A 72,089-nucleotide genomic window follows, 5' to 3' on the forward strand; every position below is an offset into this window, starting at 1 on the left:
TTTGACCCAATGAGTATAATTCACTCATCAGCAAATATTCTGAGTTGCTGTTGGTATTATATATATATATATGGCTAGTAAAACAGTGGATTGATTACTGTTTTCTTCAATTAGAAATACAGTAACTCCTTACTTAAAGTCATCCTGGTTAACGTTGTTTCATTGTTGCGTTGCTGATCAATTAGGGAACATGCTTGTTTAAGTTGTGCAGAGCTCCCTTCTAATGTCGTTTGGCAGCTGCCTGCTTTGTCTGCTTGCAGGAATAGCATTCCATTGCAGCTAGCTGGTGGGGGCTTGTAATGAGAATGGACCCACAGCCCCCCTATCAGCTCCCCCATCAGCTCCCAGCTTCCCTAAGTTCCCTGTGCTGCAGCTGCGCAGCAGGCTATCAATTGCCGGAGACAGACAGAAAGATCTTGGGGAAGCAGATGCTGTCTCTACTTCCTGATCCACTTAAAAAAACACTGCACTTAAGAGTGAGTCAGCTTACTTAAAGGGGCAGTGCGCATCTCTCTCTTTCTTTCCCATACACAAGGTGTGTGTCTGTCTCTGTCTGTTATGCTGTCTCCCTTCTCTCGTGTTCATGTTGCCTTGTGTGGGAGGCTACAATAACAACAATGTGTTAAGCCTTGAGGGCTCAGCCAAGTGCTAGTTCATCATTTAGCAGCAAGGGATTCCCTGGGAAATATCCCTCCCTCTTCCACCCTTTAACTTCACCACCTAAACCAAGCTTCACAATCATCATAGCTGTGAACAGTATTAAATGGTTTGTTTAAAATGTATACTGTGTGTAAATCTATATAATATGTATATTTTTTGTCTGGTGAAAAAATTTTCCCTAGAACCTAACCCCCCTATTTGCATTAATTCTTATGGGGAAATTGCATTCACTTAACATCGTTTTACTTAAAGTCACATTTTTCAGGAACATAACTACAACTTTAAGCGAGGAGTTACTGTAAACCTAACAAGGAACTCCATGCAAGTTTGCCTTCAGAGAAAACACTCCACAAAGAGAAAGGAGTGTTTTGGGTTTTTTTACAGCAAGATAATTTATACAAAAGTATTTGTATAGCATTATATTGGGGTCATTCCTGTGCTGGTGCACAAAGGACTGAGGCAGAAAGCATATGAAGCCTTTATTCCCTATGCACTGAACAGGATTAAATCCCTTTATAGCAGTGGTGGGCAATCTGAAGAAAATCTGGGACCTGTGGGCTGCACATGGCATGTCAGGATAATCTGCTGGTGGGCCGTGAGACAGTGTTTACATTGACTGTCCACAGGCATGGCTGCCCGCAGCTTCCAGTGGTCTCAGTTTGCCATTTCTGGCCAATGGGATCTGTGGGAATCGGCCTGCGGGCCCCAGATAGCCCACAACTGCTCTATTGAACAAACAAGAGCACTAAGAGATGAGCCTGACTAAGTACATCAGCCTGTGCAACATGTTCCCAGGGGGTAGTGGTCAGTGAATTAGTGGTATGTCTATCCCAGCCCCTATCCCTTAGTGGATAGCAGGTATGCTGCAGTCAATAGCAAATGCTGGTTGACAGCAAGTAGGAACATAATTTGCTTTCGCTCTCGGGGCTTGTTTACATTACCACTTAAGTTGATGTCACTTAAATTGCTCAGGACAAAGGGACATGGATTGACCCTTTTAGATACGGCCTATGTAAGGGGCGGTGTGGAGCCAGCATATAGTCCAACTATAGATTATGTACTAATTATATTGATTACTTAAGAATTCCCAGTTATCACTTTGAGTGTTGATAGGTTCTTGTCCCAAGATTAGGCCCAGTATTATGTACACAGTTGCAACACTCACACTATCAGAACCCTTCTATATTACGATAGTTTATTCCTACATTTAGCAAAGTCACAAACACTCTAACTCAGTAAGGTAGATAGAGATAATACAGAATGTACATCTGAACATCTATACACTCACATGTAAATGTTAGCCACTGAAACCTGAAACGGTAGCCACTGTCTTCCTCATCACCATCACCTTCCTCCTCATCAACAATGGCCATCATTCTAGCACCTGCTGGGGGCTACATCTCTCTACTCTCACAGCCAGGCTGGGATACAACTTTAATAATGTTACACTGATGCTGCTACGTATAATGCATATTCAGTAGAGGTTTCTCCCGCCGCCCTTCCTTATTTGTATTTCCTGACCCTAATAATGTTGGGTTGCCCTTTTCCTATAGGTTGATATATGAATTCTCAACTTATTATCATATACATCAATTTGTTGCTACGGTACTCTTGTGATCAGATATCTTTAGATGTCAGCTCATGTTCCTGGGGTTGGCTGGTGTCATTATGGTAAATTCCAACAAAAATCCCCCTTACATCCTCTATTCTCAGTTCCCCAAAACTTGAACATTTCTATTGGACTGTTTATCTGTGCCAGAGTTCACAGGCTTCAAGCCTGATGCTAGCTGCTGAAGCTAAAGTCTTATAGGGTACGGGCCTGTAGAGTCCTTGCATTACTGCTGAATATAATAGAGAGAGACTATAATGAAGGCAAGACAGTGAATATAAAAAAGGCAAGCTAGCCCTATGGGCTACAAGCAAGAGCATTCAGTGGCACTGGGAGTGACTTCTACTGGTGCTGAGCAATTCCTGAGTGCTGAGCACTCTCAGTTCCCATTGAACTCATCTCAAGAGATTCTTAGCATATTGCAAATCAGGCCCATTGTGCCTCAGGGAGGCAGACTGCTCCCAGAATTCCCCAAGTGCACAGGGGCACACCCATTGCACCTCCCTTAGAAAACTGACTGGTTTGGGGATAAGGTGAGGCTATTACCCCACCTTCTTCCTGTCCATTTTGGGGTGGCTTGTGCACCTGGGTGTGAAGTTTTTTCATTCTCTGCATTCTCAAGTGCAATTTTGGCCCATCCTAAATTGGGTGTAAAGAGAGGAAAGCTCCTTGAGGCCTTCTTCTCTTATACACTTGTGCAAGGGCCACTCAGAGTCAGGCCCTAACTGAGTTCTACACCACATCTCCTTGGTCTGCCATGAGAGATCTAATCATGGCCAGTAGGATTCCTGTTTCAGAGGATGTACTTTGCAGCATCTCTGCTTCCAGTTGGTAGCACCAAGGAGGAGTTAGCCCATGGCAGGAAAAAAGATAGTGTCAAAGCACAGCAGTTAATGGGATCATAAGGGCTTGGTTTCTTATCCTAGATACTTCTGATGTTTTTATAACCCAATAAATAAAGCTTTTTTTATCAAAATATTGTATGATCTTGCTTGTGACAAGTCAGTTTATTCTTCCTAATCGCACATATAGTGTAGATGGGCCTGGGCTACGTCTGTCCCAGAAGACAGATACTGGTTTTACTCTTCTATAGGAAATGGATATGTATTTTCAGATGCACTAGTCAGTTGTTAAAGTTCATTCTCTTTACAATAATATTCCTAAATTTAATTATGTGCCTTTAGTCTACTGGCAGTAAGGAGAAATCTTCTAACTGCATTTGAAGTGATCAGTTAACATTTTAAATATTTATCATGCTGTAACTTATAAGGCACTCGATATCTTCCCAATAAAGCTTGTCTTTTCTCTTTAAAATGGGCTCCTTGGTATCCAGCAAAGGGTTTTGTTGCAATAAGAATTAAGGTGTGTCTCTAAGCTTTTACCTGGGAGCAATAATGATGTTGTCAAGCGTTTCAGTTGAGACCAGCCCAGGATTTTTGGGTGGGGAAACAGACTCTGTTATACACCATCTTCAGTGCTTCCTTCAGAGGGAAGCAGAACACCTCCAGAGCTAGAGTGTAAGAACATCTAGTGAGTGTCTTTTTACACGGACATCAAAGTGAGGGGGGAAAGGGAACAGCAGGGCAACCACAACTCACTTGGACTTGTATCTAAGAGTAAGCAGATGCAATGGATTGGCTCCCCTTCAGAACAACTGCTGTTCTATTCATTTTAATGGTAAGTAGAATTTTAAAACAATATTTGTAAGCTCTTTTAATGTATGTCAAAATCCTTTTCTACAGATGATTATATTTACTGCTGCCTCTACTTTTAACTACATTGAAACTCATATTAATCAATAAGGCAATTTTAAATATTGTGCATTAGAAACTAACCATTGCTTGTTTTCAACTGAATCTTTTAAAAAGCTTCTGCAAAAACAGCCCATCTTTAATTTTAATGTTATCAGAATTATTTCTTTTGAGTATAACTGTACCCATTGTATCATTCTGATTATTAATGCATGACTTATTTATAATAATAAATACTTCTTTACAAGCTGCTTTCTGTTATTATTATTATTATTAATATGTTGTATGTTTGTCTTCGTTTGTGCAGTGTATCGAGGAGGGGGAAATCCAGCATTCTTTAAAAAAGAATGGCTAAGATTACTTGACAATAGATCAAACCCTATAGTCTATTCAGGCAACCATCCCCACCTCCCATTTCATTAAATTCAGTGGAGGTTTTGACTGAGTAACAATTGCAGGATTTGGCCCATTATTTAATATTGCAAGGAACCATCACTGCTTGGTACATTAACGTAGTAGCATTAGTGTATAAAAGCAGAGAATAAAGAAATCCTTACATTGGAGGTGTTATTCTCTTACTGTGTTTTATATTATTGCAAAAAAAGGAAGCGGTTCTTGTAGTAAGGCAGAATTGTTGTGTAAGGTGTAGGCATCAGGAAGCTGAAATTAACTAAAACCAGAGAGATATAAAAGAGGATCACAGAGGATTCTGTGAAGATCTGTTCTGGTATCATATTCTGTTTTATTGGTTTGGGATTTGTTTTTCATAGTTTATTTTGCTTTTCTAGAATTAAGGACACTTATAAGGCCCTAAAACCTAACAAGAGTAGATTCCCTGTATAATGGTTTGTTTTGTGGAGTTTGTTTCACACAATCTATACAATGAAGTGTACGCCTATATTAACTTTTTTAAATAATACTACTAACAATGTCTAACAGATTATTGACATAGAATTAAATAATACTGGGGCTTATTTTGGAAAGATTAAGGAAACCTTAGGTCTTAGCTTTGCATTCAGTAAAGTAGAACCAATCAACATGGGCAGCGGCCAAGTGAATAATTTTAGGGCTTGGCAAAAACCAGACAAGGTTATGATTCAGATTAGTTTCTGCTTGTTTAATGCAACATGCAGGTCTCTTCCAGGTCTGGAATACTGTGTGTCATAATAACAATTTTAGCCTTTTATTCCACATTATCAGCATTAGGTAAGATGAGGTTTATTAAATCACATGGTAATAAGTATTCTTCATGTTTGGAACTTCAGTGAACATAAACTATTACTGTACTATAAATTACTGTCCATTTGAGTGCACATTTTACTGTAGAAAAATAATCTCTTTCAACACTGTAGAACTTTATTTTTTTTAAAAAAAAAATACATAAATGTTGCCATAGTTTTGTGACTGAGTCAGGATTTCAGTTTCAACCAGGAGAAGTGAAAGCTTATATAAACACTAACCACATTTTGGCAGGTGTTAGCTGTATGGATGGTCATTATGCAACGATATCAAGTACAGCCATTGGAATATGTCTTTCTCTTGTCACAGAAGGACTGGTCAAATGTTCATAGCTGGAATTTACCAGGATCTTATTTTAATTCAGTCTCAGTCCAAATGTCTAAGAAAAAGAGACTTTTTTGTACATATAGAAGAAGAGAGATTACCATATATCCTCATTCATAAGTCAAATATTTTTGGTTAAAAAGTGACACATGAAAGAGCAGGGGTCAGCTTATAAAGGGTATACACCACAATATGATGATTTTAAACTCTATGGAATCGTTGAATTGAATATCTAATACATTGTCATTTTGTTTACCTGGAGCGTTCACAGGTACAGAGCCCCTCAGCTCCCAGTGTCTGTGGTTTGCCGTTCCCAGCCAATGGACCCGCGAGAAGTGGTGCTTCCCGCAGCTCCCATTGGCTGGGAATGGCAAACTGCAGACACTGAAAACTGAGGGGCTCTGTGCCCGTGAACGCTCCAGGTAAACAAAATGTCCAGACCCACTAGTGGCTTACCCTAACGGGCCAGGAGCCAAAGTTTGCCAACTCACCCAAAACTCACATTGATTTAGAGGTTAGGTTTTCCATCTCTTTTCTTCCTTTTTTAAAGAAAGACACTTATGTGAGTGTATATTTGATGGTGGATTAGCATATTTTTAACAAATTAAGCTAAATAAAAATGCTATAGAAATATACACCCTGTAGTATTCTGAATGCGTTCTGAAATGAAAATCTTATTTTACCAGAAACAGACTGTGCTCTGCAAGTATGAAACTTTTAGTACACATTTCCCCATTCGCGGGGCTGATTCTGCAACCCTTACTCATATGACTTCAAAGGCATTACTTGCATGAGTAGAGGGTGTAGAACTGGATCTTGTTTGTTGTACTTGCCCAGGCTTGTTCTGTGGAAATTGTATGTTTGATTCAATATGACTCATCTCCTTCCAGATACCATGTGATGGTCAGTTTATAACAATCTTAAATTCACCACCTCTCTTGCTTGGCCACTTTTTTTCCATATATTTTCTTTACTTTCTCTTCTAATTGCAAAGATATGGGTTTCATTGTTCACTCATAATTTGGTTGGATAATTACAATATGCTGCAGGGGCCAAACCCTCCCCTTGGATATGCCTGTAGAACACCCACTGACGCCAATGGAAGCTGCAACATGTATCCAAGGGAAGACTTTGGCTTTAGGAACTTAGGCCAAAGTTTTCAAAGTGTCTAATGTTAAGTACTTAAATCTATATTTAGTTTACTAAATAAAAGTGGACTGATTTTCAGAGATGCTGAATGGAAGCTGTGGGTTGTAAGCACCGCTGGAAATCTGGAAAATTTTATTTAGGAGCCTAAATATGGATTTAAGTACCTAACTGACGGAATTCAAGTTTGAAAAACAATTGTCCTTAGAGCCTTTACTTGGGTTAGTTCTCCATTCATTTTTCGGATGGTTAATGTCAGTTAAGAAATGGAACCCCACCGAATTTCTATGGGATTTGGCCTGTATTATTTATCAGATAAAGGAGAAAAAATCCTGATGACAAACTTGTTAAGGTGTTTAATTCCATGAATACAAATGTTTAAAAGTGAATGAAGTTTTGGGCCTCATTCTGCTCTCATTGCAGTGGGGAGTGTAACTTCCATTAACGTCAGTGTGACCAGGTTGAGAAAACATAGCATGTATAAGTGTCACGTTCAGCTTCCAATATATCACGGAAAGCATCTGGTCATTTTAAAGTTAACATCATCAACAACAACTACCAGAAAAGTCATTGTACAAAGTTTTCCCTTAAAAATGAAACTATTTGTTAATTACAGGACAACGAGTAAGCTAACGGCAATGAGAAATATGCTTTTCTGTTTTGATTTCAATGATACTATGTGGGTTGTTTAAATATGTAGGGGGAAAGTTCAGTCCTAAGCTTCAACCCGATAGCTCAGTATTTAGCATACAGTGGTTTGGTTTGGTTTGAGTTTTTTTATGGTTGAGTTACAGAACTCTGGAAATAGACATTCATGAAAGGAAGGGTTTGTTCTCACAGGTCTTTACTCAGTGAGAGTTTTGGCTGAGTAAGGAGTGCAGTATATGACCTAAAGTGCTGACACAAACATAACCACAATGGCACAAGGATGACTAATATATTGAGTGTGAGTGCCCAATACTCCTCCCAACGAGATCAACAAATACTCCCCTTGACTTCAAAGAGAATAGAATCAGGCCCTTTAGGAATGATGTTGGGAAACAGGGCAAAAAAGGAGTTATGGGCATGTTCAGTCATTTGAATGTGAGTAGGTGGAGCAGGGAGGATTCCATAATTGTGTATTGTAATATTGCTTGGCAGTCAGCTAGTGATTAGTTAATGTCTGTACATTGCTTTGAAGATGCAAAGCGCTATATAAATGCTAAGGGCCTAATTCTGCTCCCAGTTATGTCAGTATAAATCTGAAGTAGCTCCAGTGACTTTAATGGTGTTATTGCAGATTTTTCTCCACTGCCAGTGGCACAGGTCTTTCGTATTATCCTACTGAATTGCAAAGCTTTGAGACAGACTAAACATAAACATGTTTAAGATTGTGCCAATAAAGATGATTTTTTTCAGCCTCGCATCCCCCACCCCAATCTAGCAAATACTTCCCTCAAGTGCCTACTCACTCTTCTATGGACTTCCCTTCAGCAGGAAGTCTCCCACAGGCTCATGATCTGTGAAAGGACAAAAATCTTGATGGCACTCTGAAGGGAACCAAGGCTCAACCCCGGAGCCTTCCAGCAAAGCTATCAAGTTTTCCCCTTTAATCAACTTCCCACCTGCTCCAAAATTCCCCACACCTTGTACCCTTTCAGAAGTGTCTGTTTCTGAACATGTAACAAAGCAACGGCTGAATAGATATTACAGCACTTAACTCTGTAGATGTTTGGTGTAATAGACCAAATATTGATATATCTCCACAAACTTCCTGTGTCACCTTGGGTAAGTCATTTAGCCTCTCTGTGCCTGAGGTCCCCATCTGTAAAATGGTAATAATAGCACTTCCCTACCTCCCAGGATAAATATACTGTGAGGATAACTATACTATAGACTGTGAAGAACTTTGAGATCTACTGATGAAAAGCACTATACAAGAGAGCATCATTATTATTATATTGTATACAGACTTCACATTCATCAGCTCAATGTGTACTTGTAGCACGAGGACTCTTGACTCAAAAAATAAACATTTCCTAAGCAGGAGATCCTCCATCACCCACAAGTAGTGTCAGGGCTTTTTTCTTCTGTAGAGCAGCCACTAGAGGACAGTGGTGAAGCTAATCTTCCCACTCTCAAACTGTGAATATGGAGTATAGTTGCGTGAAATCCTTCTCTTCCCCCAACAGTTCCAAGCTGCACGTTCAGAACATTCCCAACAAGTTGGGGGCCCAAGAGCAAAGGAAAAATCTCAAGTGTAAAACTTGTATCTGTCATGACTTGCCAGCTGTGTTATCTACAGGTCAGGCAAGGCTGAAAATAAAGATTTTATGAAGATTCATAACCTTAAAAATTAGTACTTAAGATTTTTTTAGTAGCACAATTATTGTGCAGTGGTAATACTGTATCCTTAACACAACCCTGTGATTATCCATTTTGAAGAAAGGAATTCCAGTGAATAGCTTAGAGTATGTGAATATATGGAATATAAGTTACAGTGTTGTATCTTATAATATACACCAATTAATACAGACACTGGACAAGATTCACTAACTCTTGTACACCTTTCTGGGCCAACAAGGTTGCTTGCATGCCGGAGGTGATTTCATCCTAAGGAAGGGGAAGCAGTGAGGCTACCAGCACTGTCTTTTAGGGTTCCATTTTAATTCCCAAATGGGGCTGCACAGGAGCTCTGCCAAAGGAAGCAACTCCTAACAGGCGCTGAATCCGTGCCATGTTTGGCAGGGTTTTTCCTCATGCCCTTTTCCTGGTGGTGGGTGTAATTTGCTTCAGACTATCCCTGAGTTGGGTCAACTCTGCATTGCCATCAAAGCAGGCTTGTGCCTGTCAAGCAGACTGCAGCCCTTTGTGGGTAGAGTATCCTCTCCTCCTCTCTCTAAGTGGGTAATAATTATGCCTGAACTCAAATCCCATTTCATAGCTGAATGTTTAAATTGTCACCCAGTGTACATTTTTAGATTAAAAGCGAGGCTAAAGCTACTAGCCCATCAGACCATAGCTCTTTCTTTCTAAAGAGCCACTCCACATTTATAGTTATCCTTTCATGAGAAATACTGGTCTATCCTATTTAGGTCTAGATTCTGCCCCCGCCCCCACTCTCATGACCACCTCACAGTGAATAGTATCTTATTCTGTGAGTTAAGTCTCTCTGATTTCAAGGCGCTACTCAGCTTAAATTCAGGTGGCGAAATCTGACCCATAATCAATTCTCTTCATCATGTACTAATAAATTGGGGCCCGACTGTACAAGCTCACTCAGTGGTACGCGGTCATGCAGACAGTCCCACTGATTTCAAGGGGATTACTTGCGGTCCTATTACTTTTGTAACTGGCCCCCAACATTCATAAATGGTTCACAATATGGCCAATTACAGTCCAGGGGACAAAACTGCCATTTGTGAACGTCATTGCCATTGGAGATGAGTGATTTTAAAAAATAAATAAATAAAGCAAGCGGTATTAAGTGACCAGCTTCTGACAATACGCTCATTCAGTAAATCGTTGGAGAAAAATGTTTACAGGAAGGATGCATGAGTTGAAGTTACCATGGGCTACCTAATAACTTCTGTGGCAACTACTATTTTTTATCCTCCACAACACTTGACATAAAATCCGTTTGTTTAAAATGCAGAGCAAATGAAACTGTGGTGACTTACTGCACAGTAGTATATACATATGTACACTGAGTAATGGGCTTGGTAGCAGGACTTCAGGGAAGAGAAGGCTATAAAAGATAGCCAAGAACGGTGAGAAAAGAGAAGGTCCACAACTCCATTCAGCCACTCATATTCGTGGGCCTTTTCAACGCCGAATGGAAATCAGGCTCTGATCCTGTAACACTCACATTAGAAGTCCTTTTTCATGAAAAATATGCAGAATCAGAGCCTAAATTCATAACTGATACTGTGAACTGATAATTTTACGGTACAAATTGCACTTGTACACTATATTTAAGTGTATAGTTAGCTAAACTAAGTTGTATTTCAAATTTTATTTTAAAAAATGGCTCTTTCCTCCTGAGCTTTTTGTCATCTTAAAGCAACTTCACATTGGATCTGATCCTGCAATCTTTACTCACATGAATATTTTCTTACTCAGGGCTTGATCCAAAGCCCACTAAACTCCATGGGAATCTTTCCATTTCCTTCCCTGGGCTTTCCATCCAGAGCTTAATCTCTTTGACTTCAATGGAAACATCCATATAAGTAAGAATTTCTCATATAGTTGGATATTAGGAAAAACTTTTTCACTAGGAGGGTGGTGAAACACTGGAATGGTTACCTAGGGAGGTGGTGGAATCTCCTTCCTTAGAGGTTTTTAAGGTCAGGATTGACAAAACCTTGGCTGGGAAGATTTAGTTGGGGATTGGTCCTGCTTTGAGCAGGGGGTTGAACTAGATGACCTCCTGAGGTCCCTTCCAACCCTGATATTCTATGATTCTATGATATGATGAGTGGCACAGAGCATATCCCCCTATTCTTAAACCAAGCCAGTATATTGGCCTAGGTATGAACTTTGGAATGAATCTAGTAAGAACAATTGCAGCCTTTATACCAATAAATCTCTATTATAATGAATCTGGGACCTTGTCTTGTAGTCCTTTCTTTGAGAAACCCACTCTGACAGAATCAGATCAGGCCAGATAATTTTTATTTAATTTTGTTTATGCACATTTAAAGAAGAGGTTTAAATGATGGTTCAGCACTTCTTTCTCACAACCTTAAAGTGGACCCAGGCAAGATGGAACTGTAAGTGACTTGTTCAAAGTCATACAAGACAGTAGTAATGCCAGGACTTGAACAGGAGTTGCCTTTACTCAGTCCTGCGTTTTTTACAAATACTGTAATTCACACCACCCCTGTTATGACAAACATCTAAAACGGGATGAATTATTGAGAAAATTAAGATGGTCAGCTCCTTGTTTTTATTGTAAACTAAAGTTTATTTATTATATTTCTTAGCAGCCCATTTTACAGAGTCTAGGTCACTAGACAGCTCCATTCGTGCCTATTTATAAGCCAGTTATTACAATGTTGAAAACTTTCTTTTAATTTTAGAATCTGATACTAAAAATCTGGTATTGTCCTATTTCTAGAAGAAATGTTATGTCTAAACTACACAATGTGTAAAAAGTATTTTGATATATATTTGACTTTTGATGGAACAGTCATTGTTTAGATTATATAAACCCCAAATTATTTTAATATGTAAACATTGGTGAGTGATTAAGTTAGGTAAAGGACTGAAATAAAGATGTAAAGAAATGGAAAATATTAATTGTGGTGTTATATGTTTTATATGTGTGGTGGATTTAAGGCTGGAGAATGCAAATTGATGCATCAGGAGGAGGGAGGCTTAGCATATCAGGCAAGTCCCATAATGATTTAAGCCCTATATTACCCATAGATGTCAATGATGTTATAGAGGGTTTAAATCAGTGAAATGCTTGACCTTTGCTTTTTATTTTATCAGAACATCTTCCATAGTTAAGGGAAGAAAAGGAAGAACTTGTGCAACTCCTCCTGTTCCCTGCAAAAACCACCATGATCTATTGAAGGGATTCATTTCCCATACAGGAAATAAGCCATACTTGACTCTTAATTTTTTTACAGAAAGAGACTTTGTTGAAGGATGGAATAAACTGTCCTTGACTTTTTCTTGTTGTTCTCTGATAAGAAATGACAGCACTAGCACTCCTTCTTCAGATCAATTTAATTTCTTTGTCCCTCTTGGCTTTGTGTTCCTTTGATTATTTTTTTCAACAAAAAAACTAAGCCCAGAACATTGTTTGTAGCATTAGGACAAAATTATGCTCACCTTATCCAGCCAAATATCTCCACTGAAGTTCCTGTTCCTGCTGAAGTAAATGGCAAATCTCCCATTGACTGAAATGGGGGCAGTGTTGGGCCATTGGTTGAATAGTTTCTCTGGCTACATCACAGTTCTTAACTGGAGTATTTACATTCTGAAAATATTACTATTTGTGAACAAACCATTTAACACATGCTCATAAATTGTCTATTATGAAATTGCTCCTTTAATCCAAACTTGAAAAGAAATCTGGGTAAAAGTCACACTGATGTGAGGACTAACATAAAGCCCTCCATACCATTTAAGCTCCACATTGAAGCTGTACAGAAAAGGCACAGAAAGCAGTGATGGTAGCAGGCAGGAGAGAGGGCATGTGTCAGGGGAATGCCCAAGCATTGATAGCAATTCAGCAGCCTCCTCACAAAGTGTCATGGGTGTGCTATGGTAGTACATGAGGGATGGGCATTGCTGTAGCCCTGTGTCCTAATGGCATGTAGAGACTGTGTTTTGCTTTCTCAGTCCCACATTTTACCCACTTAAGATTACTCAGGCTTTTTATAGACAAAAGGAATTTCATCATCTATGCACATCTCTTTTCAGGATATATCTACTTATTTCACAAGCAGAACTCCTTGTGTGGAACACACAGATTGAGTGCCTAATATGGCTCAGTACATTTTTCTTAGATTTGTCAGTGAAAGATATCCAATCTTTGTATGCGACTAACTGTATTACTGTATTTGCAGGTGCTCTTGGATTTCAGCATTGGATTTCATGTAGAGGTAATATATTTATAAAAATAGTTATTATTAAAGAGCAGACTTTCTGAGCAATGAAAATGTAACTATCATTAAAAATGAAAGAAAAAATTGAAAGGTTTTTGTAAGCTAAGATATTTTTGGACCATAAAACCTGAAAAAAATACTTAAATGTTGACTTGCTAAGGAAAGAGATCTAGTCCTGCAAACGCCTAATTTTATTGAAGCCAGCGGACTACTCACATGAGCAAGAACTTGCAAGAATAAGGATGTGTAGGCTTAGGCTCTGGGACTATAAGTTTTATAAATAGATCATTAGTCTATACTAATGTTCATACTGTTTACTATCCACTGTCTTCCATACTTTACACTGTTAAAATCCTACCAGTCTACATTAGTTACAACTGTATTCAGACTGCTTGTCATAGTGACCCTGGAACTCTTTCTACCTAAGGTGAAAGAATGGAATGAAAATGGCGTGGCACAATGGAAAACCTTCAGAAGACAAAAACGAGAATGGATTAAATTTGCTGCAGCTTGTAGGGAAGGAGAGGATAATTCAAGGAGGAATCCAATTGCCAAAGTAAGTGTCATTTATTGATTAGAAAGTATGTTGCAAAGAAAAACTGATAAAGCTAGAGACTTAACTGGGCTAACTGGTGGAGACTTGGAAATATAAATTTTGCCTAGAATGTCCAAAAGAAAAAAGGTAGAATAGGAGAGGGAAGGAGCTCTAGATTCTACTGAGATTACCATACCCACATAAGATCAGAAAGTTGTGGACTAGACTGTGGTACTGAGTGTTCTTGGGGCAGTATGGAGGCCTCCTAGAGCACAAGTGGAGCATGAATGCTGCCCCATTTTTTGGGAAGGGCAGCATACATTCTGTGTGATACCAGCTACACTATCACTTCATAATGGTGCTCTCTTTCCCCATCCACTTTGAGGAATCCCTGAGAGCAAGAATTGGGATAGTGTCTGACTAGTGTGCAGGAAGGCAATGGGGCAGAAGAGCAGGAGGGTCCCAAAGCCCAAGCTCCAGCCCAAGCCCAAACGTCTACACTGCACTTTTGTAGCCCCGCAGCCCAAGCCCCGCAAGTCTGAGTCATGTGATGCAGGTCAGCCATGGGTGTTTAATTGAAGTGTAGACATATCCTGAAAGAGCAGCACTGAAAAGCTCTCTAAGTGGCTACATCCAGCCCACCATGTTAAAGAGAATTCTGGCATAATGCAGTCTGCGGGGCCCATGAGGAGAGTAACTGAGAATTCTGTAAGGCTTTGTGAATGGAGAAGCCATCATTGGTGTTCTCAGTAAACTGAGATAAACATAATATTTTCCTTTTGTTTATTGTTATAGATTCGATCAGATTGCGAAGAAAATCAACCAGTTATATACAGCATCTCTGGAATAGGGATTGATCAGCCACCTTATGGGATCTTTGTTGTTAATTCAAGAACTGGAGAAATTAATATAACATCAATAGTTGATCGAGAGGTGACCCCAGAATTTGTAGTAAGTGTTGTACAATCCATTTATTAACACAGTATATTCTCCTTTCTTTTTCATTTCATACCTTCTTTTGATGAATGCTGACAGAGAGGGAGGCGAAGTTTCAATTAATAATTATTTTCAAAATTTGAGTTTGTTTCTTCTTGTTTTAAATTATATATATTTGTAATCCTCTTTATCCAGATTCGCTGCTTTGCTAAACATGCACTTACTGGTAGAGATTTAGAACAGCCTCTTGACCTTCGAGTCAGAGTTCTGGACATAAATGACAATCCGCCAATCTTTTCACAAACAGTGTTTGTCGGATCTATTGAAGAGAGCTCTATGGAGAGTAAGTAACTATTTTGTGCACATATTACAGCAATTGTCAGTAGCCATAGCAATAGTGGAGACTGCAAGACAATTGCCACATTTTTTTTCAGCTGCTCATAATGTTCTCAAACAAATTCTTTTCACATTCAGAAATTTTTAGGAAAATGGGTTCTTTTTTTCTTTTTAAGTTTGGTTACTTATTTGTGAGGGTAAATATATGTATAAATAATACAATTTTCCCCATTTGTCTTGATCTGAAAGTATGTGTTTGTATAACTAAAAATGTGGCTGACGTTGGCAACTGCAAAGTAACATCCTAATACGGCAAACCTTTTCTAAGTACAGGGCTTACTAACAAGATAATTCCTTCTGACTTTACTCATTGAATAATCTTTGTACAAATCAGTAGGATCATTGAACTGAATGGGATTATAAAGATTACTCACATAATTATATATTTGAAGATTCAAAGCCCTGACTTTGTGATAACCAATACTGTGACTTAAAACCAAACTGATGAAAACCACTTACTACTTTTTAAATTAAGGACACTTATATTTGGCAGAGTCCAACTTTTATATTAGAAGAATTCCAAAACGTTTTTCTGTTAGGCCCTAATCCTGCAAGTTACTTCACATGCCCTTAATTTGTAATGCTTTTTTAAGAAAGCATTTTTTAAAAAGTAATTGCTTACCGTGACCAGGTTTAGCCATAAGTAGCTGACACAATGTTGGCCACAACTTATCCTTGTCTATATAGATCCCAATGTTATGGGAAGCATCATTTAGTTAGCTCAACTCTTCACAAGTCATATTCTAACATAAGGCAATTTTGCAGTGAAGTCAAGCCCTGGAAGTCAATAAATGAAAGTAGGAGAGTCTGCTTTTTCTAGCATTCTCTCCCCTCTTATGAAAAAGGGACATATTGCCATATCTATATCATGCACCAACCAGGAAACTAGGGGACACCTAATGGCTCTGTCAGTTCCCTTTCCCCTCCTTGCAATCCTTAAGTGGGTGGAGAGGATGGTTGAGAGCAAAGTGGTTGTTTCCCTTCACAGCTCCACACTATGTGCTATAGGCCTGCTTAGGGAAATGAATTCCTTTCAAATGCCCCGATTCTTTTCCTCCTGCCTTGTCCCTTTGCACAAAATGATGCCATTTGTTTAACCATATGATATCAACATCCATGATAACATACAACCACAAAATTAGTGAATTTCCCCTACTTATTGTCATATATTCATATTTTTAAAGGCTCGAATGAACCATTGTGATTATTTAGTCTGACTTCCGGCATAACTCAGGTCATAGAATTTCAAAGTTCATCTACTTTAACCATTGAGACTAAAGGCAAAATTTTATCCCATGGAAACTTATAATATAGCTGTCCAGTTTAAAGCCTTATGAGTAAAATTAACTCATTTGATAGATTCAAATATGGAAGCATGTTTTGGTGTACTTAATACTGCAAAGTAAAAGTGATATACAAAATTCCAGGAAGGCATCAACATAAACTACTGAATATGAAGACGTTCTCCAAAAAAACCCAGCGTGAAGTCTGATTTTCATGTTTTCATTAAAACAAACTTTTAATTTGTTGTTACCATGTTATTCTAAACTTAAATGGATGTTTATGCAGCCTACATATATATGTGAGATCAGAATACAATTTTAAAAATATAGTGTGATTATATGTGCAGTATATCATCTTTAACAAACAACACAATAATTAATTTATTGTGAGGTTATTTGCTGGCATTTCAAAATACTAGAGTTGCCAACATATATCTTCATCTTTAAATAAAAATCACTTAATGTGGGAAAAATCATAAATAGTTACAATCCTAATTTTACCTTTTTAAAAATTCACTGATTATATTGGTTTCCAAACCCCTGCTTATCACATCTTGATAACCACTTCCATGGAGTGTAAATGATGTTCATGATCACAGACCTATAGATTTCACTTGGAATAAGTACAGCCACTCTTTTACTAAATTAAGTACTTTCTATTATTTTCTTAGTAAATGAAATTAAACATAGTTCCTTATAGGTAATATAATTCTTGTGTTTTGATGACTGCTCATCTTGCTGAGTAGTTTAAATTAACAAAATAGAGCTCTTATGCCAATTTAAGTGATATTGTCTTAATTCCTAGCTACTCTGGTGATGAAAATAATTGCCATGGATGCAGATGAACCAAATCACTTGAATTCCAAAATTGCCTACAAGATAGAGAGTCAGGAACCTGCTGGTGCATCAATGTTTATTCTAAATAAACATACTGGAGAAGTTCACATAGCAAATTATCTTGACAGAGAGGTAAAAGCTTCAATATGTTAATATTCAGTCTGAAAGAAAGTGTGTGTGTGAGAGAGGAGGGGAGAGAGAGTAATGTATTTAGTGTTACAAAAGTGAAATAAAAGATTGAAAAGGCTTTATTTTTTATAATACATAGATACATTATGGGTTTTTTACTGTATTATTGCAAATATTTGTATCTATAACAAATTGGTGTATTTGAAAAGAGCAGCAAGAAATTACTATTCATTATGTTTTAACTTGTAAATAATCTGTTCATTTTTCTTTCCAATTTAGCAATATAGCAGCTACTCTCTTGTTGTGAGAGCCTCAGACCGCGATGGAGCTCCAGATGGAATCTCCTCCCTTTGTAATTGTAATATTAAAGTTCTTGATGTCAACGATAATTTCCCAACTCTTTCACAGAGTTCAGTAAGTTTTTTTTTTCCCCATCAAAAGTAACATCACTAACATTTCTATGCCTAACATCACAGAGATAACCAATGGAGCCCTTACTCATTCTCAGGAGAACTTTCTCCTATGAACAGTCCTATCACAAAGGTACTATTCACATGAACAAATGCTCACCAACATAGGTAAGCATTCCACAATCTGGCCCATGGTCTACAGCATAGGCACTGACTCCGTGGGTGCTCCGTGGTCAAGAACCCAGAGTAAAAAAGGAGTGGCTGCTCAGCACCCAGGAGTCAGAGTTTGAGTGTGGAATGTGATGAGTTCTGTGCTGCTAACAACTTCTGCCCTTGGGGCAGGGAGTTTGTTTATAAAAAGAGGCAGGGTGATTAAGATAACAAAAAGCTTGTCATTAAATTAAATTAAATTAAAGTAAGGCTCATTAGATGATCCTGAAAGCATTCCCAGGCACTCCAGTTAAAACATAGGAAACAAAGGGTAGGAATAAATAGTCCATTTTCAGAATGGAGAGAAGTAAATAGAAGTTATCCCCCACCTTCCAGGGGCTTGTACTGGTCTGGGATCAGTGCTGTTCAACATATTCATAAATGATCTGCAAAAAGAGGTAAACAGTGACATGGCAAAGTTTGCAGATGATACAAAATTATTGAAGATAGTTAAGTCCAAAGCAGACTGCAAAGAGTTACAAAGGGATCTCACAAAACTGGGTGACTTGGCAACAAAATGGCAGATGAAATTCAATGATAGGTGCAAAGTAATGCACATGGCAAAATATAATCCCAACTATACATACAAAATGATGTTGCCTAAATTACCTGTTACCCATCAAGAAAGAGATCTTGGAGTCATTTGCAGTACTCTGGAAGCACTGTTTCCAGAGTACTGCAAATTCATAAGAATCCTTCTCACTGTGCCTGTATAATCCTGAACTGTGGAACGCTCATTCTCCTGCTTCAGAAGACTTAAAAATTATCTCCAGTCATCAATGGATCAGACACAACAGAATAATGTAGCTGTCCTTAACGTGTATCAAAATAATACCAGGGAACCTAGATGTAATTAAGATTGCTGACAGTTTCATCCAGAAAGCTATAGTAAGACATAATATCTTTAAACTGTTAGTGAAGACAGCTTGTAGGTGATTGCCATGATCTTAATATTCGCTAAGTCATGATAATGTAACTATGTGGTTCATAACAGATGAATCATTATTAAAATAGTAAAGATACCAATGATAGACCCATTCAATAACTAGAATTGAATGAAAAAAATGTATAAATATGCTGAAAATACCGCCCCCCAACTTGCAGAGTGCCCCCCCAAACACACACACTTCTTCAAAAGCATCCACTAGCAAAAACAAAAGTCAGCACCTCTGGTCTACACACACAATTCTGATGGCAAATGCAGAGGTTCCTTTTGCATCTCATGAAACCAGCTAGGGTGTTGTTCATGCATATGAAGTGCGGGACAAATTATGTAGTCCATGTGCAGGATTTTTTCAGTCCTTATTCATGGAAAACACTCATTGACTTCATACAGGATGATTTCACAGACATCTGAGGCAATACACACATTTGAATTAGCAATCAGAACCACACCTTATCTGGGGCACATGATATTTTCACAACTAGTATTGATTGTGAAGATAACATATCTCAGAAATGTAAAACCAACATATGCCTCTCTGTAGTGCTTCTTCATTACAAAATATCTTTTCAGTACTTGTTAACAGAGTGTGCATCTGTCATTCTAGTATTCAGCAACTATTGTGGAAAATTCACTCAGTTCAGAACTGCTACGGATACAAGTTCTGGATGCTGATGAACAGTTTTCGGACAACTGGTTGGCAGAATTTTTCTTTATAGCTGGCAATGAGGAGAACTGCTTTGAATTCATAACAGATCCAGCAACTAATGAGGGTATTCTGAGGGTTATTAAGGTAAGGATGTCTAAGTATTATAATTCACAGATTTTAAAATGACATTTCCATATCATTAAGGGCCAAAATTCTGTGTATAAAATGGAAGGGAATCCCAAATCATGCACTCCCTGTGTATAAGTTGCAAGAGAATCCTATGCTGAGAGTAGAGCTGGATACTTTCTTTCCCCTAGCTGGGGAAGGGGCTATGGCCCCATAACCATTTCACACTGACTGACTGACTTTATATTTCTTGGTTTGTATCATCACACTAAGTGATGATACAAGCAAACTGCAGATTCTTAAGGGGCAAGCTGCACTTGCTTACAGCTTGGAATTCCCAGGTATTCCATTCACCGGCTAAAGATCTCTTTAGCCTGGGTCCAGCACTGTCCCCAGTTCAGTCTTCATTCCTCAGGTGTTTCCAGGAGTCTTCCTGGGTGAGGAGTCAATGAAGAACCAAGATGATGTCACTCCCCTGCCTTATATAACTTTTGCATGTGGTGGGAACCCTTTGTTTCAAAGCTTGCTTCCCATTCCCACCATCTCACACAAGGGATGCTCATGGTATGCCTCCGTGAGAGAGCCTCTCATCAGGACTCTCCCTATAGTGCCAATGACTGTGTTCTCCTTGTCTTTACAGTTTGCTTTTGATGCCCCTATTCATGTTCCTTACCAGAGCTGTGGTTTACATAGCTACTATATGCACTGTGTGTACTCATACAGCAGAATACATTGGCAAGAGCAAAGACAATAAAAGTTAAGGCTAACATTCCTTCCTGCCATTGTGGCAAAAACAAAGAGTAAAAAAGGGGATGTCAATTTTAACTTTATATTTCTTGGCTTTTTTCAGCTTAATGTGACTTTGATTAAGCACAATATTTTGAATATGGATTTTTTTCTTTAGGTTCCCCCATTAATAGTTATATGCGCTTTGTCTTAAAGCATATGATATATCTATAAGAGCATAAATATTTTGTTATTTGTTTTTAGAATTAGAAAACTAAATTTAGAGTGATACATAGAATATTAGCTTTCTGAGCAAAGCCCCGTGTACTACGTGATTATGTGACTATGCAAATAATCACATAATCCTCCTCTTTTGTAAAGCAGCCACATAAGTCTCTCTTTTGTGGCACATAAAAGACCCACCAGAGGCTTGGAGAAGTAGGATAGAAGAAACTAGAAGAGCAAGGAGGCTAAAGAAAAAATATCAGCTGCAGAAAGAGACTTGAAGAGGGGTTCCTGCCCCTGCCAAGTCTGCTGGATCAGAACCCCCCAATCTCATAAAATGTAAGAGCTTTACAGAACAGGTACACGCCAGCTCCCTCCTTCACAGTGTAAGGGTTCTACTGTCATGGAGCTGGAGCAAGCTGGCAGCAATGAGGCAAGCAGCCTGGCTTCTCCTGTTGACATCTTTGGAGTGCTGCAGCTGGGATTGTGTCTCCCCTGTTTCCTAAGATTTACTCTGGGCTGCGTTCTGGTGTAGTTTGAGTTCAGTGGGACAAGCATCTGGTCCTGGGATCCTGCTCAGCTTTAACTTTAATGGCTTCCTAGCTGTAGTCCCTTTCGCAGATCTCCTCCAGACAGCCCTGACTCTCAGAATACCTTCCCAGCTGAAGAGTACATGGCTTTCAAAAATCCTAGGCTTGCTTCAATAGACAAAAGAGCCCCTGAAGCAGTGAATCAGCTGGCCCCAACCACCTTTACAGAGAACCAAAGGCGGGGGCAGCCCCTATCCCTGTCATGCATGTGTTTTGGACTTCTCTCGTTCCCTGCTGTCCAGTCAAAGGACATCCCTTTCTAACGGCAGCAAGAGAGAATCTGCTGGGAATAGAGGGGTGGGTGGGTGTTCATCAACTAAAATTAAAGAATCAACTGAGAGTTCATGGATTTGACTAAGTTTCTATTTCTTTGTTTCTAACGTTTTTAGCCGCTGAATTATGAATACATGCAAAGTTATCCACTGAGTTTTGGTGTTAGAAATAAAGCTGCATTCCACCATTCAGTTGCTACTCAGTATCAAGTTATAGGAATACCGCTAACAATAAAAGTAAAAAATGAGATAGAACCACCATGCTTTAGTCCATCTTCAATGAGCTTTTTTCTGCCAAGAAGCTTATCAGTAGCTGCCATGTCTAATTACATGGTTGGAGTATATACAGCCACTGATGAGGAAACTGGAAAAACTGCATCAAATGTCAGGTAAGACTGTCTTTACTCTCTGTGAGTAACATCCTCTCCCCAGCATCCAGCCTGAATAATGATGTGAGCACCTGAGTACCCAGGGAGTGGAAGGAATCCTCTATTCCAGACCATGAAACAGAATCAGAGCCTGGGGTGGATGCACATTTCAAAACAAGAAAGATTTCAAAAACTAAATGAAGCAATAAATAACCATTTAAATAATTTGAAAATGTTTCATCATAACAGGTAACAGATACATTTCAAACAAAGCATATAGGAAAGTCAGCAACAATACTGTCTCTTCATTTCTAAAAGATATTACACAGCAATGTATATTCTAAAGAAACAGTTTTGTATTCATGACATCCCTGTATTGCCAAAGACAATTCAAATAGTTTCATGAGTATGGGACCTTGCCCAGCCAATGTTTAGCTGGCTGGTCCTAATGAATATTAGCTGCTAAGGAAAAAAATGGTGCTAAATCAGTTTTAGTCACATGAGATTATCTGGTCTGATCTGATTGTTTGTCCTTTGAGGATTTATAATATATTACATTAAAAAAATACATTAAAAGAATATACATTCTGTGAAGTCAAGCACTCGAAAGTTAGAAAATGTCAGTGTTATGGTCACCTAGGAATCCTTAATTCTAGTTCCTTGTGCATTCAATCTAGTCACTGAAGGAGGCTGGAGTCTTATGGGAAAAAAATTGTATGAGATCATGTCTTCAAAAACTGTATCATAACACATATGAGCAAAGGGGTCAAAATAAGTTTGCACAGGTAACCATGAATCTGGCATCTCCTAATTTTTGAGTGTTTGATTTTGCAATCTAAATAACTCCCTTTTTAAAAAAAGGCTTTTTTGTCATTTCCTTTTTAGAAAAATATAAAAACAAATTCTTTTATGTGCAACTGAAACTGCCCAAGTCCCCTCAAGTATCATCAGCAGGTGAACCTTGGATTTTTATCTCTGCAGCACAGAATTCTACTACTTAAACTACAAAAGGAAAAGACTTCCCCCCACAGAATGTACTGTTGATTATATGCCCTGGATCCCAAGGGTGATAATGGGGAGCCCAGCCAAATTTTTCTACACATCCTGGAAAGTGAGAGGTGCCTTCCCCTTTCTGTGCCACAAGAAGGGGTGCTAGGGACATGTGCTGGGTCTGGAGCATGCAGTGGGGAATTTGGCAGAGGGGAGCCTATACCAGGTGTTCTTCCTACTTCCCTGTGCTTTGGCAGCTGCCAGGCATTCCCAGTGCATGCTTTGGTGGAAGCAAGGGCCCAGCTCTTTAGAATGTTCATGTTTAGTTATATGTTAATTTGTTAAACTGCCCAAATTTTCCTTAGACTTAAATGCAGAAGGGGGGAAATGCTAGTGCCTAACAGTTTATAACTGAGCTGAACCTGAATAGAAATTAATTAGACAATGAAAGTCTCTCATCTAGCCTTGGGGTTTTCTCCCTGCCAAATTTGAAAGATCTGCTGCAAACAATGTTGTTGTCCGTTTCTCAGTAATTATAATAGGAGGAAAAATTTTAAAATCACAATATATTTTTTATAATGGAAAGTAAGAATAGCTTAAATATAGAGGTCACTACCAGCTCATCCTATAATGTATTTCTATTGAAATCAGTGATAACTTTGCAATTTATTTCACTTTGTGTCTGTCTGTTCATAGAGATTATCAACAGGATAATTTGCAGATGATTTCCATGGGAGCAAGATTAGTTCCTAGTGAATATATATTTATCTAAATACATACCAACTTACATATATAGGAAGAGAGAGTTCAAAAATTTTCCATAGAGCAGAAGATAACATAAAAAGGCATATAACTATATGATGTGATATCATACTGTTCAATGGGATTTCAGTGGTACTCACTGGTGTTAGGAAGGGTTTGCAGGATTAGGCCCTACATTACTATTAGAATGGGATGCCATGTTAACTACAGCATGGATCTGGGGAAATATAGGGACAAATCTTTCAATCCATATTCAGGTATTTTTCAGACAATCTCCTTTTGAAGCCAATGGTATATTTGCCAGATTAAGGACTATAGAATTCACACTTTATTGTACGTGGAAGTATCTTAAAGTGACAAATATTTTAAAATTAACAAGTATGTAGCAGTATATTACAATATAATGAGCTTATACTAGGGGATTCTGATGACAAATTGTATGAGGTCTGCTTGCAAGGTTTAAAATGTCACCAGATCTCCTGAATAAAATTATTCATTTATTACATGGCTGATTTTCTATCATGCTAATTCAGGGATCGGCAACCTTTGGCATGTGGCTCGCCAGGATAAGCACCCTGGCGGGCCGACCCTGTTTGTTTACCTGCCTCATCTGCAGGTTTGGCCGATTGCGGCTCCCACTGGTCATGGTTCACCACTTCAGGCCAATGGGGGCTGCAGGAAGCAGCATGGGCCAAGGGATGTGCTGGCTCCTGCTTCCTGCTGCCCCCATTGGCCTGGAGTGGCAAACCGTGGCCAGTGGGAGCCGCGATCGGCTGAACCTGCAGACACGGCAGGTAAACGAATCGGCCTGGCCCACCCGGGGGCTTACCCTGGTGAGCCACGTGCCAAACGTTGCCGATCCCTGTGCTAATTATACTGAATGAAGGAAAAGTAGTGTGCAGGCTGCTGTAAGATATATTTTAAAGCTGTAATGAACATTGTACTCTTATGCAAAGTCATAGTTTATAAAACCTGCTAGTATATTTATATTTCTCCAACACATTAAACTTTATTTCAATATAAATGTTAAGTTAATAATTTTCTCATAAAAACAAAATTTGAGGCCACATCTTCAGCTGATGGAAATTGCTGTATCTCCATTGAAACCAAGGAAAGTATGCTAATTTATACCAGCTGAATATCTGGTACTATCTTGTTTGTAGTACTTTACATTAAACATAGTCCTGAGTAGTTTTTGTAAACCAAAAACAGATATCGGATTGGACACGATCCAGGTGCCTGGTTCAGAGTCAACCCCACAACTGGTGAAATCTTTTTGAACAAAATTATTGATCGGGAGTCATCCTATGTAGTCAATGGGTTATACAGAGCAAAGTTGCTGGCTATTACAAGAGGTAAGAAAATAGATTTACCCTTTGTCATTTTGTATTTATTTATAGAACAGTCCTGGCCCTATAATACTGGTCTCCTATCCTATTAAAGTGGCTATTTCTCTGAACAAAAAGTATAAGATGGAGCTGGTCCAAAGCCAAGTGTTTTCACATGGAAATCTTCCACAAAAAATGAAAAGAACTGTAACTTTCATCAAAAAGTTTCAAGAAAAATTTTGCTTTTTAAACAGAAACTGGAAAACCAAAATAATAGTTTTAGTATTTGATAGGAGTTTAGGTTTGTTCCTTATGTCCTTTATTCTCCTCTACAGGCTGGGATCCCCAGCTGTACTACATCTCCCAAAATGCATCATACTTCCCTTGTTGGTGAGGAGAAGCTGTCCATCATGGAGTTTCTGACTCTGATGCATTATGGGAGATGTCATCCAGCTGGGGATTCCCTCCCATAAAGAAGAATGGGGCATGAGGAGCAAACTACAACTCCCCCAAGGCACTGCAACTCTCATTTTCAGCCATAAGTTTTCAGTTTTTGGCTGAAATATTTAATGGAAAAATTGAGATTTTTGCACCGAAAGCATCCACTCTTTAGCTGAAAACCCAATTAGCCACTGAAAATCAGTTTAGATGAAAAATGTTGACTAGCCTTAATATAGGTCTGATTCTATAAACCATTATTCACTGGAGTATCTTCAATGGGATCACACATGAGTAAGATTAGCAGGCATAGGCTGTTCTAAAAATTATGTAACTAGTTTCCTTCCCTCCAGTGTTAGCTGAGATCAAGTGTAACTAATACATATGAATCAATCACTACCAGCCTTAAGTAGTCCTGAGCTCAGGCATTCTAAGCTCAGCTAGTAGAGTGATATTTATTCTTATGGCTGCCACCTTTGAAGACATGGAGGATTTGAGTGTTTTGAGAGCTCTGAAATAATAAATGATGATCATCATCATTTAAAGATTTAGAACCAGCAAGGATTCTAATGACAAAACATTGCCATGAAAAATGTGGATGTCTTCCAAATATACTACTGAACAGCCCAAAGCTCTAGCTTCTGGAGCAAATAATTGTAATATAAGTTTGATTTGGGATATTAATGTGGCCTGTGTTTGTCAGTTGTGAACAATGAGTTGGAAAAATGTTGAAAATGTCCCATAATTAAAAAAAATAATCAGAAACAAATGCCCATGCATTTTTCCTGTTGTTCAACCACCTTTAGTTGTGAAGCCAAATTCTGTTTTCACTTACATCCATGGAAATCCAAAGTGACGTCCATTCCTACAAATCTTTACTTATGCATGCAACTAGTCCCACTGATTTCATTGAGACTTTAATGGGCACTAAATCAATTGAAGTCAATGGTGCTACTCTGGATTTACACCTGTGTAACTAAGAGCAGATTTGGACCCCTTCACTTAGCACACCATCAATGTGTGAACAAATAAAGTTAGGCTTGGGTTAAGTTAGAAATTTGATTCTTGAACTGTAATTTTAAGAAATTTGCTAGCATTATTTATCATGCTGTATTAGTATTTTAGACTGTGATATAAAAGAGAAATAAATGTTGTGCACATTTTGACAGACATTTACAATCCCTTGAATACTTCTTTAACACCAATTATTGTTGACAGATGCTCCTGCAAAAACTTCCACTGGTACCATTGTGCTTGTAGTTGACGATTCCAATTATAAGTGTCCAACTCTTAGTACTGAAATGAGAAAAGTATGTATGAGTTCTCCCACAGTTATTATCACAGCAAAAGATCTGGATGGTGATACACATAGTCCTCCCTTTACATTTACCATAGCTAATCAGCCTGCAAGAGGTTCATGGAGTATTAGACCAATAGATGGTGAGTGAAGTTAAATTTTTATAAAATAGTAAGTCATAGAAATAAAAACTCATTTAGGGTTTTCTTGCTTGCTTGTTTATGTGTAAGATTGACGACAAAGATAATCAAGCGTCTAATAGAAATTAAGATGAACAATACAGTTATTGGGCCTCATTGTGATCTCACTTGCATAGTTTTTATATTGGTATAGTTCATCGACTAACTGGAGTTGCTCCTGATTTTCAACTGTGTAAGATGAGAAAGAGGCTCATTATTTGCATTTTCTCTAAAATTATTAGCTTTAAAATATAAACCTATATGAAGATTCCATGGGACAGCTATGCTTTTGATTTTATTTTGCTGCACTGTAATTATGGTGTACAGGGTATATAGCTGAAGAGGGTCTAAAGCTAATCTAGTAAATATTTTGTTTTGTCAATTGCCCAAAGAGTTCTGAACATGTCATGAAAATCCCAAATGTATTAATTATATGATGTTATCCATGAATTTCTTGCTCAACAGAATACTTGATTTATGAAATGAGTATAGTAGAATTGCAAATACAATTTGTATTACAATCTACAATCCTGAATCCATTGAAGTTTTTTGCCACTGACTTTAATGGAAGGAGTGTCCCTTACATTAGTTTAATACATTAGTTACATAAATTACAATGTGCTTTTCAGATTCTATTTTAAGTTGTAATAGTCACAGATTACTCTTTCAGTTAGCTATGTAAGACATCCAACCAGGGATTAGAAACAATATCACATGACTTAAAGAGTGACTGTTAGCAAGTGGTGTTCAAACCATGCTGTAAATACAAGTCCACATATTTTGTATACAGTAAAATCCCCCCCTTTCTGGGGAGGGGGGTGTTTATAAACAAGTCACTTCAAAATAATCTCCATACCCAGTTCCCTAGATTTCTTTTTCAGAGGAGTGCCTCATCTCCTTGTATGCAGGGTGGAGTTAATAAACCACACTTGCAACATAGTCAAGAAGGTTCACTAAGCATCTCCCAGAGTCAAAACCTACCAAGAAGGTAGGTTGATAGGAGAACCTGCCACGTTACACCAAACAACACAATGTAAATTTTGAATTGAATATACATTATTTTATTCATAGTACAATAGCACCTAGAACCCCAACTGGGATCTAGGGCTCAATGTAATAGGAATTACACAAATATATAGTAAGAGTAATCATTGTCCTATCCTTTTCTGCTTTGTCCATTTAAACACAGACAAGTGAAGTGATGTGCCCCATATCACAGATCAGGTCAGCAGCAGAGCCAGGACAGAAACACAGGCGGGTTCAGCATGAGAATATCATTTTATTCTCAATCTTCTTATTCTGTATTGTAAACACCATAATGAATTGCCACAAAAGGTGTAGAAAACAGTAAATTTAAAGCAGAATTCTTAATTTAAATAATTCTTTTTTTTTTCACAAGGTTACTCTGCAGAACTGAGAACTCAAAATATCGAGTTTTTCATTTATGACGTCTATGTCCATCTGATGGATAATCAAGGCAGAAGATGTCAACGACCACAGAGAATTCCTTTGCAAGCCTGTCTTTGTGATAGCCTCCTGATTTGTACTAGTGGTGCTACAGAAACATTATTTCCCGAAGACGTTACAGATGATGTGACGATTGATGGTGGTCTGGTCACTATTGGTGGTAGTATTGTTACATCTGCTGATACTGGGATTGGTTATACTGATGTTTATGGACATACTGGTCCTTATATAGGAGTCCGGCAGGAGGGAACGACTACACTTGGTGGTGCTGCTATTGCTCTGATGTTTCTTGGAGGCTTAATATTTGTGTGTAAGTATTCAATAAGGTATGCTATTTAATGACATCTCTATGCAAGGAGTACTGTTTTACTCTTTCAAAATAATTTTTATTTTTTTTTATTAAAACACAGATGCACAGAGTATCTCTATGGAAAAAAAGAAGCATCCTTTAAATAATATGAATTTTTGCATGTAGTTTATTCAGCAATTATTTTTTCTGTCCTTTTATATATAGCTTTTTCCTAGAACACTACCCTTATCAGAATAAGTATCTTATTCTGCTCCCACTGAAGTCAATGGGAGTTTAGGCAGGATCAGAAAGAAGTGTGGAGCTTAGGATCAAGAGTCAGTAAAATCTGGGCAAAAGGAGGCTCTAAAACTTTACCACAACTTGCATTTATCTCAGTAACATAAATGAGCCACCTTATTTCAAAACATTTCTAAAAAGTGTGGTTGATGCTACACTGAAAATAAACCAAAAACTAATAAGAACCCAATCCTGGTTTCAGTAACGGCAGAACAAAAAATTTCATGGACTTCAATGGTAGCAAGATCAAGGCCCTAATGTATAAGTCAATTTCTCAGCTGGTGATCATTATGCTGATGAAAATTAATATTTTCTGTGAGAACAACTAGAATACATCACTTATTTAAATATGTCCTCATTTTTCAAACTGGAAGTTGTGGTCTGGGGAGGAAAAGAATGAATCCATCCACATTGTCATGTTTCAGCAGTAAAAGTGGTATATGAACTTTAGAAATAACCTCCTATAATGCCAGAATCACAAATGATGACAATTTTCAGCAGTATGACCACTCTAAACATGCTGGTCAGAAATGAAGAGTATTCTGAATGTCCTTCTAACAACATTTTGAAATGGTCTGATTCACAAATATTGGTTACATCTACAGTAGGAATTTAATTTCTTTCCCATTTTAGTACTTTATTTTTAAATCCTTGATTACAATTGGCCAGATAAAAATAGCTGTTAGGCACCCATTCACTTTCAGTGAAAGTTATGTGCCTAGCTGCACCATTTTTGCCTTCTAAAACCACCTCCATAATCAATAGCTGCCAGGGTAAACCATGGCCTTAATTATGTAATGTGACATGTATGGGCAGATCTGCATGCATCACCTAGCTGCATTGGCCCATTGTTATAAGGCACTTTGTATAACCCACAGCCCACTCCCCTGCATTTTACTACTTTCTTAAAGTCAGTAGAAATTACAAGTTATTTGTAGGTAATGGCCAAAGAAATTCCCCATCCTTAACTTGTCTGTTCCTTGGCTCTAAACATTCAATTTCCCAAACAGGACATGTATTTTCTTTTTTGTGGTTTTCAGTATAATCAATTTATTTATAAAGTATTCTTTCACCAAGATTCTTGGGGTACAATAATTCAGTAAAGCACAATAAAAACATGTTGAAAACCATCCTATTCAAACATCAGGCCAACAGGACAAATCAATGGGAACCAAAAGTGGAAGAGAAGGTCATAAATGTGGGACCAAATAGACTACATCTTATGTATCGTGGTCCCCAGGTTTTGAGATTTTCATGTGTCTTCCCAAATGCCTAAATTTCGCATACAAATCACTGATGAAGCTATTTATAATTATAAGAACCACCATAGAAACACCTATAGTTACGGTAGTCTGACACTTTTTCCATTTTAAGACCCTGCTTATAATTTTGCCAAACTTAATCTGTTCAGGCTGAAATTTTCCATGCCAGGTTTCTGCCTCAGGCTGATTTATTTTTGTTGTCATTGAAAGTTTCAGCTAAAACAATTCAGCTGTTTCTGAGAAGTAGGTTAAGGGAAATACACTGTTGTGCAGATATTAAAATATTCTTATAACTATTTGATTGAGAAGCTCTACATTTCCATGCTTTGTTGTCCCCATGAAAATCAGACCAAATTTAGCCAAGTAATAAGCCTCTGAAAATCAAATTTCTCACTTGCTCAGTAGAGACGTATAAGAGTTTGGTGGCTAAATTCTTCAGATTCCATCTCTGCTAGGCATGTTTCAGTTCAGGACTGCAGAGCCCGTAGCAGAACTTTTCCTGCAGTTTCACCTCTTGGCAGCTGAAGTCCACTATGTTCAGCTTCACGGGAACTCTCCTTTGCTCTCAATGATCCCATGCTGGTGCTCAGGCAACAAAGAGGAAAAGAAAGAAGCACCCTGACTGGAATGTAGAGGGGTGAGGCACAATGAAGGGCAGAAAAGAAGAATAGGAGCAGTGAGAAAGAGAAAAGTGGGGGGAAGAGCTGGAGTAGATGGGGGAGGAGCTGAGTGGTGGAGGTGGATAGGTTCAGAAGGGGCTGAAGGAAGGAGGCATGGGGGCAGGATGAACAGAGAGGGAGGGAGCAGGAGCCACAGAGCTGGAGAGGAACAGAGTAGGAGAGAGGCAGGAGTATATAGGAGCAGAGATTGACAGACATGTGCCAAGTGAATTGGAACAAGAAGGGGAACATGTTGGAGGCACAAGGGCAGAAGGATTTATAACCACTAGAGCACACTCCCCTCCAGAACCTGGAACTGAAGCCATTATTCGTGAGTCTCAGCATGGTGTCTAGCAAATAGCTGTGAAACCCACTGGCAAGTATGTATGTCATCCCCTTCTAGTGACAAGTCCACATAGAGGATAACCTACCACTGCAACCACTGACTTTGTTATCTCAAGTGGTAGAGGTATGTGCTGTGGTCTGAAATGGTAGAGCTCTCTACCCTATTGGTGTCTCATGTGGGGACCATATGGTTCCACATACTGGCAATTTTCAGTTTGCTTTTTAAAAAACCTAGGAAACAACATTTTAAAAACTGCATTAAAAGAATGTTAAGATTGCAAAGTCAAACTCGGACTTTAGGAAATGCCAGAAGTAATTTTGCCTGTGAACATTTATTTTGGCCCTCTTGTTCATATACATTATGCTACAATCTTTAATTATGTGATCACATACTATTTTATCCACAGGACTTCTGCCTTTTTCAGTGCACGGTATTGTCAGGGTTAGAACATAAGAACGGCCGTAATGGGTCAGACCAAAGGTCCATCTAGCCCAGTATCTGTCTACCGACAGTGGCCAATGCCAGGTGCCCCAGAGGGAGTGAACCTAACAGGCAATGATCAAGTGATCTCTCTCCTGCCATCCATCTCCATCCTCTGATGAACAGAGGCTAGGGACACCATTCTTTACCCTTCCTGGCTAATAGCCATTTATGGACTTAGTCACCATGAATTTATCCAGTTCCCTTTTAAACATTGTTATAGTCCCAGCCTTCACAACCTCCTCAGGTAAGGAGTTCCACAAGTTGACTGTGCGCTGTGTGAAGAAGAACTTCCTTTTATTTGTTTTAAACCTGCTGCCTATTAATTTCATTTGGTGACCCCTAGTTCTTGTATTATGGGAATAAGTAAATAACTTTTCCTTATCCACTTTCTCCACATCACTCATGATTTTATATACATTTATCATATCTCCCCTTAGTCTACTCATTTCCAAGCTGAAGAGTCCTAGCCTCTTTAATCTTTCCTCATATGGGACCCTCTCCAAACCCCTAATCATTTTAGTTGCCCTTTTCTGAACCTTTTCTAGTGCCAGTATATCTTTTTTGAAGTGAGGAGACCACATCTGTACACAGTATTCGAGATGTGGGCGTACCATGGATTTATATAAGGGCAATAATATATTCTCAGTCTTATTCTCTATCCTCTTTTTAATGATTCCTAGCATCTTGTTTGCTTTTTTGACCGCCTGTGCACACTGCGTGGACCTCTTCAGAGAACTATCCATGATGACTCCAAGATCGTTTTCTGACTCGTTGTAGCTAAATTAGCCCCCAGCATATTGTATGTATAGTTGGGGTTATTTTTTTCCAATGTGCATTACTTTACATTTATCCACATTAAATTTCATTTGCCATTTGTTGCCCAATTACTTAGTTTTGTGACATCTTTTTGAAATTCTTCACAGTCTGCTTTGGTCTTAACTATCTTGAGCAGTTTAGTATCATCTGCAAACTTTGCTATGTCACTGTTTACCCCTTTCTCCAGATCATTGATGAATAAATTGAATAGGATTGGTCTGAGAACTGACCCTTGGAGAACACCACTAGTTACCCCTCTCCATTCTGAGAATTTACCATTAATTCCTACCCTTCGTTCCCTGTCTTTTAACCAGTTCTCAATCCATGTAGCCAGTTGTCATGAATGAGTCTCTTATCTGTAGAATTCTTGCCTCATGCATTTTAGAAGTTGGAAGGTATATAGTGAAGGAAGCAGGGACTTCTAAGAAGAGAAAAGAGGGCCTCATAATTAAGGCAGTTGAATGCTGCCCTGGAGAAGTGGATTATATCTCAGTCTCTGCCATAGAGTTCCTACATGTTTCTGGAGTCAGTTGGAGCTATGCTTTGAACATATAAAATTGTTAAGTACTCTGAAAAATCAGGCCTGAGGGGTCTTCAAGTTGAGCACCCAAAAGCAATGGATATTTTGACCTTAATCTCTCTCTCTCTCTGCCTTAGTATTTCCAGTTGTAAAGTGGTGATAATACTTCCACCTCACCTCTCCATAATCTTTGTGATGTATTCAGATATACCCATTTGGTGAATAAGGCAGAGTCTTTTGGAAACTACAGCATGTGATCATGTAGTTAACGATTGTCTCATAATGCATATACATAAGAGGTCTGAATTAATATTGCCAGGGCAACCTTAATTTCTTTTTGCTTAGGTTCTGACAGTGACTTCAGAGGTAAATGTCTGCTAATACATGTAGATTCAAGTTACCCTGAACCTGCGTCTGCTTGGTTTTAAAGTGTTACTGATATAGCTGTATGGACCAAAATCTGTTCCCAGTTATACTGGAGTAAATCTGGATTAGTAACTCCACTCTGCTCCAGATTTACTCCATTGCAAGTGGGAGCAGAAGTTCTCCTGATGACAAAATAATATGTGCATTTTCATAAAGTCACTAGTGATTCTGAGTGTCCCAGTTTTTGAGTTTCCAACTTGAAAATCTTAAGGGAATCAGATTTTCAGAAAGTGCTGATCACTAGCCCTCTGAGGAAAAAGACATCTGAAGACCTAAATCTAAGATGTAGATATATACTCAGAAATGGACATACATTTTAAAAGATAATTGCTTTACTTTTTTGTTTCTTTCTCCATTAGTGTTTCCAATTTTGATGGCAATGAGTGACTGTTGTGGTTATGGAGCGAGACCTGTAGGTGGCGTTGGGGCTGGATTTGAGCCTGTACCTGAATGCACAGAAGGAGCAATTCATTCATGGGGAATAGAAGGAGCACATCCTGAAGACATGGTCAGTCCACAGATTGTAAAAACACAGTTATTTGTACTTAGAATTAATTCTATTATAATGCCTAAAGTTGGGACAGTGATTGTGGTGCTGCTTCTTTTTTTAAATAAAGGAATTGATAGTGCAAACTATTACGCATGCAACTTTATTCATTGACTTACATAGGACTTAAGATGCTTGAGTGAATACCTGAGTAAAGTTGCAGGGATCAAGCCCAGAATTTGTAAAGTGTTACAACTGACCTTTCCTTCTCGTAAATTACAAATTAAAAAAATGAACAAGGTAAAAAAAGAGAAAAAAATGGAAATTCACCCCAAATGGTGATCTTAGTGCATATTGAAATAGCTGAATTATTATTTTCCAGACTATCAAAGGCATCAGTGCACCACAACCAGTTGCCACTGCAGGTGACTTTGTTGAATCCTCTGGTAAGTAGACACTCAATTTCTCTAAATTTTGTAATGCAGAGAGCCATCTTTCAGCATGGAATGTCCTTTTGATATAAAAGGCCATTATCTGATTTAAAAGGTTTCCTTTTCCAAGCAAGGACCCAATCCTGGAACATTTACTCATACAAATAGTCTCATTGAAGTCAGTGGGATTTGTCATGTGAGTAAAGGGCTACTTGTGTGAGTACAGTTTAAGCCTTAGATACATTTAGATTTGAGCCTTAGCGATGTGTTTAAGAAATAATTGTTTTGAAATAGTTGCCAATGCTTTCAAGCCCAAATACATCTTTCTTTAACATTCCAGTTAGCAAATTATTTTTTCCTCATCAAAATTAACTATGTCAGGTACAGCATAAGAAATATAAGCAAAAATCATTTTAAGTATTGGAATAATGTAATTCTCAGTAATAGTCAAAGAGTTCAGTTCTTCCCTGACTTTAAGCAATGTTTGGCATCAAGATGGGTGGGGACTGCCAGGGAGCTAGCTTCTTTTCCCTTATCCTTTGTCAGCCCATACACAACATCCGCTACAGCAGCCTTTGTGATGCTCTAATTTACACCTCTCCCTTAGAGATCTTATGCCAGTGGAGAATCAGTTTAACCATGGCTCTTCCTTCCCCAGTACTCCCCCTGTGCCAAAGCATGAGGTGAGGCTGGCCGACACAGCAGCAACCTCCACTAGGTTGATGCCAGCAAGGAATTTCCTTCCACAAATTGTATTCTATGATGGCCCTTTATAGACAAAAATGTTGTTACCCTCAAGATAAATCAAAAGATGAAATCTTATGGTTCTGAGAATGGGAACTTCTATTCATTGATGTCAAGGGGAGCTTTGCCAGAATAATGACTATAGGATTAAGACATTTGCAACTTCATTCCAAACCTTCTCTTCAGTCCTCTTGCAAGAGCATGTGGGCCAAACTCGAACATCAGTTAAGATCAACAAAGGTGACTGGGTATAAATGAGAGCAAAATTTGGCCTATGGGTATAACTTACCACAACCATAGTGAAGACAATAGTGACTGAGCAACTAATTGTTTTAGTACAAGTTGACATTTGAGACCAATTCATTGATTGATCTCATACAAAGACTTCTGGAGAAAAGAAAATTCCACACAACATACAGAACTTTAAAAGGAGTTTTTCATTCTGCATTCGGAATACTATTTTTATATACTTTAGCTATTGCCTTTTATTTTCCCCCCAGAAACACTGCTTTTGAACAATTATGCACAGCAAAGACAGAAGGGTCTTTCTATTCTTAACATCCACTAAACTTATGAACGGATTTTCAGTAAGATTATAGGTGCACACTTATGCATGTCCATATATTAAAGTACAATATCAGACATACTCATGCAAGTCCCTGATATATGCACACACGACTACATAGTCACCTATCATGTGCATATGCAAATCAAGGATTTTTTCAAGCACATTCTGTATTGTGTATGCAAATACAGCCCCAGAATTTTACAGAAAATCAGGAAGATTGTAAGTGTATATTTGCATGCATTTACTTTTCATTGCAATTCCACTACTTAGCACTATGGCACATGCCTGTGTGAATCTGTGCCCAAACTGCCCTTACCTGATGGCTTACTAGGTTTTTTTTTAATGTTTGTAGTAATCAAATGGTAAGCAATTAATTTCAGTGAAAGTTTTCTTCACCGTGTATTGTAGGATAATATTGTTTTCTATTTTCAGACATTTATACAAATACATATGGAGGAGGAGGAGCAGTGGTAACTTCAGGACTTGAAGAAACTAAAGGGCTCGGAACAGCTGTAGGTTATGGAACAACTAGTGGCTATGGGGCAGCTACTGCCTATGGAACAATGGGGAAAAAAGAGTCAATTGGAGGGACATTAAGAGAATATAGAGAAGGAGGAGTAAATATGGCTTTCTTAGACAGCTACTTCTCGGAGGTAATTTATCTACCTGATTTTTAATATATTTGTCTATATAATGTCAGATTCTAATTGGATTTACACTTGTATAACTGACAAGTAACTTCAATGAAATCAAAAGGGTTACATAATATAAAATGGTGTATCTGAGAGGACAATCAAGCCCACTGTGTACCTTGATAAGAAAAAAAGGAATGATAAATGAAATTGCTTTATATGTTGTTGATATAATAAATCTGAATGCTCAATAGCATTTTGCATTAAAGTCCCCTTGTTAAGGGATACAGTGAACATTTTCATTAATTGTCAAACTGGTTATTAATATGATTTTTCATTGCCTTGGTTAGGATTAGAACTGACAAATAACTCATAGCAATTCATGTATTTGATGAATGTCATTTTTCTGTTTGTAAATTTTTTATGAATAGATCATGAAATTCTTGAATATATATTCAAAATTTCTCATGAATTTCTTCATCAAATAATGCATGGTTAGTGCATAGTTCATGAATTGTGAATATTATCACTTCACACTGTCTTGTTCTTTTCTTATTGTCTCTGTTCCCTGAATGGATGACTAAGGTAACTAACCAACACAGTGTGAAATGCAAATTGTATATTCAAATATAAAATTCAGTTTTCACAATGTTGATTAGTTATATAAGTCATTTAAATGTGGAATAGAAACAATATCATGGGACTATGTTGTTAGATAACAACATGACCTTTGAGTCTCAAATGTTAAACTAAATATGCTAGCAAAATTCATTTTTGGTGGATATTTGAACTCAAATTTCATTCTTCATGAGTACTTGCCTGAGCAAAAGCTTGATAGGTTAAATATTCACAGAAAGCAAGCATAAAAGGGTGATAAATACTGATAAGTAGACATTTTATTAAAAATTCACACATATTAATGACTACATTTTCTCACTGCTTTTATCCACTTGTAGTTGTAATGACCTGTGTTCTGTGGTATTATCACAGTAGGTCACATTCTTCCTGGGAGTTCATGCCCACTTGAAACATTACAGAGGCATAGCTCTGCAGCTCTTCTGCAAGAGGCACAACAGATGGAAGATAATGCACCATGACCAAAGGTTCAGGGGCCTAGTTGTTAACAGGCAAATCACAATGATCCTTCCAATTATGCCTCAGATAGTCAACATCTCTTTCTCCTGTTTTTGACACTAAACCATTAAATTCCTTGTGAAAATCACCAGTATAAAGATTGCTTATATTTGATCTCATCCGATCTAAATAAAAAAGTCAGTCTAATTCTGTTTTCCCCTTTTCTCCTCCAGAAAGCATTTGCCTATGCAGATGAAGACGAAGGCCGACCAGCAAATGATTGTCTACTAATATATGATCATGAAGGAATAGGTACACCTGTTGGTTCTATTGGCTGCTGCAGTTTTATTGGAGAAGATATTGATGACACCTATTTAGACACGTTAGGACCAAAATTTAAGACCTTGGCAGAAATCTGTTTAGGCAAAGTCATCGAACCCATTCCAGGTGTTAGTGCTACCTTTCCCAATATTGAAAGTGATCTAAAGCTGCCACCACCTGGAACTACGATCATCGTTAATGAATCTTCATCTGTGCCTCCCCCTGTTGGTAGTACAACAATTGTTACCGAAAACACTTACACATCTGGTTCTACCCTACAGCCTGCAAGGCCTGTACCTGATCCTTTGCTCCATGGTAATGTAATGGTGACTGAGACTTACACATCCGGCTCAACTTTTCAACCACCCACACTAAGTGTCGATCCTCTTCGTGCATCAAATGTTGTTGTAACAGAAAGGGTGCTTGCTCCTGCCTCTGCCTCTGATTTGCGCGGCATTCTAGATATTCCTGATCTAACAGATGGGGCAAATGTTGTAGTCACAGAAAGGGTAATTGCACCTGGTTCAAGGCTACCCCCTTCTTTGAGTATCCCTGATCTTGCAGATGCATCAAATGTAGTGGTGACAGAACGAGTGATTAGACCTGCCTCTGGTCTGCCAGGCAATTTAACTATTCCTTCTGAGCTATCAAATGCACAAAATGTAGTTGTTACAGAGAGAGTAGTATCTGGGCCTGGCATGGGGGGCATGAGCAGCATCGGGGGCCTGAGCAGCATGACTGGTCAATTGCTTAGCGCTGACACTCATCTTAGCCAGACAGTTGGCTCCGTCTCCCCTGGTACATCTCGAAGAAGGGTAACAAAATACAGCACAATACAGTATGCTAATCAGTAAGGTTTTTATCAGTACATTTTTCTGCAGAGATCACGTTTTACATTGAAATTTTTAACTCTTACTAAATATACCGAAGTATATTTTTATTATTTATAACTAGCAAATAGTACTAAAATTCCTGTGATTCTTGTCTGAGTAAGAATCTCATAAAGCTCTCCAGTTTCAAAGTGAAACACAGAAACATTGTCAATGGGGGAAAGTTCAGGTAAGCAACTTTAAATATTTTCTTTTATTATTACAAATGCAGTGCTAAAAACAGATGGTGACTCCTCTTCCATAACGTGGCCTTTTGCATATTGTCAGTGTTAAGAGTGAGTATTGTTCATTCAGAAGATTACTCTCTTAACATAGATTAGTCAGCTTGCTCTCTGTTTCCCTGCCATATTTCTCAGGCAATATGAAAATGGAACAGCAGCAGAGCTGCGTTGGAATATTTAGGATCAATTTGAACAGTTCCTTTGGTTCAGGACTAACTGACTTATGCAGAGTCTATCCAGAGCAAAAATTTCATATTAGAAATCCATTTCCAGTACTTACTCAGCTAAGGTAAAATGAGCTTAAAATTGGTCCAGGAAAAAGAGCTTAGTATCAGAATGTGTCAGTGAGAAGGGTTCACTGTATGTGTATAATATTGAGCTGCCTGAATTTCAAATGGTGCCCATGCTGAGATATTTTATCCTATTATGACCTGTCATGATATCGTTGGCCTTTATTTAAATTGGGATTAAAGGCCTTTTACTGATTAACTGCCCCCAATGTGGCGTGGCAAGTGCAGTGCTGTCTCGGGAAAGGGTCATCGTTGTGACTAGTCAATACAATGTTTAACTAATCACCTTCAAATGCATCAGATTTACATTGAATGTTGTAACTATATGTTTTACAAAAAGTTACTTATCATAAATTATTCCCTTGCCACTAACATAATACAATGTATAGAAATAGTTACAAGCATAAAAATACAGTATATTCTCATTACTCACCACACCTCTCAGTAAATGCCAAGGCTTCCATCCTGAAGGGTTTGCCTCAAAACACACCACAGCTAGTCCATCTGATCTGGTAAGGGTATGAAACTATTAGTCACATCTGTGGCTCCACTAAACTTACTACCATAGTCTAATCAGCCATGACTACTAGCCTCAGTGACTCAGAGGTTCTTAGTCAGGCTTGTTGCCATATATTAACCAGAAGATAGTCTCCAATTTCTGAGTATATTCTGAGTATTACATTATATCTTACTAGTTCTCTGCACTAACAAATCACAAGGAAAGATCATCTTAGCTTCGTGTTCTGTGGGTACAACTGCAGTTTAGTTAAAGTGTTATAATTCTGATCTTGGCCATAGAAGTCGTTCAGGAGAAGAAAAGACGACTTGGGAAAACATAGCTTTGCTAGCACACAGTACAGAGACTACATATTTCATATCATGGCTGTACTTTGCATTGTATTTCAAAAGTGAATTTGAATATGTTAAATGGGAAAACTACATGGAAGTCCTTATGGATTTTATCATCTAAATTAAATTGGGTGTTTAGTTCCTATTTTTCCACAAGACGCCAGCTCAGCCAAAATCTCTGTTTACTTGATACTAAATAAATACAAACGGTAAAAATTTGGCCCCAAATTTCAGCTGATACTTAACAAAAAGTTGGAAATCTTTTATCCATTGCTTAGTGCCTCTGTGGATAGCTTACTAAATGCATATATGCATCACAGAATACATGAAGCTGAATGAACAAAATACTGAAATATAGTAGCTACTTTGTTTCAATTCTGTACCATATGTAAAGTATAGTAACTGTAGTGTACACAACAATACTTTAGTGTAAATACAATAAAATTATTCCTGAGGTTTGTTTTGTCACTAAACAACAAAATCTGTATTTCTTTTCCCTCTTGCTTTGCTCCTTCAATGCTGATGGGTAAGTTATTGAGGAGTTTACGAGAGTTGTATTAGGATAATCACTTGATCTCTGACATCACTTCCCATGGATTAAAAGGGAGGAGACTTAGTCACCTACCTAGACTGATTTATCTCATAAGATCTGGACAAAAAGTTTCTGAGCCTGATGTCATTTAAAGGCTTTTCTAAAATATGCTTTCTGAAATGCAAATTGGCCCATTGTCAAAGACAATGTGCAGTGCCTTCTGCACTGACATTACAGCTTAAGATACCAATGGCTTCCTGAAGTTTATCATAAAGCCCAAGGCTGCCTCACAAAACAGCTCTCCCATGGTATTGTATCCAGCTTCAAACCTCTTATAAAGCCATTTGTTGTGCTACTTATTCTACACATTAATGCTGGTGTACAGTCTCTTATGACCTGATTCTGCAATCTTCACTCAAGTTGGGTATCACTTAGGTTTTATTGAATTAAATGAAATTTTTCTCAACAGTAAGTCCTATGTAGTGCAAGTAAGGATTGCAGGATTGATCACTGAAGAAGGAAAACAGGTTACTTCTGTACACAGGCTTATGGTTTCATGACTGAGTATTGCAAAATATCAAGTTCAGTACAAAAATCAAATGTTGTCTTTTTCACTCATCAAAAAGCTTTTATTAACAAAAATGACTTTGATGTAAAAAAGGATTTTTTTGAAAAATATCAGTGTTGTGTAAGTATTTCTCTAATCATCTTATGCAAATCAAAAATATTATCTCCCCCCCCCCCATGATATTCACTAGTTGTAAAATTAGGTTTCAGAAACACTTGCTGTATCCTTTTTTTACCCTGTTGAACAGGAATGTTGTATGATGTATCAGTGTTTGAACTAGTTATAGTCTCTTGCATGTCTAGGAATAGAAATGGTTTTAAAAAAAGGGAAAAATGTTTAAAAACCTGGATCTACTTTGATTATATGGTAGTTGCCTTTCTTTGTTAGTAATAATTTCTGCCAACTCTTTCTAAAGAACAGTAGTTTGATGTTTAGTGAAGTGTCATGAAAGAATATCCTAGTGTAGTTTTTTAATACTTGATTTCCAGTGGATCAAGTAGCAACAACATTATTCGGTTTCAAACTGCACTTCCAATGCATTTCTGAATATTAATTTTTCTTGCTGTGTAATTTCAGCTTTTTTAAAAAGTTTTCTTAGTAAGATATGGAAGTCTTTAGGTGACTACAAATTGTTGAACAAAAATGCATTTGGAAATATAAGAAATTATTCAGTTTATTAAAAATTCTGTACAAACACTTTTGCTAGACTTATTATTGCTGGAAATGGCATATAGTTTAATCCTCATTAAGAGATATTTAGTTTAATTTTGCTTTCCTTCAATTATTGTATAAAAGTATGGTTTCTGCCTTGGTTGTTTAATAATGTTGTTTTATATGCAACATAAGTGCTGTTCAAGTTAGAAGGGCAAAACTGAATGCGAATATATATAGATTTCAATCCTGTTGCAAGCCTTTCCCACAAAGTATTCCCATTAAAGTGTGAAAGGCTTGGAGAAGCAGGTCTACAACTTTTATATTTGAGCCTGATCCTGCAGTTTTACAGAGGATGAGCTAAATCCTCAACTGGTATAAATGGTGTAATGCCATTAAAGTCACTGGAGCTATGCAAATTTACACCAGCAGAGGATCTAGCCTGGTTACTTCAACTGGAGCACTACCTGCCTTGGAACTGCAGGATTTAACTCTCTGGTCTCATTCCTGCTTCTTTTGGAATAAATAGAATTTTTAATATTGAGAGTAAGATAGGGCCCATTATTCATAACTCAAGAAGACTCATGCTTACAGTTTAAAAATGAAGAATATTATTAGAGAGTCTTCCTGTTTTGTCTGAGATAGTATAACCATACTCTTGAAATACTTTCTGCTAATGAATTCCCAGACAGCATCATTTCTCTTTTATGTTTAAACTAAATTTTACTTGTAGCCAATGAATGGCACAGAAATAATAAGATAGAGACAAATATCCATTTACAATATGTCATACTTTTTAAAGAAGTGCTGGTCAGGAATTTTCAGTCAAAATGTCTTTTGACAAAAAACAAAGTTTCAGCAAAATGTTCTGCAAGAAAATTTCAATTATGCCAAAATGTTTGGATTTTCAGTCAGAAAAATTGAAATGACCTATTTTATTTGGGGTCAGGTTAACCTGAATCAAAACATTTTGGTTTGTGCCAGTTCAACATTAATCTGTGTATGTTTGTGTTGATACAGGGCTTCACATGCCCTCATTTGCCTTTATAAGGCAAGCTCCCTTTCTGGATGATATTTCCTATGATGCCCCACAGTCTCCTTTCTGGCTGAACCATTGGATTGCATCTTGGGAGATTCAGGCCATGTAGGCCAGCCCATACAAAAGAATAAGGGGATGAGGCACCTACACTACAACTTCCATGAGACATTGCAGCAACTCGGAAAGATACAGTTTAATGTTGAATCGAGTCAAAATAAAACATTCAGTTTGACAAGTGGAAACAAAACATTCTGACATTTCTGAATCAATCATTTTCTGAAATTTCCATTCTATGAAAAATTTTGATATTTCAACTTTTCAACTCAATTTGTGACAAAAACAGATTTTGAAACATTGGAATTTCCCATGGGACACAAATTCTGAATTTCAACCAGCACTACTTTTAAAATGTTTTATTTGCAAGTAGTATTTTTTTTTAGAAAAGTACATTTTTTAATTTTTAAAAATCTAATTTATCACTATATTTTGCTGTTAAATCTTGACATTCTTTCCTTCAGTACTCTATACAGCATTGCAAACAATTGATTTAAATATCTGGGCATCAAGTTCTATCTTTTATTCATCATTGATCATTTGCAAATATATATTGATAATATAGTGACTTCCCTGGGAAGACTGCAATATAATACAAAGAGAAGTACTGGAAATGGCAACATTTCTCCTTCATTTTCAGTGTACTGAGAAGCCTCCCATTACTTTTCAGTGTAGAAGCAAAATGGAGGCAGAATAAAGGATCAGATATGCTCCTCTTCTGCCAAGCAAATCTATGGGAGTTATGTGTACAGGTCAAGGATAGCCTATGGCCCTAAATAATATCATATTCCAATTGCACTGAAAACTTATGTAAAAGGAAACAATGACAAAAAACATACTTGTGATATTTTCAAAAAACAATCATATGACCATAAAAAAGTCACTTTCTTGTTGCCGTTGATATTTAAAAGGCCATCAGAGGTATTCTTTGGAAGGAATATGTATTTCAAGATGCAGTTAAATAAAGTATAAAATGAAATAGTTAATCTAAGAAGCTAAATAAGTACTCTGAAGCTGTTTAACTGACATTTACCATGTAGACTGACTTTTGATATTGATTATGCATTAGCAGATTTATTTGCAAGTAAGTTTGTTTAGCTGATTTTATATGTATTGTCTATTGATTGGCTATATTTTTGTACTTTCTCAAAAGCCCTAATAAAGTGATAATAAATACACTGTATTTATTGCAGATTTCTTTTCAGCTTGTTCATTAAAAGTTTATTTAAAGTCATTCAAACTCTAGGTGTAACGGATGGTAATTTTACTCCCATAGGTCCCAGTCCTACAATGACTCCATGTGTATGGTGCCCTCTTGGCTTCAATGTAGCTCTGCATTGGTGCATGGATATGTCTGTGTGGAGTTCATGGCCAGATCAGTGCTTTAGGAAGAAAGGGTGGTCTTGTGACCCTGGACTGGGACTCAAGAGACTTGGCTATGCAATAGACTTCTTGTGGGACTTTGGCAAATCACTTAATTTCTCAGAACTCTCAGTACCTTGTCTGTAAAATGGAGATGAAAATTAATTCCTGGCCTCTTTGGTTATGACTACACTGCATTAAAAGGCCTGTGGGACTGAGTCTCAGACCCAGGGCACTTGACTCAGGCTTGTGGTGCTCAGGCTGCAAGGCTAAAAATAGCAGTGTAGACATTTGGGCTCGGGCTGAAACCCAGCAAGATGGGAAGGTCTCAAAGCCTGGACTGCAGCCCAAGCCCAAATGTCTACATTGCTATTTATAGCCCAGCAGCCCAAGACCTGGAAGCCTGAGTCAATTGACCTGGGCTCTGAGACTCAGCACTGTGGGTTTTCTTTGCAGTATAGACATACCCTTCAGGTATTGTGAGGATAAATTCATTAATGTTTGTGTGGTATTCAGATGCTATGGTGCTGGGCACCATATAAGTACCTAGATAGATTTTCCAACCATGTATCTTTCAGCATCTGATACTGTAGACTACTGAACACCTGGTGCAACCTTCAATGCTGAGAGCCTACCTTCAGCGTGCATTAAAACCAAAGGAAGTTGAGGGCTGCCAGCACATTTTGGAATAATTCTGTTACATTCAATTTGCATTTGGTAGTTCCACTAGTTCAAGTTCAGAAATACAGTATTGAGCTAGCTTCTAAATTATTTCTGTGGAGTTGAAAGTTTGCCTCACATTGTTCAGTTAACATTACCAATACTGCAGTTCTGATGTAAGACAAAAGAACCTGCTGTATTTATATGAAGCAAAATCAGAATCAATTGATATATAATGGTGCCAAAAATTACTAGATATTAATGTTCTGCCAATATCATTATTTTGGGTATGTATTTTAGTACATTTATTTTGCTCCTTTAATATATTACTCCACGCGTGTTACTATCATTGCTAATACGATTTATTGAAACTTAAAGTATAACCAAAAAGTCCAGCCCCAACATCTTTAATCAGGTAAAATTCCCAGTGAAGTTATGGACCTAAACTGTCAAAAATATTTAAATATCATAAAATAACAAATATCCAACAAAGTGCATGTTATCACTGATATTAACCAGAAGAGCTTGCACTCTACAGCATACAAAGCTATGAAATCCTGAGAGTCTAGTGACTATGGGCCATGGTTCTGATCCTGTTCCCACTGAAAATACTAGAAGCTTTGCCACTAACTTCAGTGGGAACAGGGTGGGAGCCATTTTGGTTTTGGGTTGTGTTGTTTTCTTTATATTTACTATTTAAACCAGAATTTATTGTGCATTTCCATAAACCAATTAATAGATTGTGAGAGAATGTATCCTGTAATCATTCCACACAGTGAATCTGGCATAAAGATACATGGCATGTTATGTCTGGCAGAACTGCCATCTTGCGACAGATATTATCTTGCTTCATAACTGTTCATGGTACATAAAAGAAAATTAACCATTTTCATCAGTACAGTAATGTGATATTTCAAAAGGAATGACACTTCTAAGTATACATATGAATTATATATATAAATACACACACACACACACACATATACATACATACAAATAATTTGGCATCTTTTAAAATATCATACCTCTGAGAAAAGTAATTGGGGTGAGTTTTTTTTTTTTTTTTTAGTGGTTTGATAAAGCCATGTGTAACCAAAAATAGCAGGCTCAGTGTGAGATGGGGGTTGCAGCATTTTATGGCATATAGCAGTGGTTTCCAAACTTGTTCCGATGCTTGTGCAGGGAAAGCCCTTAGCAGGCTGGGCTGATTTGTGTACCTGCCATGTCCACAGGTTTGTCTGATCGCGGCTCCCAGTGGCCACGGGTCACTGCTCCAGGCCAACGGGAGCTGCTGGAAGCAGTGGCCAGTACGTCACTCGGCCCGTGCCACTTCCAGCAGCTCCCATTGGCATATAATTTTCCACACACATGCTTTTCAGCTGCGATATGACACAGGCTACGCCATACCACAGACTAGCAGTATCATAGAAAAGACCCAGTAAATCCTTCAAGCTTGAAAGTCCCCTTGACTTCATTAGGCATTCTATTCGTGAAGGACTCCACCACAGTCAGCATGTTCAGCAAAATGCATGGGTGTGACAGGCCTCTCACTTTTCAGTCATGGATTACATAATAATACATTTTTTTTTGCATAATGTTGTAATAATATTGTAATCTGTAGCAATGTTGATTATTTATGGGGCAAGGCTCTTTTTCCCCAACTTGTTGTGTCTCCAAACCATACAGCTGCTGTTGAGTGTCTCACCAGTTTTCCTTCTCAAATAATTGGGCCTTTTTGGTGAGATAAATTGTAGATGAATCCGACATAATGGATTTCAGGCCCTATACAGAGTGATTTAGGTTTTCCCTTATGTATCCTTAAAAGGATTTATTTGTTCTTGTATTTAATCCAGTCCACCTCAGAATAAGTTCTGCTACGTAGGGGACAAAACTGACCCCCCTCCAATACCCTTAAAGGCTTTTGTAGCATTATGGTATTTTCCTTCTACATGGTAAGAGTTAAGGCTCTTTTCAGAGTGCTATTTTCTTTCTCCTCAGTCTACTATTTCTCTGATCTAAATCCCTCTTTCTGGAGTGCAAAGTCAACCACATGAAGCTCCCAACTACTGCTAGCATGAGGAATGTGGAATAAAGCTGAAATCCACCAATCACCAAATCATACTGAAATCCATCAACAATATGGGTAAAGAACTAACAGTAAAGCACAAAGATGTAGGTGACTATTCTTTCCGTGAATATCTGGTTTTTGTTTCAGGTTTTAACGCCATGGAAGGAGAGAGAAACATGAGGCCTGATCCTAAGAAGTGCTGAGTACCCTGAGGTCCTCTCGACTGCAGCTCAGCATCCTGTATGGGTAGGCTCAAGCAAAAATTCAGTGCACATAAAGTAATGCTTTCTAGGGGACAAAATGAGTAGCACCTTACTGTATGTGTAGCTCCACTGAAGTAAATGAGATTTCTTACGGAGTAAGATGCTACTTAACAAGAGTAAAGAAATCTGGCCCTAGAGTAACAACAACATTATGGTTTACCAATACCTGTAGTTTAAAGTTATTTTATAGAAAAAAAAAAAAATAAAACTTAGCAAGAGAGGAGTCTGGATATTTTATATTTACTTTTAACTGATCATTATACATTACAGAGTTCAACATCATGCTGTCTTTATCTATAATTTCTTTGAAATCTTCTGGTAGTCATTAACTCATTATTCTAATGTTCATTCAGGGTCCAACATGCCACCTTTACTCTCACTGGGTAAGATTTTTCAAAAGCACTCAAGTGATTTAGGAGCATAACTCCCACTGAAAATTAATGGAACATGTGCTCCAAAGTAACCTGGACCCTTGAAAAGCCCAATCACTGAGTAGGATGTTACTCACATGAGTAATCCCATCAAAGTTCACAGGAATACCCAGGGTGAGAAAGATTACTGAAAAAGACAGTGTAACTGGGTATTCAGTGAATCTGTCACCTAGGAAGTCTTGGCTATCATATACCACTCTGGCAGTTTTTTGTTCTTAACATATATTTTATATTTCGTGTGTTATATTTTTTCTAGCTCACTTCCATTCAATATTTGCCCAACTAGAGCAAACAGATAAGTTTGTGTTATAAATATGGCAAGAAAGAAAAGTATGTTGGACAGATGACAACAAAAGAATAATGCTGGACTCTGTGTTTCACGCATCAGCAGATGTAAGTTAACATTTCATTTCAAAGGTTGCACTGATGTAAAATGTGAAAAACAACAATGTTTAAAAGTAAAATTCAAACTTTAACAACTGATAGAATGAAATGCCGAGGGTTATGTTGATTTTGATTAGAGAGCATCTCCAGTACACAAAATCTGTCTGATGGCAGATACCCTTTGATACAGGAATAAGAACCTCCCCACAATAACAGTTTTTCTCTCTCCTATCTAGATAATGACAGCATTTCTTTCCTTCATTCTCTAGTAGGATTCTAAAACTTGAAGCCCCAGTTGTGCCTTCATATATGCAGTTCTTATTGTAACTGGTATTTCTAAGCACATAAATTGGTCAAATTGTATTTCTTATTCAAATTGCAGTGTAATCAAGTTATCTCAGATGAACTAGTGGGCAAAATCATCCCATGGTTAAAAGTGCAAAAGAAAATCTCTTAATGGGTCACATCATGAAGATCCATCATGTCACTCTGTCAGGGTACTGGGAAGAGATCCCATTAGAAAAAGCCATGGAGTCTGCTGGCAAACCTGGCTGATCCCCAAAGATCTGCAATGATTCTGACCTCCTAGTGGCTTTCATTGAAACCATACTATCAGGGACCCCTTCCAGTCACAGCTGTTCTCCTGGGTTGGGGTATGTAGAAAAGATAAAACAAACTTGAGCTGTATATACTTTGCCTACAAATCTCTACAAGTTTGAAGGGAGGACAATGTGTGTGTTCCTCTAGCCCCTCTGTTCTCCCTCACTTTCCCCAAGGGTGGACTGAGACCCACAGAGGACATTCTATATGATCCAGAGACTGGGTGGAAAGTTGCCCTGGAGATAGATTAATTCCCCATTTTGCTTGGAAAAAAATAGCTCCACATGTGGGAGCAATCCAGGCCATTATGGGGGATTTAGGTAAGAAAAAAGAATAAATTCAGATTACCACAAGGAGTACAAATTTCCTATTCTCTCTGAAAATATTCAGATAAAGGTCCAAATTCTACCCTAAAATTTTCACCACAGAATCGAGGCAAGAGGATAATTTGGGGTGATTTTGCAGCTCATAATAGTCTCAAGCAAAATCTTGATATGGCCACATTCTACTTGAATGTGGCTGAAAGATAATGGATATCTCTGCCCTCCACATTTGTACTCTCCTATCCTTAAAAGGAGATAGGATTTTAGACTAACTGCACCACTTCCAATGCTATCCACCTTCAAACACTGTTCTTTGCCTACTATTCAAATATGCTATCATAAACAGATAGTTAAGGGTTAATGTCTCTTTTACCTGTAAAGGGTTAGAAGCTCAGTAAATCTGGCTACAACCTGACCAGAGACCAATAGTGAGGACAAGATACTTTCAAAATCTTGGTGGAAGGAAGTCTTGTTTGTGCTTATTGTTTTGGGGTGTTGTTTGCTCTTGGGACTAAGAGGGACCAGACATCCATCCAGGCTCTCCAAATCTTTCTGAATCAGTCTCTCATGTTCAAAATTGTAAGTAGTAGCCAGGGCAGAGCGGATTAGTTTTACTTTTGTTTTTCCTCAACTTGTAAATGTTTCTTTTTGCTGGAAGGATTTTACCTCTGTTTGCTGTAACTTTGAATCTAAGGCTAGGGGGGATCCCTCTGGTCTATAGGAATCTGATTACCCTGTAAAGAATTTCCCATCCTGATTTTACAGAAATAATTTTTACCTTTTCTTTCTTTAATTAAAAGCTTTCTTTTTAAGAACCTGATTGATTTTTTCCTTGTTTTAAGATCCAAGGGGATTGGATCTGGACTCACCAGGGATTGGTGGGGGAAAGGAGGGGGGATGGTAAATTTCTCCTTGTTTTAAGATCCAAGGGGTTTGGATCTGTGTTCACCAGGGAATTGGTGAAGCCCCTCAAGCCCACCCAGGGAGGGGACGAAGTTTTGGGTGAACAGAGAGTGCCCCAGACACTGGAATTCTGGGTAGTGGCAGTATACCAGAGCTAAGCTAGTAATTAGGCTTAGAAGTGTCCATGCAGGTCCCCACATTTGTACCCTAAAGTTCAGAGTGGAGAAAGAAAGAACCTTGACATATGCCTTTTGAAATGAACAGCTTGGTTTCTATAGTCCCTTCTGATGTGGAGCTACTGAGATATCTGAAGTTAGTAATGAAAAGCTTACCATGGAAATATCAGTATTTAATAGCTTTGGCATGGGACATTACAGGGATTTTTATTTCATCAACTAAATGCTAGCTATTATGTACTGCAGAGGAAAAGGGTGATCAACACTGGGCTCCTGTCTTCCCTTCAGACCACCTTCATTTCCTAACAATGGCTGTGTTCCCTAAGGAATAGCTTTCCTGTAGAGTTAACTCAGTTGATTGGCACCCATGTCTGAGCACCTGAGTTAACTTAGCCCAGGTGTGAGCAGCCACACTCAAAGCCTACCTGAGTCACTGTGTCCTTATTGATGCTGTATTCAACCATGTGTGTCACTAGGACTTTTGGGAGGCATATCCTGTCTTTCTTTTGTACTGCAGTAAGCTGAGTCATTCTATAATTTTTTCCCAGTGAATTGTGGGAGACTTGTCTGACTTTCGTGGCACACAAGGAGGAATTTAGAGAAAATAATAGGAGCACCTAAGTGATTTAGTATACATCTTCACTGCCAAGTGGATAGGTTACCAGCCCAGCTGAAAGTGGAACCCAAGTTGTTGCCTTCATCCTCAGCCACCTAAGTTAGGCTGTGTTGAAAGCACCACTTACCTTGAGCGAGACATTTTTGTGTGTGGAACAGATGGGAGATAGGCCCAACACCTGAGTAAGAACCTTGGCTAACTGCAGTGAAGACATACTCTAAGAGTTCAAGCAACTCCCAGGCTAATTAACTTGACATTATAAAATATGCCCTCTCATAATCTATGCAACACTTGCACAGATCTCATTTTTGACCAAAGCACTTCCTGGTCTGTTGTCTTAGAGTGAAGAAGTAATCAGCACTTCTATGTCTCATTCAGAAGCAGACATGATTTTCATGCTGTCTTTCACTCAGGTGTCTTTCCCTTTTTCCTCCGCTCTATTGCAAGAACACCAACTCTCTAACCTCTTGATTACTAATACTTTGTCTGTCTCTTCATCCCCCTTTTCTAACTTACTATACAGTGAAAATATTATTGCTTATTTCCAAGCCTTAGGCATTTTTTCCTGATCTCTAGGTTCAGTTTTTTCAAGTCCCATGACTTTGGCCAGGAATACACTAGAAAAGGATTTCTGATAAATCTATACTGGTATAACTACCAGCAAACACTCTAACTGTATGGCTACACTTGCAACTTCAAAGCGCTGCCACGGGAGCGCTCCCGCTGCAGCGCTTTGAAGTGTGAGTGTGGTCACGGCGCTAGCGCTGGGAGAGACCTCTCCCAGCACTGCAGATACTCCACCTCCCCGTGGGGATTAGCTTACAGCACTGGGAGCTGCGTTCCCAGCACTGGGGCACTGTTTACACTGGCGCTTTTCAGCGCTGTAACTTGCTGTGCTCAGCGGGGTATTTTTTCACACTCCTGAGTGAGAAAGTTGCAGCGCTGTAAAGCACCACTGTAGCCAAGGCCTGAGTGTAAAGCAGTTTATGCTGGTAAAAAGTGATCTAGAGTTTGGCTACACTTGCAGCTGTACAGCGCTGGGAGTTAAAGTTGTCTTCGTACAGCTGTGTAGGGAAATGGCCACATTTACAGCATTTGCAGCGGTTTTGGGAGTGGTGCATTATGGGCAGCTATCCCAGCATTCAAGTGGCTACAAGGTGCTTTTCAAAAAAGGGGGGTGGGATGGAGTGTGACAGGGAGCGTGGGGGAGAGAGAGAGTGGATTTTTGGAGCTGACACTGTGTCAGCTCCCTGCCTTGCAAGTTCTAAGGACTGGAAGATACATAGCACCAACCTTCAATCATTTTAAAAGTTTCGACCCCTTCCCCCATCCCTCTCTCATTCACTAAATGCAAATAGCCTTCAGACCAGATAAGCAGCTGCTCCAAAATGGACCCCCTCTCCCCCACTTCAGGATGCTTCTCTCCTCAAACAAACACTAAAGAATCCCCCCTCCCTGCCTCTGCTGGAGCAAACTGTAGCTGTGTTTGTTTTTTAGATAAGCAGCTCTGGGAGCCCCAAGTTCACAACAAAACAAAGAAAGGCATCACAACAAAACAAAGAGTGTTATCTTTCCTTAAAAAGCATTATGGGAAGGTTCTGGAGGTCAGTTACAGTGTAGTAAGATTAATCACTGTTTACATTGGCATCGCAGCCCTGCAAGAGCAGCGCTATAGTTGTTATTCCCCTGGTCAAGATGGAGCACAGCCAGCACTGTAGCCAGGGAGATACAGTGCTGTATGTGCCTTGCCACTGTGGACGAGGAGTAAGTTACATCGCTGTAAAGCCACCACCAGCGCTGTAACTCTCAAGTGTAGCCAAGCCCCTAGGTAGTATAGCTTATACAGGTTCATTGACCGTAATAGGGTATACCAAGAATTTTATATCAGTATAATTGAGCCTATACTAGGGTGTTTGCCAGTGTAGGAATGTCACAAAATAATCACCCCCTCCCCCAATCAACATTGCTATACTGGCAAAAGTTTCTAGCATAGACCTGGCCTTTAACACTAAGGGGGAAATCCTGCTTCAACTGGAGTCAATAGCAAAATTCCTACTGACTTCAATGCGAACAGTAACCATTTCCTCCCCTATTCAGGCTGCAATATGTTTGCAGAAGCTGTTTATTGAAAAAGTGCAAAGAGTGAACTGATTTGTAAATATCAAAGTCTGTTTATGAACAATTCACAAACAGAATAAAGGAACTGATTCACAACATATATGTTTATCAATAGCTTTAATTTAGCTTACTCCTTGCAATGTCTGGCTACTCTACCTGAGCTTGCCCAGAAAGAGCATCACTATGTACTTTAGATAACATACAAATCCATATCAAATGAGCTGCGTTGTTGTGCAGCTTGAAACAACAAATGAAATGTTCTGCCACTCCCTTTTCTGTACAGTGTAAGGGCCTTTCTTTTTCAGACTTTGGTATGATGTCAGAAACCTGTGTTAAAGACAATAATTTTGACAGGTTTTAACAGCTTTGCTAAGCAAATAGGTCATCGTGTTGAACACTGTTCAACATGCCAACTAGAATGTGTAATTAGAACTCACATAATTTAAATGAATTACACTTAAGCAACTTTGCTGTACAATCAGTTATCTATTAACACTCCTGCAGAGGGACTGCACACTGTCTTTCCTATATCCATGCTGCCCAAGCAAAAGCCCAATTCAAAATTTGTTGAAATCAATGGGAATCTTTCCAGTCGGCTTTGAATCATGCCATGAAAGCCAAGTTCTGCATTTGGCATCCTGTCCTGTAGTATCTCCCTACAGCTTCTCCCTAAATTAGAGGTAACATTTTCTAGAATCAGCAGCAGCATTCCCTTTGCAGCCTGCCATAATCACTGAGTCCAAAGGATCAGAGTATGGCACAGCTGCTGACATCTACTCTACTCCACTCTATCCACTGGTGCCACAAAATACAAGAGTGACAAAGAAAAGGGTGAGGAAACAGACAGTAATTATAACAGACAGAACATAGAATAGGGCTGGGAAGAGAGATAAGTGGGAAAGAAAAGAGAGAGAGATTGAGTTTGAGAAGAGGTAGAGCAGAAGGAGAAGGGGAATTATTCCGGCCAGTGAAAGGGAAATAAACACCCTAAATTTATAAAAATGATCTGAACCGAGGAGACACAGAAAGGATCAATCAAATACAGTTTATGAACACAGAAGAATCAGAAGCATTTTTGTATGTGTCCAACTATAATCTGTTCAGTAGAAAGTAATGACAGTGAACCACTCTTCTCTGCCTGTACTTTATACTTCTCAACCAATATTCTCACATGGGCCCCCTGTAAGCACTTAAGCACAGGTATAACTTTGTAATTAATGGGGTTACATCTGCTTAAAGTTAAACATGCTTAATGGATCAGGGCCTTAATATGAAAAGTTTTTCTCCTAATCCTTGATGTCAATTATGCATTTAAAAACTGATAAGAAGAAGAATTAATTTTATACTTATCCCTTATATACCAATTTCTATCAGTAACTCCCAAAGCACTTTACAAAGGAGATGAGTATCATTATCCCATTTTACAGCTGGGGAATCTGAGGCACAGAGATGTAATATTTAAAGTCAATAGGTATTAAAATTAGTGGTAGTTAGAAGTGAATTCTTGTGCAACCCTGTGAAATCTGGACAATGTCCTTTAATTGCAAATTCTTGGACAGATCATTGACAACAGTCACAAGAATAGTGTCGTAAGAATTTTAAAACAATGGAGTGTGATTTTAAGACAAAGTGATTTTAAGACAATGAAAAATATTCTCATATTACCTTAATAAGACATATAATGAGCTTGGAACATTTCATCATAGCTATACACTGGATTTCCTGCTGTAGCAGCACTTGTTAAATACTGTACCTGTTCCACTTAATTCAACAGCTTGATTTTAAAAAATCACAGATGATTTGTCCAGTCTTTGGTTTCAACACTTTAAAGGCATTATAACAAATTTTCATGGATTTCATAAGGAAGTGGGTTGGACCCTGGATGTTTTAATCTACCCTGCCCCTCCTTCCTCCCTATCGCCAAAAAAGAAATTACTCATACCCTAGAATTGTTACTGTAGCTTTAATCAGCATAAAAAGGGAGTGGCACTCATGGGTGATCACATGAAAATGTTTCACTGAAAGTACACAGGTTTCATTACTGTCACTCATAAGATGGCACTGGATGTGCTCATAATAAATAATACTGCGACGTATTACAAAAATAATATTTTTATGAAATTGTGCATTTGTTGTTAAATCCATATGAGGAAAATTATATGGATGTTTAAACTTTTAGAAAAGAATAGCAATTTAGGGCCTGCTCCAATGCTCATCAAACTACAGTAGAATCTCAGAGTTACAAAAGCCTCAGAAATGGAGGCTGTTTGTAACTTTGAAATGTTCATAACCCTGAACATTGACTTAATACAGCTTTGAAACTTTACTATGCAGATGAAAAATGCTGCTTTTAACCACATTAATTTAAATGGAACAAGCACAGAAACAATGTCCTTACCTTGCAAATCTTTTTTTCAATCTTTCTCTTTTATCTTTTTAGTAGTTTACGTTTACACAGTACTGTACTGTATTTCCCTCTCTCCCCTTTTTTTTTTAGTCTGAGCTGCTGCTTGATTCTGTACTTACAGTTCCAAATGAGGTATGTGGTTGACTGGTGTGTTTGTTACTCTGCAGTTCTACTGTAATTTGAAAGATTTTCACTGTCTTCCATAGGCTATGGATGGGGTGCAGTCATTTGTAGATTTCAATAATGAACAAGGTGTTATGCAAAAGAACTCAGCCTGAGCTGAGCTTAGCTTTGGAGCTACTTCCTTATTGTTTTTTCAGCATGTTTGAACTCTGAGCCTATACCAGATAGCAGAAGAATACAAGCACCTGTATCTTTGTATAGTTTACCTGTATCATGTATAAACTGATTTCCGGGACCATAATTGTAGACCAGTTTTAGGACTAATGTTAATAAAAGTGCTGAGATTCTATTTTAAACATTTGTCATTCTTGAATGGAAGAAGCAAAATAAGTGCAAATTATTATAATTTTTAAGGTGTATACCATGTCTTGGAGAACAGGACTGAAGCCCTTAATATTATCTGTATTTTTAATTGTGTGAGTTAAAGGTAGATTCAAAGCTCTGGGTATATTATGATTGACAGCCTAAGATAGCATCATTACAATGTAGATGAAAGTGTCTCATTATGTCAAAGATATGTAAGGAAAGCTGGGAGAGCTAGTTTACGGCATAAATCAGTGAAATTGAGTGGATGGTCATGTGGTGAAGGGACTAGGTTGGAAACAGATAGATGTGGATTCAGCTCCTTGATCTGCCAGATGTCAAATGTGAACTTGGGCAAGTTACCTCCATACAATAGGGATAATATTTCCCTATCTTAAAAGGAAGCTGATATACAGTTAAATTCATAAAAAATGTTTAGGTATGTCAATAATGAGTGCTATAAAAATGATAAACAAGAGATCAGGAAGCTCAGCATTACGGTAACTGAAAGTATTTGCAGGAGCTTCGACTGACCTATGTGAACGTTATAAGCATCACAAGAGCAGGTCCAGCAAAGGGAAGTTTCCGGGAGCACAGCTTCTGCATACTCCCTGGCTCTATTGGCTGATGTTTCTCTGGCTGGACTCAGGGGGACAAGAGTTACTGCTGCTGCCTGGCACCTCACTATTCCTGCATCTGGCCCTCCTCCTACAAATGCTTAAGTATGTGAAGTCAGTGAGATTAGGCAAATTAATAAAGTTACACACTTGCCTAACCGTTTGCAGGACTGAGGCCTCAATACTATACATGGATCTATTATTTTTAATTGATTTTAAATGGAAATGAAAAGATTTCACTTTATTTTAACTTAGAAATTATTTTGATTAGTTGTAGAAATGTATTCCACTAACAAATGGCCCTAACAAATAATTAGCAGTTGCATCAAGGTTCTGCTTGGCTACATTAGAGAGCACAAAAAAATCACCAAAAAATTTTGTAATAGTCTATTATTCAGCAAATGAAAAAGCTTTCCTTACAGATCTCTAACATGAGACACATTCATTTACATTGTAATGATGCTGGAACTCTTAGGCCATCAGTCATAATATACCTAGAGCTTTGAATCTCAGTATAACTCACCCAATTAAAAATACTGTATATAAATCATATTAAGGACTTCAGTCCTATTCTCCACTGCAAATCTTAAAAATTAGAAGAATTTCCACTTATATTACTTCTTTCATTCAAGAATTACAAAACTTTAAAATAGGATCTCAGCACTTTTACTAACATTAGGTAAGCCTCAAAGCATGTTGTGAGGAACAAAACCATTTATACACCCATTCACAAGTAGCTAAACTTTGGCATAGAGAAGTTGTGTTCGTTGACCAGTGAGACTGTTACTCAGTGGCAGAACTAGGAATATAACACTGCATCCACTGCTCTTGGACATGTAGTGTCACTGATTTTTTTTTTTTCTAAGTAGCAATATGATATGCATAGAAAGGCGGCAGCAATTTCTATATCACTACTTTCTAAATTAACAAAAGTGAAGACATTCTGAGATAATGCTGGTTCTCTGGCCTCAACTTACCATTTTGTGTTTAGCTATTGCAGCTATTTCAAATTGAGTTATTTAGGAGATACTGCATGTATAATGCAAAATGCTCCCGGGTGACTATTCCTCTGAAAGAGTCCTAATTCTGTTCATGATATTACAATTGGTTGCTTCAGAAATGATGTGAAAAGATATTTATCACAGTTGAATCTGAACTGATCAGCAACTGATCAGCATCTATTATCATAAAGGTGTTCCAATCCTTGTAAAAGTAGGAAGCATGCTTACCTCAATCTTTCCCCTTCATTGGGTATCATCAGATTCTGGACTGATCAGTGCTAATTAATCAGGTGGTATTGAGCAGAGAGAAGTATCAGAAATGGATACAAAGGAAATAGCTTTCAGGTTATGGAACCCAGATTAGGAGTACCAACACTGGCAGGTTGTGTTGAAGAAATTCTTCTTTCTACTTTCCCATGAGTCCATGTTTTCCTGGGAAGCCACATTACTCTTTATTGAAGGCTACCTCTTTGTGAAAGGATTATCTGTAAAGCACACTCTGCTTGTTGCGACTTGTGGCGTTCTTTCGTATGGTGAAAAAAAAATAATGGAATAACCCTTCCTTATATTTGAAATCCTCATACAAACACATGTTCAGCCAAACCCTGCCCAGAGACAAAAGCATGACTCTGTATGAAGAATCCTTTATGAAAGATACCCTGCAGCACCTGGGCAAAAGACTTGTGGTGTGAGAAGCAGATACACGAAACAATCCAGCGCTGGGGCACTGTTTACACTGGTGCTTTACAGTGCTGTAAGTTGCTGTGCTCAGGGGTGTGTTTTTTCACACCCCGAGCGAGAAAGTTGCAGCGCTGTAAAGCGCCCGTGTAGCCAAGGCCATAGAAAACAAGTAACATGGCCAGCTTTATTAGGGTATGGCTCCCGCAGCAGCCCTTTGAAGTGCAAGTGTGGTCACAGCGCTCGCGCTGGGAGAGAGCTCTCCCATCACTGCAGGTACTCCACCTCCCAGTAGGGACTAGTATACAGCGCTGGGGCACTGTTTACACTGGCGGTTTAGAGTGCTGTAACGTGCTGCCCTCAGGGGTGTGTTTTTTCACACCCCTGAGCGAGAAAGTTGCAGCGCTGTAAAGCGCCAGTGTAGCCAAGGCCTTAGAGAAACTCAGCAATGACGATAGTAGGGATTTTTTTTGCCCAGATCCTAACTGGGGAAAAAAGTGGCTGCAACATTAAAAAAAACTTATTCAACGTTCTCGTCCTAGAAAATCCAAAGAGCGACCAGACCTAGAAGATAAAAGACCTGTAAGTGGTCCCTCCAGGAGCAGACGGAGGTATTGCCAGTGCTGCTGCTGTTGGGTGAAGAACCAGAGCTGGTCGGTGTCCACGGCTGGGCAGCTCGGCACGTGTGTGTTGTAACAAACCGAGGAGCCCCCCGCGAAACGAGCCAGGGCTTGGTGGGACAGCAGGGCCTTCGCAGGTAAGCGGCTGCGCTTCCACCCAGGCACAAAACATCCCCTTCATTCTCCGCTCCGTGTCTCGCTGTGGGGAACAAGGGGCAGTCGTGGCACTGCCAGTGTTTGAGTTCACAGCTGTATCGCGGGCAGCTCGGACTTTGTCTCCCCCCATGTGTGTCTTCCCCCGACAGAAGCCCGGGGAGCGGGCTCGGCCGCGCCACGCGGGGAAGGGAAACACGTTCCCACACGACGCTGCTGTCTCTTGAAGCAGCGGCGGCGGCTCCTGAGGGGTCAGGCAGTTTCCAGTCCCTGGCTCCGGTTCGTCCGCAGCCAGGAGAGAGGCAGGGTGGCCGCTGCCCCTCCCCTTTGCTGAAGGGGCCTGGGAGATGTCACCCTCCCCCTGCTCCCACCCCTTCCAGCCCTGCCCCGGAGGAAGGCGGGATTCACCTGTCCCCTCCCCCAGGTGTACAAATGTCGGGCCAGCCTCCCGGCGCGGCACACTCCATCCCTCAGGGCTGCCTTCTCGGCCCCAGGGTGTCGGCTGCCGCGGGAAGGATCCCGCCCCGGGCCGGCTGCTTTGGGCACAGGGCGAACCACTCGGCCATGGCGCGAGTCCCGGGAGGGCTGGAGGCGCTGCTGCTCGTCACGGTAAGTCCCGGGCCCCGCGGGGAGGCGGAGCGGGAGCCCGCTGCCGGAGGGTCGGCGGGGGCAGACGGGGTGTAGCTGCCGTGCGGTAAGAGCTTCGCAGGATTGCTCGGGGCCAAGCGGGACTTGGGCCGCTTCGCTGCCGCCACGCCCGGCCCGCAGCCGCACCTCGCCCCGCCGGGCTGTTCCTGCCTGCAGACAGCGGCGGTGGGACTGGCGGGCTGGGCACACTCGGGCGTGAGCCCCGCCGCACGTGGGGCGCTCTCCGCGCTTCGCCCGGGCGGGTTTGCGCGCGCGCCGAAAGGGGTTGAAACAAAACTAGTTGCTGAGCTGCCTGGGGTGCGTGGGGAACGGGCCTGGTCCGCTGGAGCGGCGCTTTTACACCGTCTTCCAACTGTTAAATGTGACCATTCCCACCACTCCCTGGCTGATCTGTCTTCCGGGTTTGGGTAGGACTCTTAACCCAGTGAGGCTCCCATAACCTTGCCAGTCCTGTTGGTTTTGTTTCCTCCTATCTTGAGGGGAATACTGCTAAGTTAAACAAAACTTTCCAAATAAAGAACTCCTTTACTGACATTATTAATATCTTAAGTTTTTTTTAAAAATCTCTTAATAAGCTAATATACTTTTCAGTGGTTTTGCTGGCTGTTTATAGTCAAAGCTGGTTGGAAACATAATTTCCATCCTGTGGAAACTTTTGGGGAGGGGAAGCTTGGGGGGCAGAGGAGGGAAAATAATCCTGTATTGGGATGAAAAGTCAAAATTTCAAAAAATGTTGTGAGACTGCGCAGCTCATCCGGCATGGAACTGGGTCAACTGGCTTCCCTGCCTGCCTTCCACTGAAAGTTTTGATGAAATTGACATATTCCCATGGAAGATTTCGCTTCCACTGAAATCTCCATTTTCAAATGCAAAACTGCTCAGCTGAAATTTTTTTGACCTACTCCATTTATAGTTTCCTAAGCTTCAGACAATAACAGCAAACCATAGGGATACCATCAACTTAAAAGTCACCTTAGTTAGAAAATGTTTTACTCACTGTTGTATGAGTTACAATGGGTGAACTTACACATTTTAACTGGTTTGAAGTTTTCACCAGTTTTACCGTTATTCCTGATCCTGCAAGACAGACCGTTGGCCTTTGCTAAACTAGGAAAAAGGTGCTTTTTCTCAGTTGTTAGCTCAAGCCTAGGCAGGACCATAGGCTATAACTAGGGTGACTAGATGTCCCAGTTTTGGGGACTTTTTCTTATATATGTGCATATAACTCCCCCACACCCCTCCTGATTTTTTACACTTGCTATCTAGTCGCCCTAGCTATAACCCAACTTGTTAAAATCAAGCTAATGGTGTTAAACAGTGCCTAAGTTAGTGTCAGATGGGATAGTCCATCAAATAAAGCTAGCTCAACTGAAAAAAGCACTTTTTTTCCTAGTGGCCCATCTGAGCAAATCAGATGAGAAGATCAGGGTCATTTTATAATATTTTAAATTTATTATGTATCAAAAAGACATTGAAAGGTTTAGAAACAATAATATATATTTAAAATCTACATGTCCTCTACCTTAGAAAGATCAGGAATGTGATCTCTCCTCTTCCCTGTGTTTGCTGAAGGTATCTTTGGAGAACTTGGCTCTTAGTGGAAGGGGCTGGTGTGTTGAATCTGTAACAAAGAAAATCTTTTCTTTTCTTTCAACATTCTGTGTCTCATCTGAGTCAGTGAGTGCTAAACAGAAACAAAAATAAGGGTTTTAAGGAGTGGCTAAATTATGCCAAAACATTTGTTCAAGTTTTACTTCCTTGATACCTGTGATGTCATGATTGTAAGAGACGACCAGGTATCCATAGAAGAGTTTCTTTGTTTTACAAAAACCAGGATGACAAGATGTGACTCTCCAATGTGAAAAACATTTGGTGGGGCAAACTTTTAGGCCTTCATACATCCCAAGGAAGCAAACATGGGCTCTTTCCTTCCCCGCCTTTTGTTTTGTTTTTGTTTGTTATAACTTTGCAGGGCAAAGTTAGTTTTGTAAAAGATAATTTTTACAAATTTTAAATTTGGCCTCATGCTGTCTCTCTTGAATGTATTAGTTCCTGTCACAGTGACTTGTAATGGGAATAAAGCATGGTGACTGGGTTGTCCCCTTCGGTGATGAAAGCCATGGGAGGAAAATATTTGCAAAGAAATCCTTGTGGTGATTTTTCCAACAGCATCCTGTCAGGAGGGCAGTGTTTTCTGCCCAAACCCATAGAAAAGCATCACGCAGCCTGATGGATTTCCCCACGTTTTTCCCAGTTATAGAGTGATATGTGTAGTGGATTGTAAGCAGAGCCAAGGCTTCACACACTAGTGAGCAGAGCGTGCTAGCTTTGATTGAGCTAGCATGCTACAACTAGAAGTGTAGATGCAGAGAGGTGAGCTAACCGCACAAGTAAGTACCTAGGGTTCCAAGTAGGATTGTACTCGGGCAGCTAGTCCATCCTATCACCTATACTGCTATGGCCACACTTCTGTTTTAAGTGTACTAGCTGGATCAAAGGTAGTGTGCGTATTTCCACCTAAGCTAAAAATCACACTTTCAGCTCCAGACATGCTGTAAATGAGATCGTACTCTGACTCATGGTGTTTAAATAGAGGGCTTTGTTACAAGGGTGGAGTGTACTCATTCTCATCCTTCTGAATAGGTAATTTTTCTGTTAGCAATTCCTCGGAAAATAATTCTGAGCTTCTGAGTCGTTTAAGTGAAAGGCTTTCAGGGGTTTCCCTAGAAAATATGCTTTGTTAAAGAAAGCTTAAATTAACACTGAAGAGCCCTGTGTACTCTGATTTTAATTTTAGATGCTTATGTGAAATCAGAGCAGTACATTACATTTTTTACCACTGAAAAATCTTTACACTCTCCCTTGTGATGTATACAGTTTTCCTAATCCTCTGAAAGCCTTTAATGCAAAGCAATACATTGATGTGAAAACAGAAATTCAGAAGTCAATACCTATTTGGAAACATCACTGTTCACTAACAAAGGAAGTGCCAGTATTAAATCAACAGCCCTTTAAAAGTTTCTGCCAATAAAAAACAAACAAACAAAAATGAAATATCAGTCAATCAGATCAAATCTGTGCTTTGAGCTCTTTAAATGAAAAGATGTCAATCCCACTTAGCATATTTAACTGTCTGGTGTTTTGTGTCTATTTTACTGCAATCCATTGTTTTAAAAGTATCAAGAGAGGGCATAAGGTTATTCATACACTTCAGACATTTTATATAATACAATGCTTTGCAAAGGTTCCCTATCAGGGCACACCCTGCCCTGAGCCTCCAATCTAGTCAAAATCTATACAGGACTCATCTCACCTCCCACTTAAAAATGTAGGTTAAGAGCAGGGTAATATCCCTCTTGACACCTATTTGTGATTTCCCTGGTAGGTTGCAACCTCCAGGGGGAAAACCATATGGCCAGGTTCTGTTCTCAGTGGCATCCATGCAGTGTCACTGATTTATAAATAAACTTATTCAGCGAAGAAGCAAAAAGTTAAGGAAGTAAATTGTCATACAGTTTAAGATTCCGTAGCTTCCATAATACACATCCTTTATAGAACTTGTTCTCTCGCTGCGCATAACTCATTGGCATGAATGGTAGTGTGCTGACCTGTCTAGTTTCGGAGTATACTTTTTAAATATATGTTAATATAACAAACCATGACAGTTCACCTGAAATCAGAGTGACTAGTTCATTTGTGAACTTAAAGCAGTGATTCTCTGGAGGAGGCCCTGGAGGTCTTTGTTAAAAGTTTGCCACCAAATGGAAGAGATTCTTTGGTTGAGTTCCCTACCTTTTAATGAAGTTCCTTCACCTTGTCTTTAGTTATGGCAAAATTACTCCTGCCATAGATGTTGCCCTCTTACTTGAGTGCGGTTCTGAGAAAGTGATATTGTTTAAATGGAAATTAATCGTTTCTTCAGTCCTGCACTGCTGGGAAATAGGGTTAATCACAGGGAAATTTTGTGGGGGTCCTACATTAAAATATCATATCACTAACTCAATGGAAATAACACAGGTATTTTAATCTGATATGAGAGATAATGTCAGCATTAGCAAACAAGAATGTGCAATGTATTTGGCTAGATTTCTAGCAAGATTTTTCATATTATCACTGCCTATAATATGACATGTTGCCTTTTTCTTTGAATTCTGCTACAGTACCTAATAGTCTGAATGGTAATGTTTGTATATCATTCAAGGTAATTTTGTGAATAGTAAATTACAAACTAAGGCTCCAATCCAGCATCAGACTTCATGCAGGCAGACCTCCTGAACCCCCGTGCAGATGCCCACAGGCATAGGACTCCATTTGTACAGAACAAACTTCAGGATTGGGGCTTAGAATGGTCAGTATGTTGAATAAAAATTGTAATTGTAACAATAAAAGAATATTGAGAGTTCTGGAGATGAATTTCAAATATAGAATTTGGTTTCATTTATTTTTTTATAAAAGTTGGCTTAATACTAGTGTTACTTGAAACAACACTTTTCTGTTTGTGACTGTGAAATAGGCAAATGGTGTCTGTGGAGAATTGTTTCCTGTAAAACAAAGTTCCATCCTGGAATAGACACTTCCTTGGGGTGGCTATGCGTCTTTCTTCAACCGTGCTGGGGTTTGAGAGAGACAGTGGGTCCATGGACCCATGGACCATGGTGCTAAGCGCAGGGAGACCACAACGGAAAGTGCTTTTAGGTAATGTGTCAGCTTCCTTAAACAATAGCTTGTAATTAAGTCTTGGCCACTTAGGGAATATATACCGTGCATGTCCGCAGACTCATGCTAGTGAAGCTCTCACTAGTGTGCTAGAAATAGCTGAGTAGATGACCCTTTGACATTGTGGCTTGGGTTCTGAAGGCCTCCCCGACCCACTCTTCAGAGCCCAAACTCTAGTCCGAGCCGCAATGTCTACACAGCTATTTTTAGCATGTTAGTTGAAGCCCTGCTAGTACAAGTCTGTGGACGTGGGCTGGGAGGCTCATTCCCAGATGCAGTGTAGACCTACCCATAGGGGTATTTTTTGTAGTGACCTGCCAGATTTGATTTTAATTCTAATTTAATAAAAAATATTTGTTTAACCAGCTTTGATTTTCTTTTGTCTCTTTTTTCCTCTATGCTGCCAATAAAACCTGATCTAATTTGTAATGGCTGCAATTGGGTGTAGTGACAAATTCAAGACAGTGCCAGGTGGAGCACCTCAGAGACAGAACGTGAAGTCTGACTACCAGGGAGGCTGAAGACTTAGCTACATTTGAAGCGCAAAGTGTCATATTGTAGTCTGTATATCTACAATATGAGCATTACCTACACCAATAGAAGGGTCCTCCTGTCAGCATAGGTAATCCACCTCCCCTAGAGGCAGTAGCTAAGTTGACAAAAGAGTTCTTCAGTTGACCTAGCGTATCGCTATGAGGACATAGTTCAGCTTTACTATATTGCTCAGGGTTGTGGATTTTTCACAGCTCTGCTCGATGTAGTTGGGTTGGTGTAATTTTCTAGTGCAGATCAGCCCTGGGTCAGGAGTAGCATAACAACATATGTACCTACTCAAAGCTAATAGAGGTGGTGATCTCTGTCACCCAACAGTGCTGAAAAGGGGCATGTGTAAACCATCAGATTCACAGGGAGAACTGAACCTCTCTCTACACTCAGAAAACATCACCAAAACATTTAAAGTAGTTAACAAAAATGAAAAGGTGTATGCTGTAAAAGGTTTATTAATGAAGAAATACATAAATGAGTTAAGATTCTTAATCATTATTGGCTTGATTCACCTAGGTAGCAAGTGGCTTCAACTCTTCTACTGGTTTCAGTGGAAACTGAGTATGCAGCAATTCTCAGAATCCATCCTTGCACATACTGTGGGTAGATATAAACTTCACATTGACTTAAATGCAGTTTTAAAACAATCTGTGCTCATTGGTATGAGAACTTACGCACATTTTACTTTTTTTTTTTTATTTTTACTTAATCTTTAAAATGTATTGATTTAAAAAAATCCTGTGTTGGGGATATTCTCAACCCTTCCCCCATTCCAAAAACATAAAGGCCAAACTTTAAAAAAAAAATAAGACGTCTGAGACAAATCTATGGTTATATACCTGGGTTGAGTTTCACTTTTCTTGCACAAAGCCCAAGTGTTCAGGCTCTATGGAAATAGAATATAGAGCACTTAGGGAGGAAAAAAATCACATCATGAGCATAAGTGTGGATGATCTACTGCTCTGTGGCAGCTATGCCATGTGGCTGCAGCCCCTTTGTATCAGTTTTGCAGGGTACTGGAGCTACTGGAACACTGCAAGCTCACCTCTCTTGTTCATCCTCATTACAGCCAATGCAGAGACTCTGTCTACAGGGTGTAGGAGATGCCCTCAACCTGAGGAGTTCTCATTCAGCCCTTCATGGGGGTTAGATTTTAGAAGGCCTGGCAATGGCCCTAAGTCAAGAGTTCTTAAATGGGGGGTCGGGACCCCTCAAGGGGTCATGAGCTGTCAGCCTCCATGCCAAACCCCGCTTTGCCTCCAGCATTTATAATGGTGTTAAATATATTTAAAAGTGTGTTTAATTTATAAGAGGGGTCAAACTCAGAGGCTTGCTGCGTGAAAGGAGTCACCACTATAAACGTTGGAGAATAACTGCCTGTAGTTGTATTTATCAATTTTGTTATTAGTTGTTGTGATAGGATGAAAGCATCAGCAAATGGCTAGCTAGGCAGCTGATATGGAAATGCCTGCAAAATCTTATACGTGGACCGTGGGCCTCCTTAAAAATAAAAAGTGGATCCAAAAGATTTTTTTCTGTTTTATTATGCAATGGACAAGAAGAAGGTTAAATTTCTCATTTTAGTTCTTGGATAATCTCTTTACCGAAGGACTTTTACAGCCCCTTCTTGGCACCATCCAATACGCTGACACATGGAGCACATATTTTACAGCACTAAGTAAAATCCTTTAAACACTTATGCATGTGACTATCTTTATACGGCTAAATAGTCCCTTTGACTCTGATCCTGAGCCAAAGCCCAGCAAAAGCAAGCCCTCCATGCACAAAGTTAAGAACATGTGTACATGTTTAGCATTATAGTAAAAAATTTTGACATGTAAGAAAGAGAATTTTTGTGTTTGGAAAGTTCTCTAATCACAATGAGATTTAACTTCATTATGTCACAAGCTTAATTTTTTCTCAGTAATACTTGTAACAAAAGCAAATTTGAAATATCTAAGTTTTGGAAATACTGGAATTCTAGATTAATTTAACTCAATAGGAATTTTGCCACTGTGATCAATGGGACCAGGTTCTCCCCTATAAAGCAGTCATATTCTTCCCTTCAAACTGCTTCCTGGACAAAAAGCCAGTGATACGGCTTTTGATAATGGATGCTCTTTGTACTGGAGATAGTCTAAAGGCTCTAGTTGAGGATCAAGATCCCACGATGCTAGGAACTCTACATACATACTGTAAAAATACAATTTCTAACTCAAAAAATTTACAGTCTAAACATATGAGACAGATTTTTGGAGGCTTTGTATGCATGTTTAATAAAAGAAAATACAATCATGATTGAGGCACGCATTTAATTTTACTTTGTAACAGCCTACCCATGACTCCTTGCAAGTGTACACTTTCTACTCATTGGGTGAAATTGTGACCTTTCTGAAACCCGTGGGAAAAACTCCCATTAACTTCACTGAGGCTAGGATTTCATCCATCAAGTTTGTATGTATGTTTCATTCTGTCAGTGAAGTTCTTTTTTTTTCTCTACTAAACATTGTCTTGGATAGCTGATCAAACTGCCATTGAACACATTGGAAAGACTTCAGAATAACCAGATCAGGGCCTTATGGCTCCAATCAACAGCCGTTTCCATAACTAGAATGCTATGTGTCTGCTGTGTGTAGTGACCAGGGAGAAAGGAAGTTACAGCAAGGGGAACTCTGCATCTCCATCCCTGTCGCAGAACTGAGGCTCCACACCAATCTCTCCGTTGCAGTAAGGGATTAGTTGGGAGGGTAGTAACATAGCCAATGTGTCCACAAGATGGTTGGATATGCTAAACAATATGTAGGGTGAGTTACAGCAGGCCTTTGTAGGCTACTCTAGTGCTATGGGCTCAGCTCAATTCATGTATAGTTCCCAACTTTTATTCACTTTCAGTCTTTTCCTGTATTTAAAGTTTTTGTGGGGTTTTAAAGTGTAGGGAGATGTTCCGCACCCTTTGTAGGTCAGGGGTAAGCAATCTGTGGCACATGTGCCGCAGGAGGCACGCAAGCTGATTTTCAGTGGCACTCACACTGCCTGGGTCCTGGCCACCAGTCTGGGGGGCTCTGCATTTTAATTTAATTTTAAATGAAGCTTCTTAAATATTTAACAAACCTTATTTACTTTGCATACAACAATAGTTTAGTTATATATTATAGACTTATGGAAAGAGACCTTCTAAAAAGTTAAAATGTATTACTGTCATGTGAAACCTTAAATTAGAGTGAATAAATGAAGACTCGGCACACCACTTCTGAAAGATTGCTGACCCCTGCTATAGGTCCTGCCAGCATTATTGTCACCATTCAGGTATTGCGATTGCATCAGCTGTTACCCTTTAATAAATGCATTGGTTGTTACGCCTCTCCCAATATCAGACTTAAGGTTCTTTCATGGGGTGGCCACCCTGAATTTATACCCAATTTATGTTTCTGCATCCAGTTCTAGTTAGCACAAATTAAACCAGATTTCACTGGCAGAATTATTCTTCAGGATATGTATACCAGAAAAGACCTCTTCAGGAACAGATTTTTGGTTCTCAACCTGAGACAAAATTCATTCCAATCTCCCGGCAGCACCCACTAAATAGTGTGGGGAAAGAAATAAAGGCTCCTGCAGAAGTTGAAAGAATAGTTGTACAGCAATTGAGAGCAACTAATTCTGAGTCAGAGGAGAAATGAACTTGCAGAGCTCAGTCACAGTCTAGATCCCAGTTGAAGAGAAGACAAAGAACTACTCACTGAATGAGTTGAATCTGAAATCACGCCTGAGATTGTCATGTCATGGGTACTAACAAAGCCAAAAATTATTCCAGGGTGCCAAATCTAGGGGGTTAGAGGAAAAGAGAGTTAAACTACTCTAATCTCCCTCTAAAAAAACTCAAATTTTCAGGTTCCAAAATGTAAACAATCTCGCTGTCTCCAACAATTTAACTCCTTTGCCTTTTATTTCCAAATATCTAATATTGTTGCACCTTTTGAGGACTTTTGATCTCAAAACCTTTGGGACAATGAGATAAATATGGAAAATAGGGTCAGGTGCACATAAGGTCAGTGGTCTTTTTGACTGAATCTATTAACACCAGAAAAATACTCAGCTGTCTTCAGAAATGGAAGAAAAAAGTTGAGGTGCCACATTCACAGCTGCTATAAAGCAGTGTAGCTCCATTCACTTCAGTAACTCCTCACTTAGTCATCCTGGTTAACATTGTTTTGTTGCTGGTCAATTAGAGAACATGCTCATTTAACACGGCGCAGTGCTCCCTGATAACATTGTTTGGCAGCCACCAGCTTTGTCCACTGCTTGCAGGAAGAGCAGTCTGTTGGAGCTAGCTAGTGGGAGCTTGGAACCAGGGTGGACCAGCTGCCCGCTGTCAGCTCCCTACTCCCCTGAGTTTCCTGTGTGGCAGCCACCCAGCAGGCTCTCAGTTGCCAGGCAATTCAGCTATCTCTCCCCTCACTGCCATGTGCTGCTCCTTCCCGCTGCCTTGGAACTGCTCCTGGGAGCCTCCTGCTTGCTGTGTGGTGGGGGAGAGGGGCTAATGTCAGGGTGTCCCCCTCCCTCTGCTCCTGCTCCCCACTTCTGCCCTCTCTCTCCACAGAGCAGGGGAGACACGAGAGGACTCAGAACGGAGGGAGCTTGCTGGCAGCAGCTGCTGTCTTAACTTGTTGATCTACTTAAAAAGGCAGTTTACTTAGAGTGGAGTCAGTGTACTTAAAGGGACAATGCGCATCTCACACACACACACTCTCTCTCTCTCTCTGTCTGCCATGCTGTCTCCTTCCCTCCATTCCTGCTGCCATGGAGAATGTGAGGCTACATTAATAATGATGTGTTAACCCTTGAGGGCTTGGCCGAGTGCTAGTTCATCATTTAGCAGTAAGGCATTGCCTGGAAAATATCCCACCCTCTTCCACCCTCACCAGCTCCACCAAACTTCACAATCACCATTGCAGTGTACAGTATTAAATTATTTGTTTAAAACTTCTACTGTGTGTGTGTATAATATGTATGGATGTGTGTATATATCTGTCTATATATAGTCTTTTGTCTGGTGAAAAATATTTCCCTGGAACTTAACCCCGCCTATTAATTCTTATGGGGAAATGGGATTAGCTAAACATCGTTTTGCTTAAAGTAGTATTTTTTAGGAACATAACTACAACATTAAGCGAGGAGTTACTGTACAATAGCTCTTAAATAACACCCTACTCCCAAGTGGGGCAATTTGCCCCAGGCCCCCTGGCCTGGTGGCGGTCCGGGTCTTTGGCGTTTCGGCGGCAGGGGGCTCTTCAGTGCTGCTGAAGACATGGAATGACTGAAGGGCCCCCAGGTGCGGCCGAAGACCCAGACTGCCCCCAGGTGAGTACAAGCGCCGCAGCTCCCCCGCTTTGCCCCAGGCCCCCTGAATCCTGTGGGTGGCCCTGGGAGTGAGTCATTGTCTGCTGATCACAGACAAGATCAAAGACTCAAGCTATGTAAAGAAACAGCTGAACTTCCTGGCCTGGGTTCTCGTTCTAAATCTGAGACCGTTATGAACTTGCCAGAGGACGATGTGAAGGCCAAGACTATAACAGAGTTCAAAAAAGAACTCAATAAATTCATGGAGGAGAGGTCTGTGACTGGTTTTCCCTGGGGTGCTACCTGGAATTGGGTTTACCACTGAGCCCCCTGACCAACCAGCCTGGGCTACCTTTAACACTGTACTGCTGTGACAAGCTACAAAGTCTTCCAGCCTGCACTTTCACCAGCATACATACAGGTAGGCATACACCCAGCTGCAGTTACATGCAGACTCTCTGACCAGCCCCTGCATGGGAAGGCTCCAGCTAGAGTACTTCCCAGATCCTCAGGCACTTACCGCCTCTGGAGTATGAACCCAAAATGATACCATCTTGCGCTGCACAGGGAACTGTACAGCCTAAGCTTATAAAGTTTGCCCCCTCCCTCAATGTGGAGAGGTATATGCAACAAGCTTTCTGCCCTCCAGTTATGATTCCTCACACACTGGTTTAGATAAAGTAAAAACAAGTTTATTAACTACAAAGATAGATATTAAATGATTATAAGGGATAGCAAACAGATCAAAGTAGATTACTTAGCAAATAATAAAGGCAAAATAATTTTAATATACCAAATAGATTGGGTGAGAATCTGCTATTCATAACCAAAATGATGATACAAGCAGGCTGCAGATTCTTAAGGGGCAAGCTGTACTTGCTTACAGGTTGAAATCCCCAGGACTTCCATTCACAGGCTAAAAATCCCTTTAGCCTGGCTCCAGCACTTCCCCCAGTTCAGTCTTTTGTTCCTCAGGTGTTTCCAAGAGTCTTCTTGGGTAAGGAGTCATGAAGAACCCAGATGATGTCTCTCCCTTGCTCTGTATAGCTTTTGCATATGGTGGAAACCCTTTGTTTTAAATCTTGGTTCCCATGCTGGTCAATGGAAAAATACTGACATCCCAAGATGGAGTCCAGCACCAGGTGAGCTGGTCACGTGTCCCTGTAGAGTCACAGCAGCCATCCCCCATGGGCTGTTTGGAGTGTTCACAGGAAGGCGAACCAGGTGGGAGCTAAGCTTCTCCTACCGCCTATTATTTCTTTCTAATGGCTCATGAACCTAAATGGGCCCTTCCCAGCCACCCATCTAGACTGAGAGCATTTTGCCTAGTGGTCACAGGAATAGCTACATGTGAAATAGATACATAGTCAATATTCATAACTTTGGATACAAATATGATACATGTATATTGTGATGAGTTCCCTGCAGGGTGCCACGTGGAACTAGGGTACCACTGAGCCCCCTGACCTACCAGCCTGGGCTCCCTTCACTCTGTACTGCTGTGACAAACTGCCCATCCCACATATAGGTAGGGACACACTCAGCTGCAGCTACATGCAGATGCTGTGACCAGCCTGCGTGGGAAGGCTCCAGCTAGGGAACTTCCTAGCTCCTCAGGCACTCACCCCCTTTGGAGTGTAAACCCAAAATTATACCGTCTTGTGTTGCACAATGAACTATACAGCTGTAAGCTCATGAGATTTGCCCCCTCCCTCAGTGTGGAGAAGAATACATAACAGGTTTCTACCCTGAGTTATGACTCCCACACACTGGTTTTAAACAAAGCAAAAACAAGTGTATTAACTACAAAAGAGAGATTTTAAGTGATATCCAAACAGATCAAAGCAGATTACCTAACAAATAAACAAAAACACAATCTAAGCTTAATATACTACAGATCAGATATGAATAGCAAAACTTCACCCTAAGTGATGATACAAGCAAGCTGCAGATTCTTAAGGGGCAAGCTGCACTTGCTTACAGCTTGGAATCCCCAGGGTGTTCGATTCACAGGCTAAAAATTCTTTTAGCCTGGGTCCAGCACTGCCCCCAGTTCAGTCTTTGTTCCTTAGGTGTTTCCAGGAGTGTCTTTGGGTGGGGAGT

The 72,089-nt window shown here is 39.3% G+C and overlaps 2 protein-coding genes across 2 annotated transcripts in view; both read left to right on the plus strand.

Moving 5' to 3' along the window:
- The first annotated feature begins 3,898 nt into the window (after nt 1-3,898).
- Nucleotides 3,899-38,719, plus strand: LOC116824001 (desmoglein-4-like). Its single transcript, XM_075061964.1, has 16 exons — nt 3,899-3,946; nt 13,290-13,325; nt 13,756-13,884; nt 14,659-14,814; nt 14,995-15,142; nt 17,284-17,447; nt 17,724-17,858; nt 19,615-19,800; nt 21,713-21,984; nt 24,928-25,070; nt 26,700-26,921; nt 28,357-28,734; nt 33,882-34,030; nt 34,392-34,455; nt 36,185-36,405; nt 37,692-38,719. The coding sequence occupies exons 1-16, from the start codon at nt 3,899-3,901 to the stop codon at nt 38,631-38,633; spliced, it is 3,393 nt and encodes a 1,130-aa protein (XP_074918065.1). The 3' UTR covers nt 38,634-38,719.
- A 20,566-nt stretch (nt 38,720-59,285) lies between these two features.
- The window catches only part of DSG2 (desmoglein 2), a 51,467-nt gene continuing 38,663 nt past the window's right edge, over nt 59,286-72,089 (plus strand). The window contains exon 1 of the mRNA XM_075062982.1: nt 59,286-59,348. Coding sequence (XP_074919083.1) covers nt 59,304-59,348 — 45 coding nt within the window. The 5' untranslated portion in view covers nt 59,286-59,303. The remainder of the gene's footprint in view (nt 59,349-72,089) is intronic.

Source organism: Chelonoidis abingdonii, chromosome 2 (assembly GCF_003597395.2).
Source record: "Chelonoidis abingdonii isolate Lonesome George chromosome 2, CheloAbing_2.0, whole genome shotgun sequence".
Lineage (NCBI taxonomy): Eukaryota > Metazoa > Chordata > Testudines > Testudinidae > Chelonoidis > Chelonoidis abingdonii.

What these genes read in the sequence shown, in the direction of transcription:
- LOC116824001 (XM_075061964.1), top strand. Translation starts at nt 3,899, where the DNA reads ATGGATTGGCTCCCCTTCAGAACAACTGCTGTTCTATTCATTTTAATG. An exon ending in GCATTGGATTTCATGTAGAG is followed by an intron (nt 13,326 to 13,755) that starts GTAATATATTTA and finishes TTTCTACCTAAG; the next exon opens with GTGAAAGAATGGAATGAAAA. An exon ending in TAGACAGCTACTTCTCGGAG is followed by an intron (nt 36,406 to 37,691) that starts GTAATTTATCTA and finishes TTTCTCCTCCAG; the next exon opens with AAAGCATTTGCCTATGCAGA.